The 67,020-nt window shown below is 39.1% G+C and overlaps 1 protein-coding gene and 1 long non-coding RNA gene across 2 annotated transcripts; both read right to left on the bottom strand.

Annotated features, from left to right (window-relative positions):
• Positions 1 to 3,179: 3,179 nt before the first annotated feature.
• On the bottom strand, positions 3,180 to 17,811 carry tada2a (transcriptional adaptor 2A). Its single transcript, XM_040129917.1, has 15 exons — positions 17,665 to 17,811; positions 15,599 to 15,705; positions 15,448 to 15,507; positions 15,257 to 15,348; positions 14,251 to 14,408; positions 13,631 to 13,719; positions 13,286 to 13,358; positions 13,088 to 13,151; positions 11,000 to 11,043; positions 7,476 to 7,586; positions 6,791 to 6,862; positions 5,879 to 6,011; positions 5,442 to 5,485; positions 4,988 to 5,067; positions 3,180 to 3,986 (listed from the first exon to the last, which is right to left on the bottom strand). Exons 1-15 carry the CDS (start codon positions 17,687 to 17,689, stop codon positions 3,801 to 3,803), a joined length of 1,338 nt encoding a protein of 445 aa, XP_039985851.1. The 5' UTR covers positions 17,690 to 17,811; the 3' UTR covers positions 3,180 to 3,800.
• Positions 17,812 to 45,013: 27,202 nt separating this feature from the next.
• Positions 45,014 to 53,406, bottom strand: LOC120792409. The gene is made up of 3 exons (XR_005707804.1): positions 53,307 to 53,406; positions 46,813 to 46,916; positions 45,014 to 45,185 (listed from the first exon to the last, which is right to left on the bottom strand). It is a non-coding gene; the product is annotated as an uncharacterized LOC120792409 (long non-coding RNA).
• Between the last annotated feature and the right edge of the window lie 13,614 nt (positions 53,407 to 67,020).

Here is a 67,020-nt window from a genome sequence, read left to right on the forward strand (position 1 = left end):
AGACATTGATATCACAATGGATATACCACATCCAATACTGATGTCACAATGGACTGACCACATTCCAATACTGTTTTCACAATGGACTAACCAGATCCAATACTGATGTCAAAATTGAATGAAAATATCTAACAGTTATGTCACACTATTCAAAACATCGCACACTGATGTCACGATAGATTTGCAACATCAAACATTGATGTCACAATTGACTGACCACATCCAATACTGATGTCACAATGGAGTGATCACATCCAACAGTGATGTCACAGTATACCAATGACATCCAATACTGATGTCGCGAAAGACTGAACACATCAAACATTGATGTCACAATGAAATGATCCTCCAATACTGATGTCACAGTAGACTGACCACATCTAACGGTGATGTCACATGCCATCACATCGAACACTGATGTCACAATGGAATAACCAAATCCAATACTTATGTCACAATGGATAGCCCACATCCAGCAGTGATGTCACAATGAACTGACCAAATCACATACTAATGTCTAAATCGACTGTTGACATCCAACACTGATGTCACACTGTATTGATCACATCTTACAGTGAAGTCCCAGTATGCCAGACATATCAAAAACTGATGTCACATTGGACTGAATACATCAAACATTGATGTCACAATGGACTGACCACATCCAACAGTGATGTCACACTGGAATATCCACTTCCAATAATGATGTCACAATAGATTGACCACATTCAATAATTATGTCACAATCGACTACCCAAATCCAACAGTCATGAAACAGTATGCCAAACACATCCAACACTGATATCACAGTAGACTGACCACGTCCAATAATTGATGTCACAATCGACTGACCACAAACAATACTGATGTCACAATTGAATACCCATATCCAAGACGGATGTCACAATAGACTGAACATATCCAACAGTGACATCACAATGGAATGTTCACATACAATAGATTTGTCAAAATGGACTGATTACATCGAATATTGATGTCACAATGGACTGATCACATCCAATACTGATGTCACAACTGAGTGATTACATCAAACAATGATGTCATAGTATGCCATCCACATTCAATACTGATATCACAATAGACTGACCAAATCCAACAGTCATGAAACAGTATGCCAAACACATCCAACACTGATATCACAGTAGACTGACCACGTCCAATAATTGATGTCACAATTGACTGACCACATCCAATACTGATGTCACAATCTAACAGCGATGTTACAATGTATTGACCATGTCCAACAGTAAGGACACAATAGACTTAACACATCCAACATTGATGTCTCAACAGATTGACCACATCAAAACTTGATGTCACAATGGACTGACCCTATCCAACATTGATGTCTAGATCAACTGACCACGTCCAACAGTGATGTCACAATAGACTGACCACATCCAACAGTCATGTCAAAATGGACCGCCTACATACAATATTGATGTCACACTGGACTGACCACATTGTGTCACAATGTATGGGCCACATATTACATCACTGTTGGATGCGGTCAGTCCAGTATGACATCACTGCTAGATGTTGTCAATGCATTGTGACGTCACTGTTGGATGTGGGCAGTCCATTGTGACATCAGTGTTGGATTTAAGCACATATGACTTCACTGTGACCCCGTGAAATATCTGCTATATCTGTAAATACATTGTGACATCACTTTTAAATTTCTTCAGCAAATGGAATTTGTTTTGCTTTCTAGCGCCTCACTTTTGAATCATGAAAATTCAGGTCACATTTGGACATCTGCTTCAACTGCAGACTGAAAACCAATTCCAAGTATTGGCAACCATAAGAGCTAAAGCTGACAATAATAAATGAAAAGGAGAGAGGACAGAACAAAGCCTAGTTTTTTGAGACTGGCTGGAACTGGGTCTTGGGTAAAGACGCCAAGTGTGACAAGAGGAAAATTGTATCCTGTGAAATGAGCAGAAGTGAAAGGAGCAATTTCACTCTGCTGCTCTTGTTTGTTTTGGAACCTTGATTGGGTAAGACACATCGAGGCTTGAAAAAATGTCTGAATTTCTTCTTCACATCCTCTTAAATCAAGATCCAATCCCTGTATTTCAGCTCAGATGTTCCTCCATGGCCGCCTCACTCTTATCATCAAAGGTTGAATCTGCCGTTAAAATCAGGCTGTTAGCTGAGGTTGATGCGGCGGCTGCTCAATGCTCTGATAAGCCTGTCGGAGGCCGGTGGCCTCCTGCCTGCTGGTGTAACATTCGTTACCGTTCTCCAACGTCACACTGTGCCCACACATCCACAGATTGAGACAGAAAGGATAGAGTCATTGATGCCTCAAACTGTGCAGCATCATTCAAAAACGCTGACAAGACTATCAGCTCAGCAATAATCAAGCTGTATTTTACGATTCTGCAATGAGACGTAAATATTATCCATCAACTGGAAAGATGTCGTGGTCATTCATTGATGGGGATCTATGATAATTTATTTGAAACAGGAAAATACAAGTTTGGGACTTGAGTTTTAAGCTGTTACAAGGGCTACACAGGATTGATATATCAGGAGATCGCAAAGTGGTTTGATGTCAGGACTGATTCTTATCCACTGACTCTCCTGCTTGATCATATCAGCTGCAATGAGATCAATTGTCTGGTTTTGCAAGATGCTGTGCAAGCAAGGTCTACCTTAAAAACATTCAGCAGGTCTGCATTTCCCAATAATTGCCTAGGCAAGTTCCTAAAAAGAGATACGTAATATGGCACTACTTACAAGGAAAATAGAGACAAAACTCTTACAGCGATTACAATTTGGTCCTTCTGCAGTAGATTAATATTGTTTTCCATTTAGAGCCTCAAGTTATAGCAGCTTCTTGAATCTCATGGAAACGTCTCAGTGGGTCTGCACAACACATTACAACAGCACAGTGTAGGACACGTGTACAATGGTATGGCTGCTCTGAGCTGTTGTATAACGGACTAAGTCTGCTAGTAATGATTATTTTCAATACTGATTAATCTGTCAATTATTTTTTGATTAATTGTGTCAGAAAATAGTGAAAAATGGCAAAAACCAGTTCTCAGAGCCCGAGATCGCATCTTCAGACAACCTTTTTTGTCTGACCAGTACTACAAAACCCAAAGATATTCAATTTACTATCATATACAACAAAGAAAACTGGGACATTCCTTCAAAACTTTATTCTCCATATATTTAGTGTTGTATTTTTTCCTGTAGAGAATTTTCACATTTTAGCAAGTTCAGTTGAGCACTGACTAAAAGGTTCGCTTGACACACAATCAATTTACTGGCATCAATTAATCAGAAGATTTCCAGTCTTTCAAATTCTTATAATTAGTTCAAAATTACAGAGTTCTTTACACACAATTTCCTATGAATTTATAGTTACATATCAGTTCATTTCGATGAAATTTTGGGAAAATATGGGACCTATAAAACAAAGTTTTACCAAATATATCAGTCCAAGTGGAGCCCATTAGGTTTAAATTAAAATATCAACATACAGACTAAAAATGATTTTTTTAATAACATATTATGACAGGAGAAATAAATACATTCTCATTTTAATATGAGGCCCTGTTCTTCTGACAAATAATTATACAAAGAGATTTGTCTTTTTAATACATTTAAGACTCAGAAACACGGAACCTTGCAAATGTTACAATATTTCAAAAGAGCAGCAACAATCTTAAACTTACAAAACAAAGGCTTACGATGATACAAGATGGGAATAAAATGAATCACTAACCACGATCCAATCTCCTCTGTGGACAAATCAAATGCGCCTAGGCCTTAGTGATATAGCCCTCTTTGATTAGGAAATCATAGATTTTGCGTGTCTTGTTGACATCTATTTTGATCAGCGCTCGGGCCTGTGCCAGCCGCAGCCCACCCTGTCGTCTGCACTCATTAAGTAGGGCTTGCTTGTACTCCAGGTAGGCTCCCGGCACCAGCCGCACCACCTGGCATAACTGCAAGAACAAAACAAAAACAAAGTCTGTCGGTCAATCAAACACATTGGCCCAGAGTGAAATATCTCAACAATTGGATGAAATTTTGTGCAAACATTCATGATCCCCATCCTCTTGGCACCAACATGAGTTCAAAATTTTAATTTGTCCAATAAATTGGTTTATGACCAAATACCTGCAAAATTAATGACATTCCCATCAGCCTCAGCTGTATTTTGTGTTTAGCACTAATTAGCAAATGTTAGCATGCATACAGGCTAGCCTAAGATGGTGAACATTGTTAACATAATCCCTGCTAAACATCAGCATGTTACAATTGTCACTGTGAGCATGTTAGCATAGTAATGTTAGCATAGAGCTCAAAGCACCACTGTGCCAATGTATGGCCTCACAGAGCTGCTAGCATGGCTGCAGGCTCCTGTCTTGTTAGAACTGATATAGTGAGGATCTCTAAATATTTTTGTGGTGCTGCGGTAGAATGACGGGGAAGTCACACTTCTTTTCCCACCATATCCTTTATTGTGGCTCACACAAATCGCGTATGTATAATATATATCTATATAATCCTCCCCCTCTGCTTTTGAGAGGCAGGGTATTTTCCATGCTAAACACTGCTAGCAGAACATAATCGGCCTCTGTTAACATGTCTCCACCCATTATTCGCGTGATCCTCCCTTAAATGCATATGCAAAAGAGGAGAGAAACATGGTGTGTATGTTTCATAAATACCTTGCATATGTCTGAAGCAGAATGTGTCTGGCACAAAAGCACAAAGCCTCAGTACAGCTGGCCCAGAATACTTGGACAGAGATCAGAGAGGCAGTGAGATGCAGCCAGCAGGATGCTATGATGGCAGGCTTTTAACCCTGCCTTAAGGTGTGGCCATTTGGAATAGGTATTCAAACTTTTGTCTGTATGTCGGACAGTCTTGTTGTTTTGAATTATACTGAGGCTTCGTTTTCCTGTGTGACCCATTCTGTGCAGACAAGAGTGAGTTTTACCTCTTTCTCCCGCTCGTTGAGCTTCTCTGTCCCCGGCAGTCCGGTCAGATTGAGAGGAGGGGCGCTCCGCCTACCTGTTGCTGTGGAGCGGAAATTAAACAACAGTCACACAGACATGCAGCACCCGAGTGTTGGTCCTCACTTCAGATTACATAATCGCAGGCTGAGAACATGCAGTTAATTCCTTTGCTTGGAAGAGACAAGCAAAAAACATTTACAGTGAGCAAATTGTGTATATATAGCCACGTGGGAGTGTACGTCCCATTTGTGCTACGAGGTTAAGGAAGGCAGCTAATTTGAAAGGAAACACAACAAGATAAATATGCATGTAGGGGCTTGTTTTTTCGAGTGTATTTATGGAGGATCGTCTGCATTAATGTGACTGTGCCTGGGGCCACGCCAAGACAACAGAGAGGAGGGAGTACAAAGGGAAAGGTGGAAAGAAGCTCCATACCTGACACTGTGATCGTTGTGACAGCTGGAGTGATGCCAGCATCTCTGTAATCAGAAAGAAAAGTGTCAGCATCTCTACTGCCTTATTTATACATACATACATACGCGCATCCTACTTACACACAGCATCTCTGGGCTTTGCTCACTATTCTTACTCCAGGATCGTCATCCAAAAAAGATGACTCATTGCATTGAAGATTTTTTAAAGGTGGAATAATTAGAAGAACTTGGATAACACCCATGGATGGAAACCACAAGAGCAGTGACACGGTAAAAAGACTGAAGTGGAAGTGGGATGCACAGTGATACAAATGTCTGCTCTATTCATCTCAGCCCGGCCGCTTAGTGTGACGACCGGGGTCAGCGTCTCCGGGGAGCATGACTTCGCCAGCTCATCTACTGAACACTGGGTAACAGGCAGGAAGTTTGGAGTCTCACATTGCAGCCTGTTTGCTGAGCCACTGCTGGCAGGCTCTGCCATCCTGGATGTACTGCAGCACGTCACACAACATGGTCCTCTTCCTACGCTCGTCCTCACGCATTCGCTTCACCCGCTCATACACCTTGGCACCTGAAAGGGGTAAAACAGGGAGGTCATCAGAGATGAAGACGGATTCAAAAAATGCACGTTGTTTCGAACTAGTGATGAAATTTTTCCATTCATGATTTTTTTTTCATCTGCAAATATTTTATTGGATCAAAGATATTCAGTTTACTATCATCTATGACAAAGTAAAGCATAAAATCCTCACATTTGAGAAACAGGAACCAGCACATTTTTGTCAATTTTGCTTAAAGAAAATGACTAAAACAATTATTCAAACTATCAATCAAGGTGTTGGTTAATTTTCTGACAATCAACTAACTGAGTGAGGGAGTAATCGATGCAGCTCTATTTCAAATGTAGTAATAATGAAAGTGAAACGGATGAACGGCAGTTTTCACGTGCGATAACACTGTTTGTAATGAATCAGTAAGGCTTCATTTACTGGAATAGTTCATTATTTACAGAGAATATTCAAATCTTTTGTTAATTCTGCCAGCAATTCTCTGATATTACTCCAAGAGTAGCTGATACAGCAACTCAAAAAAAATATTCAGTTCTGCTTTCCTTTGTGTGCCACGCATCAACAAACTAGCTAAACATTATAATTCCAAAAAACGATCTGTTGACCTGATACACTGTGATGCTGCTGCAAATAAAAATTAATATAATTTAAAGCCAAACTCAAAATAAAGAGCTAAGCATGGCTCAAGTTTGAATATAAATACATTTCCCTGCATACACATGCAACTTTAAAATGAAGTTTTGTTGGAACAGAGGGGTGAAAAAGGTCAAACTAGACTCACTGCAGAAGGACTTGATCCCTGCTTTCCTGTACTCCTGCAGCCGGCGGATCTCTCTCCTCAGCTCAAACTCCACTGGAAGCAAAAGGAGATGAAGACAGTTAAAGGCAGTTAATCTGTGCGCACGGTTACAAGAAGAGAGAGAGAGCTACATCAGCTCTCTCTCTCTCACACAACTGAAACCCGGTCTCAGAATCCACAAACAATGAATAACACATTTTGTATCACTCAAACAGTTTCATAAGGAGCTCGTACAAATACACCATCTATTCATACATACACAGTTCGCATGTTGACAAATATTGAAATGTTTAAAGGAATAATTCCACATTTCTGAAAATATGCTTTGTTTTCTTGAGAAGACTGATTTCACTCTCTCTCTATCCATTTAATATCAACCTACAGCCAGCTGACAGTTATCTTAGCTCAGCATTAAGACTGGCATGAAACCTTATGTCAGTTTTTCCTTTAATTTGTCAAACATGCTGTGGATCTCCAACAAAAAAGAGAGAGAGGTAGTCTAACATTACCTTCCCACAAAAATTGAAAACATCCTTTGACGCCACGATAAATGTCGAGGCAGTCTGGCAAGAATTGGTTCAATTAATTCTCTGTGTTTGTGTCTGTTGCGCGCATTTTCAGAGCCTGTCCATGTAAACCTGCCATTTGTACTCAGCCAAATACTAACGTGCGTGACTTTCGATGAATTTGTCATGTTCAATTGGTCCAACCACTCTGGCAAATCGCCTCATGACGTCGTACAGCTCCTGCACCTCCTTGGGGTAACATCGCTCCAGCACTGAGAGAGAGAGAGGGAGAGGGAGAGGGGGAGAGGGGGAGAGAGAGAGAGAGAGAGAGAGAGAGGATGAGTTGGCAGCAGATACAAACAAATGTAAAACAGAAATATGAAAGAAAAATCGACCTCCCTAAATACTTTTACACATGAGCAGTTTATGACTTTTAGATTATGCAGCCATTTGCTTGATTTTTGTTTACCTGTTTTCATCATCAGAGAACAGCCATTAACATGTATCTCAGAATAAACACTGGGTTTATAGGCGTGTAAATATTACTGGTATCTATTTTCACAGCCATTCTGTAGCTGCACTGCATTTATGATCTCTTGAGGCTGCTGTCTGTGGAGTATTTGTATCTTGTTGGTTGTTTTGAATTTAAAATACAAGAGTATGAAAATTGGATTTGTATTTTTTTCATATATATTTCCCCCATAGTTCTACCCAGTACATTGTGTATGGACCTATGAGGGAATGGTACAAAGTAATAAAGCTTGATTTAGAAAATCCTTAATTATATACAGTATTGCAACTAAATTTGAAATTTTGCTTTTATGTGTCATACATATGTGGATTCCAACATAATGTATTATCTATTATCACTCTGAAAAATTTAATTTCAAACGATATTTCAAGGGATTTAGATTCCGTTTCCACTGCATTCAAAAGTTGTTTCAAATTACTGACACACATCATTTCTATCACAACAAAATAAATAAGGGTCACTTGCAATTACAATAAATATTCATGAAACTCATCTGTAGGTGGAAATAATCAGCCGGTCATTACTGCAGAGGCACCTTACCTGTGCCTAACTGTATATAAAGGATGACGCTTTATTTTTAACCGCTTTTGCAAAGAAATCGGTCCAGAAAATCCCATAGAACCTGTTACACATTCAAAAAACAATCATCAAATGCCATTAAAATGAAGGATATCATTTCTAAGAAAAAATCTTTTCAATGAAGTTTAGTCCAGTTTCCACAAAATGGCCTTGTGTTTTCTGAGGTGTGCTTGTTATCAGCTGCTCAAACAACAATGGTGAAACTTTGGTAAAAACAGAAAGCTTCTGCTCTATGGGAATTATTCCACTTTTATTCGTTGCTGTTACAACCACACGTCACGTTTTTGTTTTGAGCAACAGGCCGACAAAAGGACCCACCAGGTGGGATGGTTACTGGCTAGCTTGAGTCTTCCTCATGTTTCACACGTGTTTCAGATTTTTATTAAATCATGTATTTTCTTCTGACTATAATGCAAGAAATCAAGGATTACAAGTTTGATCATAAGATAGCAAGTAATGCTAGGGAATTACAAAGCAGTTTCACATCCAGACAGTGGAGGTTGTGCAGAAGCGGTATATTAACTGTATAATAATGTTTTCCGTCATCTGTTGGAGGGCAAGCCAGTCGTCTGTGAACAATCCAAGATTCTTTGCTTCTACACTTTTATTGTAAATTAACATTTGGTGTTCATACATATTATATTTGTTTCTATTACACATTTTTAATTATAATCTTAAATAGCCTAATCTTTATGAATTATATTCTCACGTAACTTTATTTTGCTGTACTGACACCTGCACCAAAGCAAATTCTTTGGAAGGTAGCTGCAAAGATTAGTCGATGAAACGATTAGTTGATTGACAGACAAGTATTTTGATTATCGATTAATCGTTTTAGTCATTTTTTAAGCAAAAATTCCAAACATTTGTTGGTTAAAGCTTGTCAGATGCCAGGATTTGATGCTTTTCTTTGTTAAATCGGCTTGTAAACTGAATAACTTTGGTCAAATAAAACGTGATTTGAATACATCATCTTGGGCTTTGGGAAATTATGACCTGACGTTCTCACAGATTATTTGTTGTGTTTTATATTTGTTTGACTGTATTGTTAGGTTAGGTTTGCTAAGATAATTTGTTGTGTCACACTTCCTCCAATTCCTTGTCACTTGTATTTTCACTGTAACTTTTTTATGTAGAAAATGTTTTTTGTCATTTTTCATTTTTAGTTGTGTTGGAACTATGAGTGCGAATTGGATGATGTGTATTGCCCACCACTTAACTCGCTCTGCAAGCATACACACTCTTAAGAGTTTGGTTTGTCAAAGCATCGCCCGCATTGCTGAGTAATACTTTTGCGCGTGTGTGTGTGTGTGTGTGTGTGTGTGTGTGTGTGTGTGTGTGTGTGTGTGTGAGAGAGAGTCAGGTTCCTTCATCAGGCCCCTGTGAGCATTAATAAGCAGCTGTCATCTCAGGCCAAACACATGAAGTCGTGCCCTTAAAGCAGTGGTCCCACAAAGCAGTGTTGTCCACATCTCTAAGAAGACACCAACACTGTTGTGTTATTTAATACCAGCACACGAACAATGATTCCAAACAGAAGGCAACAGCATGAAATAACAGACTTGAATCATTTAATGTAACAAGCCCTTACAGGACTTCAGATAGACTGCTGCCCTATAACAACAATGGTGGTCAATCTGCCTCCAGCAGTTACTGAGACATGACACTGTCAGCCTCCCGGGCTTGGATACGGCTTCCATTATTGCATGTGACACACACATGAACACAAGCACACACGCACACACACGCGCGCACACACACACGCGCGCACGCACACACGCACGCACACACACGCACACACACACACACACACACACACACACACACACACACACACACACACACACAGACACAGTAGAGGCACACAATCTTTGACAGTCTCCATGACAACCAGTCTGCAGCTCTAGGGCTACTCTGAGTTCCCCTTTGTCTTGAAAGACTGGAGAGATAAGGGAGAGGAGGAAAAAAAAAAAAAAGGGAGGACGGCTAACTGGAAGCTGGAGGATGCATAAATAAAACATCACGGGAGAACTCTTCAACTCCCAAACCACAGACAGTTTCAAAGTGCAACACGTGGAGATATAACGATGGGCTGGGTGGTCAAGCATACTTTAAATAAAAAGAGGGTTTAATTGGACAAATCCATTCATAGCAACCCCCTCTGTCTGACCTCTAAGGCAAAAACCCGGGAGATGCAAAGAATTACATTACTGAGCTCGCTGAAAGCCAACCTGTGACAGGTGGATCAATAAAAGAAGCCCCCCACCCCCACATCTTAGTCATTATGGCAGGAGCAGTCATCGCATGGGGATCTGTTCACAGTGAAGCAATTATGCTGTGGCACACTCTGACACACAGCCCCCATAGACTATTTGCAGAACTGATCGAAAATACGAGCTCAGTCAGTTGCCACGAGGGGCCACAGAGGTTAACGGTGGTTATTACACTGGAGTAGTTTGCGTGCATCCATAGAAACCCTCTGCAACGATTTGGCTGGTAGGTATCAGATGCCTCTCTGAGTTGCTATAATTACTGTCAAAGCCGAGCCCGTGTGAGTTTAAGAGGAGAACTTACTCTGGAATTTCCGAAGGTTGATCAGCCCATGGTCTCGGATAATCCTGAAAGAAATGCAGATTTTGATTTATTACTATGCCAATTAATATTCTGATTACTTTGACTCTGCAAAATTAAACCTGGCATTTATCCCTATGCAATTATCTTGGCTGTTACAGTCTATAAAAGTCATTGCGGCATTTAAACACCCACTACACACACTCAGTTGGCACTTTATTAGGTACACCTAGCTAAAACTAATGCAGTCTAACACCACAGTATACAGCAGCTAGGTGAAAGTGGCTCAACAACTGGGTTTGAAACTAAAGTCAAATTGTTTGAAAAAGTCTGTAGTGTCCCCCTGAAAAGTTAACTCTGTGGTTTCAGGGGTCAAAACTCAGGATCTCAGACCATGTCACAATCCTGGAAGCCTCTCTGACAAGCAGGAAGTCAACAGAGATTAAAAAAAAAAAAAAAAAGGGAGCATGGAGAGAGAAGGGAACTAGAAAACACACATGCCTGCCCAGACAGACATGCCATTCCACCATGCTCTGGGTGCAGGAACTCATTAAAGTTGATTTAGTGATGGATCTCTTACAGCAAGGATTGACTGTGTGTATGTCCAAGAATGACAGCTAACAAGCTGAAAGGGGAGAAGATCTCTCGAGTGCTGACTGACTAACGCCTTCAAAAAGAGAGAAGGGTAGCAAATGCAAGTTCTTTATTTTATTAAACTATTAGCAGGGGCAGGCAAACGAAGCTGAAACTAACCATTATTTGAATTATCCAGTAATTTGACAATTATTTTCTTCATTAACTGTTCAGTCTATAAATGTCAGAAAATGTCAGAAAATGCAAAATCAAAATGGTTAATTAACACTTATTAAGTAAACTCAGTTTCCAGTTTTTATTCCATTATGATTATCATCATCATCATCATTATTATTATATTATTATTATTATTAGTAGGTACACCTAGCTAAAACTAATACAGTCAAATTCGACAGTCCTGCAATAAATACTACCTTCACGAAGGTTATAATGATCACTTTTTGTTTTAAAGAGGTGTTTTTCAACTGTATGGTCCTTTGGAGGCTGCAGTCCTGTTGAATGGTGTTGCATTTTACTGTGTTTCTATCATTTAGTTTAACCATATTGATATAAATGTGCAATGGACAAAATAAGAGAAACACCAGTGACACAATACAATTCTACACAGCACAACACACTACAACCTCAAAAATGACTTTCCAGTTGAATCATCTCCTCTCTACAACAAAAAACTTTGTTTGCAAAATGATAAACAATTATTAGAATAGTTGCCATTTATTTTTATTTTTGATCAACTACTTGTTTCAGCTTCTAAGACAAACGTACATGAGAACAAGATGGCGGCCTATAAAGTCACTAATGATGATTTCAAAACTTGAAAATGTGTTTTTAATTTAAAGCATTACAGTCAGCCATTGTTATTTTGTAAAGTAACAATGAATGAAATGTGAAACATACATATCCTCTGGAGTTTTTAATAATTTTCACAAGGTCTCCTGCAGCCTTGCCAGCCTAAAACTGGGCAAAATGTCAAACAGTTTGGCATGCACAGCGTTCACCAGGGGACAGATACAGTTTCCCGATTTCTAAAAATATTCAAGGTTTGAATAGAGGTTCAAGCAGCTTGTAAGTTGCACCTGAATGATTCCCTGTAGCTCCTAATGAGAGCCTGACAAAAGGCGTAAATATGCAATTAAAGTCACGCTGCTGACTCTGTGACAATCCAAGTCTCCCAGGACTTGTGTTTTTAAAACGCTTTTAACAAAAAATTAATTAAAGTTTAGATTAGAGGTTATTAATATATTAGTATTATTTAGACTTCACTAATATTAAGAAGGTACAGTCAGGAGTTTAACGTTTTTTGCCTTGGAAATGTCAATTCAGTATAAAATGCATTTATTCAGCCTCAAAGCTTAAAGTAGTGTCTATGGGAAATGAAGCTCCAAAACATCAATATAGAGGCTTATATGCCATCTACTGATACACTAGGCTCATTACATGATGCGGAATAAATAGATACTGTATATTCTTCATTTAGTGTATTAAAAAAGGACCTACTTTTTCCTCCGCTGTCTCTCCTTTAATCTTGAATGATATATATCAACAACTGCAAGCTTGAGCGCTGAAACAGAACAACATGCACGCCACAATTAAGGGTTGTATTGTAAAGTAAATGTTGTCGTTCACACCATTATCTTCCATTTGCCAATGAAAAATAATTTAGAAAAAAAAAAAGTCTTTTATGATTCTACCCACCACGAAGGATGTCTGAGTCATCATCCACAAAGTCGATGTCTTTTAAATCCCATTCAGCATAGTTGTCGAACTCCTGGCAGGACAGTGAAAAAATGATTTTCATAATATGCCAGTTTGATCCAAGTTCACGTGTAGCCGATCAACTTATATTATATTATATTTGAAAATAAATTTATGAGTAAAAGCAAACAATGGGACGAATGACCCACTGTGAGATAACAAGCAGGGCATGAATCACTCTCTCAATAACCTTTCATAATGAGCCATCTAGTGGCCGTTTCATTAATTTATTATTTCATGTTGACAGGCCATGTTAGCACACATGATAAAGTAAAGTCCCCTCACCTCCATGAAGTCCGCTCTGGCTGGCATGTATCCGGCCATGTCTCGAGACAGCACAGAGTCAAATGTGGGCCGAGGGGGATCATCAGTGGCTGTAATATCAGAGAAATGTAAACTAAAATATGAGCATACAACACATTTTCTTTGCATGGCGCATGAAAACAAGGCATACGCTACCTGCAAACTTCTTACAAGATTTGGTTTTCTAATGTTTAAAATCATAAATTGAACAAGTTTCTGTGTCTGCCTTAAGTTTCCCAACTGCTGTGTAGACATGACAGAGAAATGTTTGTCAAGCACTCGAGCACAACAGCAGAAGGAGGCCTGAGGCCGGCTAGGAACTGAGACAAGCTCCTGACTCATCAACGGCTTCTGTCCAACTGTCGGGAGAGTGTCTCTCAGGCTTAAAGTGACATTACACTTCAGCTGATTTTATGCAAATCACTCAACTGGCTGGAGTACTGTTTAACATTAGTAGCAGACTGGGTTCACGGCTGGAGGCAGCAACGCATACCTAAACTGACTAATATTAAATACTGTCTGTTCCTGAACTTCTACGGAGATGTGAGCACAGAGTAAGGATTTTTTTGAAAATGAAGGAGGTAGATATCGGGGGTACTGACGTTTGAAAGGAATAGCGCCCTCTGCAAAGTGAGAGTCTTTTGTTTTCCGCAGGCTGAGCAAAGTGGAGGAGAAGAGCGGGTTGTTGATGAAATTCTTCATGTAGTGGCTCTCGCATTCCTCTTTGGTCTTAGTGCGCATCTGATATGCCACGTCTTGCCTGAAGAAGAGAAATGGTACAAATAGATATGTTAGTACACTACACTAGTTGAGAGAGAAGTTTGCTGAGGTTTATGAATAAACCAGGTTGGAAATATTGTAAACACATCAAATAGTACTGTACACTGCGTTTATCTCAACCCATTTTCCATCTAAATAACTATGAAAATAACAACTAATAATAACTAGAAAGTTACCAATATTAATATTTGAGAGTTTAAAATATAAACATGATAATGATATATATTAACTAATACTCATTTTCCTTCCATAAACCATAAGATTAATAAAAGGTATAAACTTCCCATAAATTGGTTGTTATTTAAACTATGTGACCAAGAAATTTACTGAGCAGGACATTTTACAGTTCGAAAACGAACTTGTCAGCACTCTCTGATGGAAAAACTGCAGAACCTTGACACTGTTTCAAAACATATCTTTTTTATTTCTGCACTTCTATTTCTTGTCATTTATCAGCTCATATATACAGTACTTTGCAAAAGTTTTAGGCACTTTAGATGATTAGATTCTTATCCATCGTGGTCATCGGTCCAGTAGATGTGTAACATCTACGCCTTTCACTCAAGGTTTCCAAATACGAAATTCAGCTCACAGTTTCAACCCCAAGGCTATGAAACTCTGAGTAAGAACGAAAACATGGTGTGTCAGAGACACACTTTGAAATCTGAAAAATGACAACAGGAAATCTGGCAAGACGTCTTTGATAAGATGGAAAAAAAAAAAAAAAAGACCTACAGTTTAGGACGGCCATCATTTTTTCAGTTCAGGAACACATAAGAACTGTGGAGTAACGGTGGAGTAGTAAAAACAAACGGATGAACCACTAACCAGTTTCCAAAACCACAGTCCATGACTGCCTCCAACAGGGCCATCTCTTCCTGTGCCGTCCACCCAGGCTCCAGTACAGGGAAGTCTGATGTCTATATGAGGAGGTGAAAAGTGAGGATACACATTGAAAAGGGGGGGGGGGTCTGCGTGAAATAGATTAATGATGTGCACATAGTTTTTATTTTACTCACCATGATTTCATATTTGTGATCACTCTGATGCTTTTTGTATTCAAATCCCCTGGTGAAACACTGAAATAAAAACATTTGTTTCATTTCATTCACACTGAATGGTCTGAGAATAAACAAGAGCTCTACATTGGTTTGTTCGTCACCCACTAACCTGGAGGCAGAGTAAAAAAGGTGAGGGTCCACATTCTGCACACTTGATGTAAGGCTCAGTAAGATAAGATGAACAACCTCTGCACGGTGGTTTATCAAAGGGATCATCTGAAAACAGACATGTTGGTAAACTCACAGTTAACGTTTACTCAATAATTGAGAAGTTACCACTTGTAGAAAGAAACTAAGTAACTAAGTACTTTATACTTCTAATCCACTACATTTCAGAGAGATATATTGTACTTTTTACTCCACTACATTTATTTTAAAGCTTTAGTTAGTACTAACTTTACAGATTCAATTATTCATACAAAATATAATGAGCAAATAAATCATGATGTAGTTTTACAGATTAAATTTACTGCATTGCAAATACATTGAAAATGGTTTTTCAGTAATGTAGGAGACATCTTGTATACAGTAGTTAAACTTTTGAAATGAAAAATATTTGCATCTTCGTAGATTCTGGGAGGAGGTGTAGATGTCATTTTAAGAATTTCTAAACAGGTAATTGAACTTTTTATGGAAAAACCATATCAGACAAGTTATTATTGAAAGCAGAGTATTTTTTTTTCTATATCTTACATACAAAGCAAAGCTGCAAAGACTAGTCAGTCAACAGAAAATTAATCAGCAACAATTTTGACAATCGATTATTCATTTTAGCCATTTTTCAAGCAGAGAATCCAAACATTTGTTTCTTAAAGCTTCTTAAATGTGATGATTTGCTACATTTCTTTGTCACATCTGATTGTAAAATGAATATTTTTGGGGTTTTGGACAGACAGTCAATTAAAATTAGCAATTCTAACAATTCTAACAAATTGCCACGTTTCTCCATTTTCTGACATTTTATAGCTAAAACAATTCATCGATCATGCTCTAAATCGATAATGAAAGTAATCGTTAGTTGTAGCCCTACTTTGGACTTGCCTGGAGGGGGTCTTCAAGACACCCGGCAGAATATAACACTAGCTACACCTTCATCAGCTGCAACATAAAAATTATGTTTACATATTAAGGTATTAGTAATTATAATCCATTAATAGAATATTATTCAGCAAATTTTGTACTTTAGGTGTATTGATAATATTACTTTTTTTAAAAAATCTTTATTTAAGTGAAATTTCAATGCAGGACTTGTAACAGAGTATTTCTACCCTGTGGTATTGGTCCTTTAAAAGGGATCATCAAGTTAAAATGTTTTTAAACTTCAGACATTTTCAAAACCACATAAAATGTAATTTAATACTCATTAATTAATGATTTAACACCACCTGGGCCTGGATACGCAGCGAAAAATGGATGGATGAATGGATGGGCAGGTTAACCAACTAACAGTAGCTAATTAAATTAAGATCCACATAATTTTACATAAGATCAGTCTCAAAAACAGTAATGTGGAGTTTACATCCAGTTTTAACTAAAATTTGATTACTTAATATTTTATAACACACCTTACTGCCTGTAGACTGCTGTGCAAAAGATAGTAGTAGATGATAAAATATCTTTACATAAAATTTAAGACTTTAATACCTTTGAAGGCCTTTTTAAAGACTTTTCATGACCTGTACATATCCTGTTTTGAATTAAGAACTGAGTATTTCTTCCAACACTGGGTGTTACAGAGCAAATAGGATGATATCCTCAAAACATCGGTTCTTTAGGAAAACACATGAATCCATTAACAAGATAACAAAACAACCTAAGGTTGCAGCGAGTTTTAATCCAAATGTGGATATTAAACGAACGGTAGTCTCAAAGCTAGCTGAAGTAATGTAGCTTTAGTTTACATGAGGTTTAGCGGTTGTATGAGACATTGCCTGAACGTGAAAGTTATTCAGAATAAATCACGGGATTTCAGAAACCTCATATCTTTAACTGCAGATAAATAGTTTGCTTCGATAGCACACGACGGGTGTTAAGTGCCGCTGCATGCTAACGTTGATGTTAGCAAAGCTAGGTGGAGCTAATGTGCCTAACCACAGATAGGCTAAGAAAAGATGGGGGTGTTTACTTTAAAGCTACAATGTCTGCATTTATCTGAGTGATACTGTTAATACTCACTGCCAAAAGATGCGAGCCGGTCCATATGATGATTTTTCAACAAAGCTAAAACTAGACTGGATGTTTGGATCAATCTATTTTTCGAAGCTTGCAAGTAAACCTGATTGCGAAGGCAAAGCTAGTCGAGCCCAAATCGATCGATAGGTACCTCTCCAAATTTTCAGTATTATTTTCCACCTATTTTCACCATATTTAGGTTTTATTTTATAATTTACTGGCAAGGCCCAGTAGCAGGTTCAAGGTTTGTGCTGGTCATGTAAGACAGTCACTGAATAATAAGAAATCATAAAGCTTTTGATTAGTGTTTAACAAACTGCGTATTTACTCAGTGCTGGAAAGTAACTACTTGCGTTTGTACTTAAGTACAGTTTTGAGTTATTTCTACTGTGCTTGAGTGGTTCCATTTTCTGTGACTTTGTGTTTCTACTCCACTGCATTCAGAATTAAATAACATACTTTTTCCACTCCAATACATGCATTTGATAACTTTAGTTAAATTGCAGATTCAGATTAATAATACAGAATATACTCAATTCAAGTTTTATTTATATAGCCGGATATCACAAATTTGCCTCAAGGGGCTTAACAATCTTTACAGCACTCAACATTCTCTGTCCTTAGACCCTTGAATTGGACACAAAAACCTTCCCTATGATGATGTTTCAGCAAAGCTAAAACTAGAGTGGCTGTTTGGATCAATCTATTTAATGTGAAAAAATGGGAGAAACCTCAGGAGAAACCTCAGCAAGAGCACTAGAGGAGGGATCCCTCTTCCAGGACGGACAGACATGTGATAGATGTCGTGTGTACAGAATAGAAGAATGCAGTAGATTTACAGTAAGGACAATCGGGATGACAACATTATAGACTGTGACCATTGATGAAGAATATGATCTGGGAGGACATCAAACAGATAGGACCTGAGCCACACGACCTCCTCTCCTAATCAAAAAATAAACTATGATGTATTATTATAGATTAAAATAAGGTAAAATAAGACTTTATTGTTCCCTGGAGGATTATTCTCAAGCTTTCATCGTAATAAGTAATTCAAATTAGCTCGACCTTTTCCAACTGCAACATTAAAGTGATGTAAACATTAATACATCAGTAATTATAATCCATTTATATAATATACATTATTCCCAAAATGGTCCTTTTCTGCATAATGTGTACTTTTAATTTTGGTACTTTAAGCATATTTTGATGCTAATACTTTCGTACTTTTACTTAAGTAAAATTCTGAATGCATGACTTTTACTTGTAACTGTAATTCTACACCCTGGTATTGCTACTTTTACTAAATAAAATATCTGAGTAGTTCTTCCACCACTGTATTTACCTAGTCTGTGTATTGTGAGGTTTTTTTTTTTGTATTTCTTCACTTAGTAGAAGGCAGTTTGTTGGCAAAGCCCCGGTCCCAGTGTGAGGCTCCTTTATTAAAATAGCATTAAATTAAATGAGGAAATGCTCTTATATCAGTCTGCTGTGCTCTTATTGAAATCCTTCTGTGAATTTATCACATTTAGAAGAAATGACAAAAATAACTTTAAAAAAAATATTTTCATTGAATTATGTGACCTTTATTATTTTACACTATTACCTCAACATAAAAAGTGACTGTGGTCATTCACCATCCTACCACAGGGTGTCGATCTTGCACCATTTTCCTAACGAAAAACAATGAACGCCTTACAAGTCTCTCTTTGTCCTTCCCTCAGCACACACCACCACCTGAGCCTTGTACAGGCCAGTAAGTATTAGGCTGAATAGTGGAAAGACAGATGATAGATATAGGGCTGCACTACAATACGCTCCTCTACACTGTGGCTGTTTTTCATCCATAAAATCCACCCCAATACAGAGCGACATCCAGGAGTGCTGCTTGCCCTGAAAATGGCTCAAAGGCAGCTCCCTCTAATGCAATAAATATCTATGATCTATCCCTGATATTTTCCAGCGCATGTTTCCAGCTTTGGCCCCTGATTCGAATACAACTCCTGCTACTCAAGGACACCCCTGTTACTGCACATCAGGGAACCTGTCAAAACAAACATCTGAAAACCCTGATACATAAAACTGTAACTCTGCGTACCTCAAACCCACTGAAAGTAAGTGAGAAAGAATGTTTTCTTTTTATTTTGCAATTTGGGTGAAATGACCCTTTGATTCAGTACAGATGTGACACCAGCAGCTAGCATGACAAGTGCTGGCACCAGGGTAATGGTAATACTATACAAGGCCTATCACTTTACCTGAGGTGCCATTTATGAAATTTAGGGGGGAATTTTATCCCTCAGACATTCAAATTTCATTCCACTCGATGCCAAAAAATTATAATGTATGGTTTATTTTATTGATTAAATCTACACAGACTTCACAGCAAATACATTTAGCAAGAGCTGTAAACACATAAAGGGAGCTATAGTGCTGCCACCAAAACTGCACGTGGGGTTAAATCTGTGTACTCCTTTCCTCTGGTTTCCCCTGGGCCATCTCTGTGAGGACAATCCACAGTGACAAGTGCGCTCGGTTGCGACATACGGGACCCAGGGTACGCCTCAGACCTCTGGGCAGAGACTCAGTCAGCATGAGAGCCCCGAGCAACGCAGATCCATGAGTAACGACAAAGCGGCCTCCCGACAGACTTTAAGCAATAAAGGGACAGTTGTACTTTCCCTCTCGGTGGAATTTCCAGCTTACTGCCAGAACACAGTGTGTGTAACAATCGTGTGAGAGCGTTATGATTTATTTACCTTTAAAAAGAGGAACTTGTCTTCATTGTGCGACAGTTTGCAGTATAAATGGTCTGTGGGTGAAGATGTTCTCTCCAAGTCAGGTTTTACCCTGAGACTCACAGCAACTGCATTTACAATGAAAACTTTTGTTCCTGAGGGAAGTTCACTCTATGACAAAAGTATATGGACAAACAAACATTACATCCATGTGACTATTGGTATTAACAAGCTGCCTTAACAGCCTCCACTCTTCTGGGAAGTCTTTCCACAAGATTTTGGAACCTGGCTGCAGGGATTTGCTCCCACATCAGTGGCGCGGCCAGAAACAATTCATTTTGTTATTGATTAATCTGGTGATTATTTTTCGATTAATCGTGTTGCCTATAAAATGACATAAACAATTAAAAATGCCCAGCATAATTTCCCAGAACCAGTCTTCAGGTTTCTTGTTTTGTCCAAAGAACAGTCCAAAGCTCAAAAACATTCAGTTTACAATGATATCAGACAGACAAAAGCAGCAGATGTCCAAATCTGAGAAGCTGAGAAGGATCCAGTAAACGTTTTGTGTTTTTGCTTGATGAATGACTGTAATCAAAATAGCTGCAGGGACATTTTCTGTCGATTGACTTACTGATTAATCAATTAATCATTTCAGGTAACCACATGACCATTAGTGAGGTCAGCTACTGATGTTGGGCGATGAGTCCGGAGTCACAAGCTGCATATTTAGTTCATCCAAAGGTTTTGGATGGGGTGGAGGTCAGGGCTCTTTTCGGGACAGTCAAGTTCTTTCACACCAAACTCCATAAAGAAAAACCATTTATTTATGGACCTTGCTTTGTGCACAGGCGCACTGTAACATTGAAACAAACAACGGTCTTCTACAACTTATGCCACGAAGGTAGAAGTGCGCTGTTGTCTAAAATATTATTGTATGCTTTACCGTTACAATTTCCCTGAACTGGAAGTACGGGGTCTAGGTACACAAAAGTATGTGGTGAGGGCTGTCCAAATAATACCGGCAATGTATGGTACTGGGTGTTTTATCGATATTCCCACAGATGATAATAAATTGACTAGGAAGATGGTGTTCTGGTGTGCCAGCAGTCTACAACGCATAGTATATAACTTATATGTCCCTTCAACTCCTTCGACCTTTGTCACAAACCCTCCTCTGTAAAAGGTAAATATATCAAAAAATAATCTGAAAACAATTGATGGGCAGCTGACGTGTGCTGCAGCCCAATTTGTATGAGGACACTACTGGAGCCTCCATATGACTTTAATAAAACGGTTCTCATTGCAAGCCAATTTGAAATTCCAGGGTCAGCATATGTGGGAGCATACTGTATAAAATCACATCTTGGCAGTGAATGCAGGCAGAAACCATTATCCACACACAGACTAACAAAGGAAATAATGTCAGCCTCACAGAGTGACATGTGTGGCCCCCCACGACAGCCCCTGCTGCACCGTCACTGCCTGTGGGCAGACAACCTGCTGTCTCTACAGCCACATGCCACCCCCGCCTACCCATAGCCCCTCTCTCCATTTCTCTCTTCATTGCCTGTGCCTTCACCCCCAGAGTAAAAGCCCTGAAAGACCAGGCAAACCCCCAGCCTGCAGGCCTCACACTGCATAACGACTGAGAGCCTTGGGGTTCCTCTGTTTTACACGTGTGCCAGATTATACACCGGCCAAACTAATGCAGCCCCCCCCACCCAATTACATCTTTAAAAACTCCCCCAGTCTCAGCACACTCCTTCTCCTCTTAGCAGAGCACTTCCCAGCTGCTGTGATTTGAATATGAGGGCCCCGCTGAAGAAAAGAGGGCATCTGGCACACGCCTTAGAGACTAAGAAAAAAAAAAACATTGAAACTGCTCCTGTCATGGAAATGTTCTGAAACAAGATTAAGCCACTTTAGAGGTAAAATGGACACAAGCCCTTAAATAAGTCCGGACAAAAGACAAAATGAGGAGACACCTGGGAAACGTCAATATCCAAACTACAATCAGAGAACAGTTGCTTGGAGTGGACATACACACTGAGAGCTTTCCCTCGCAAATTGGATTCGTGAGTAAAAGACAGCACAGAAAATCACATTTTCTTTCGTTTGACATTAAGAGCATGTTAGAATTAATTGCGTAATCGCTCTCTAAAGGATGCTTTCAACCAAGATTTATTAAACTACCTGTCCTCATCTGGCCACAATCGCTAATTAACATACAGTTGCTCAAAGTGTTCACAGCAAAAAGGTCCAGTATTTCTCTCTTCATGCTACTGAACTGAATTTATTCATTACAGATTGAAAGCAACATGTCTGTTTTATTTTACAGTTTTTCACTGGGTCTATTGATAATATTTTGTAGCATTATTAAACAGTGGCTGTAAAACACACCCTCAGCCACCGTACATACAGTAAATGAGATAACCAGATGGTTTTTGGTTAAGATCTCCCCAGATGAAAACTAAATTAATGAAAATGCATTAAGTATTATGTAAAATATCTACCTCAATAAACGGTAAATAAATGTGACCGCAGAGAAGTTTACATACAATCAGTGACCTTAATCTTCACAGAGAGCTGGCCATTGCTTCCGGGATATCTGCACGTGGTTTCAAAGTCAGTTCAATTAAATTAAATTCAATTTTATTCATATAGCACCAAACCATAAAAAGGTTATCTCAGGGAAATTTTCATATAGAGCAGATCTAGACCGTACTCTTTATAGTTATATTTACAGAGACCCAACATTCGAACCCGACCCAAACCCAACAAAGTGACTCAGGACAGAACTTGTGTGTCTTTAAACAGCGAGCTCATTTGTGTTGATGAAACTAATAAGAATCACATTTTTGTCATTTATGTGAGCGGCTGTTAAATTTCATTTTCCTGTTCTAAGTTTTTGCTTTCATCTAGGCTTTATGTTAAGTGGAGAGTTTTGAGTGGGGGTTCAAATGGCTTTTGACACCGCTGATTTATATGCAAGTACAGGCTGTGAGGTGTTACAGAAATTAAGACGAATCTGCATTAAGCGTCATATAAATGTCAGTGACGATCGAGGAAGACCTGGTTTCCTTCTAAAACGCTCAAGCGCTGTTAGATGTTAAGAAAGTAGTAAAAAAAAAAAGATGACTCCAACACAAATGAGTCACGAGTTTATTTTTTGCCGCGAGGTTTCCCCATACACATGTTCCTCCCCCTTGTGAGCTCAGTGGTCATCCTCTCCCCACGGCCAAGGTAACACAGAGGAATCGGCTCAGTGAGAGGTCGGGGGGGTCAACAAGTGGGTGTGGAATGCAAGTGTTTCCCACGCGGAGTACCTCGACACACAGGCCCTGAGAAAACATGTGTCAGGCCCCAGCGCAGCAAACTGGAATTCAATGAGGTTTCCCAAGTTTTATCCAAAAGGGCCACAGTGTCTGACAAGCTATCAGGTTAATTCAAAATAATCTGGGGAGCAGGGCCACAGTGGTCGAGGAAGTACTCAGATCTTTAAGTAAAAGTATATAACCCAGTATGTGAAAAGTACTCCATTGGAAGAAAAAGTCCTGCATTCCTTTTTTTGGAATTTTGGAGACCATAATTAGAGAAACTGAAAAAATTATTAAAGATCCTTTTGTTTTTGGTATAAAATTTAATGCCAACAGAAACCATGTCTAAAAAAGGGTATTTACTGAAAATCAAAAGGATAACCACTTTGAAACTGCTACTTGGAAAATAATGTCCATCCATACAAGCCTGGAAAGATATGATAGGGAAAATTCAAAACAGGAAACCAATTATTTACCAATTACCAAATTACGGGTAAGAGGGAAATTACAACTACATGAAAGTAAATCGAGAAAACTGTAGAGTCCTGCATTCAAATTTCTACAGAAAAATGGCCCAAATGACTGATACATTATCATATATGACATTATTAGATTGTTAATATTGATGCTTTACTGTGTCAGTAACATTTTGCTGTTGAGGTCTAGGTGGAGCTGTTTTTAAAGGACTACTCCACCAATTTAGCGTTGCACTTTTTTATCACTGTCAGATTCACAATGGATAATTGTTAAAAAATTATCTACATCGATGCAGCAGAACTAGAGAGTTTGTCTTTTTTTTATGCCACACATTCTTCTTTCCCTCCAAGGCCTGGCGCCTACATTACCCACGATACAACTCCAACTGCCAACAGTTGATTTTGAATTTTGGGGTGTGTTACGCTAGTAGTGGCTTATGTAGCCTCAAGCCGCTAGCCTCATGCAGAGTTGAAGAGTGGTTTTTACATATGCACTAGTATTCATTGTTTTTGACTTTTCTCTGATTTTTTTTAAATTTGAAATATTGGATAATTGCATCTCTTTGGAACAAATATTTATCCAGTCTGAGAAGTTTAGAGGGGAAATCACTCATTAGTGAAACTAGTAACAACTCATAGACATCTGAAATGTGACAAGGACCCCCCCAGGTAAACACTGCTTTTCTGTAAGGGGACCAGAGCCACAAAGGTTGGTAACCATGTGTTTAATCTTTGACAATGAGTTGTATTTTATAAACCTATCATATGTTTTTTGTTATGTAAAATCTTAAAGTCGTAAGTATTAAGTAACTACGGCTGTCAGATAAATGCAGTGGAGGAAAAAGCACAATATTTCCCACTGTGATGTAGTATAAATAGCACAAAATAGATAGACTCAAGTAAAGTACAAGTACATCAAAGCCTTATACAAGTACAGTACTTGAGTAAATGTACTTAGTTGCTTTCCACTACTAGAGGAGAAATGAGGCCAGAGTGGGAGTGGGAAAATGTTGTGAGAGCTGAGAGAGGGGATTTCTGTGGCTGAGATACGGAAACGTGGCCACACACACACACACACACACACACACACACACACACACACACACACACACACACACACACACAATCGATGTACCCCACTGAGGCTGAACTGTGGATGGAAAGAGAGATCCCCATGTGAACCACATCGTGTTTCCTATGTACCTCTTACGGCAGAGCGGATCTACCACAACACTGTCAGAACACATCAGCTGCTGGAGCCTTGATGGCTTCCACACTCAGGCTCTCCCAGTGCCGCCCTGGAGAGACACCGCAGGCCTGTTGCTTTAGTCCTGCTCCCAGCAGCCCATTCAGCCTGCCTTGGTCTCGGCACATCGGAGAGGGCTCCCTAACATAATATCCCCCTCAGTTTAATCTGGGGGAAGAATGATGACGTGCACTATGCATTATCTATGGTGGCATTTGGGAGAATGGACAGAAATAACAGCGAGGGGTCACGCGGGACAATGTAAAAAGTTTTTATAAAAGGCTGGAGTTTAGTAGCTGGAGCATAAATGGTCTTGAGCCCTCAAGCTATAGCTTCTGCTGCCATGTCAGAATAACAATATCCTTGGCGCGTGACTGGGTGACCTCATTGGATGCTATGGAGAACCTCACAATAATCTATGATGTCTTCTTTTTAGTAGGTGCAGTGTACAAAACGTAGCTGACCCAGTGCTCAGTTGTTGTAAAAGTAGTCTAATGTACAATTTTCAGTCAGCAAAGTGGTTATTTTTCTCCATCATAAAGATTTTTTATTGTTTTTTATTCTACAAAATATTTTGGATAATGTTACATTAAATGTTAAAAGTCTTCACTTATAGGAACAGATGTAAATAATGTGGCTGTGGATTTAGTAAGTTACGCTCTAGGCTACAACTTGAGCCCCGTTTTTTTAAGCTTATATTTTACATTATGTAAAATTGAGTACGCCAAATTAGCTATTGGCTGTTCCTGTGGCAGTGTATCATTGGATGTACTGACAATTGTCACTGGATTACTTCCATACCGAAGAACATGATGGTTCTCAGGGAAGTTCTGCAGGAATAAGTAACGTCCTATTTCTGTGATTTCTACGTGGGTTTATTGACATCTATTCATGATGGACATCATCATAATGATATCATCAGAAAGGGGTCCCACTGAATACTAATTATGCGTTTCATGTCGGTGTGTTCAGATTTCACTTTCAAATTTGCAGACATCAGCTGTGGGGACCCCAGGTATGAGTTGGATCACTTCCTTTTCTGCCACAAATGTATAAAAACAGACTACTACTTTTATGTTTGATGTAACTATATATATGTATATATGTATATATATATATTTCTTTCTTTTTCTGTAATTTAGCAGAGCATTTCTTTCATACCTAAAACACAACAAGACAGAATATCTAGCTATTTTTTTTACCTGACCCATAAAAAACCCACCAAAATCTAATCAGTTCATCCCTGAGTCCAAGTGAACGTTTATGCCAGATTTGAAGAACAGACGGACGGATGGATGGACAAACTGAAACCATCGTGCCATAAAAATCGAAATTAGCTGATGGAAGGGACGCACCTCATCTCTGGGGACCCTACTCTCCTCCCCTTGGCTCACAGACCTGGGATCCCGAGACATGAGGTCTGCATGATCGATGTTAATAAGCGGACCAGACTACATTGACTAACTTCCTGTTGTTTTCAGAACACCCGCATGTATCCGTCACCTGCTCATATCTCTCTTTTCACGACTCCCTCACAGTTTAAAAACCTCTGATATATATAGCCTTTCTTTTCATACATAGAAAGTGCCATAGTGATACAAAAAGTAGCCCAAATTATAAAACAGAAAACCCACTAACTTGGCAACACTGACTAGGTGGCTAAAAAGTGTCATGTCATTAATATATTCACCTCCCGCGGTGGTATGCAGCCTGTCCACTGAGTGAAAGTATTCCCGGTTGTCACCTGCTCTTTAGAAGTGAATGTGTGTTGAAGAGCACATGTGAGCAGTGAATGGCTTTCAGGGTCAGAGCAGGAATGCAATGGCAACAGCATGAGAGACACACAGAGATAAAGACACGTTGCTTGGCCGTCACCAGTCTTCCCACACAGTCACCAGCTCAGGGTTACGACCTGTCCACTTTGCCACTTTCTACCACACAGCAGAAATGTATAACCTCAGCCCGGGTGTCCACCGTGGGTTCTCTGTGGGACCAGAGCACTGGAGGGGATCAGCCAGCTGTTGGCTGGAGGAATTTGAAGGTTTTTTTTCCCCCAGTTGACAGCTCACAAGAGTACAAAGTGTGCTATTAACAACCTGCTCATGGTCAGTGGATTCAGTGCAATGACACCAAACAGCAGAGCAACACAGATGACATGCTGTTGTCAACCTGCAGACATCACAGGCCAGACAGGGGGCAAATGGGGCACATTTACAAGTACATCCAAGTGGGACAGTCAGTGAGAGGGTGTGATAAGTCAGGCTAGACAGGTGACTGAAACCTCTTAGGAATTCTAATCAAATAAGAATCTGAATTTTTGTGCTGAGTATTGTTAAAAAGAAATGCTGTGTTACACCAGTTCGTTACACAGGATTGTTGTGTGGTTTTTACGGCCGCTGTGATTTTTTGTGGCACTGATGCCAAATCACAAAGGTCATCTAGACAGTTGTAGGATATGAAAGAAAATAGCACATCTAAAACAAAAATGCAGAAAATCGTCAAATTTCAGAAGCTGAAAACAGAGAATGCTTGGCATTTGACCTGTCTTAAAATCCCTTAACATCCAGTTTTCCACTTTAATTTACCCTCAAGTTGCTCTACGTTGGGAAAACTAATCTTATTCCAGACTGTCTGCCAGAATCATATGTGTATTCTGCATTAGCTTGTTGCAACTCTTCATTGACACTACAGTATATGATGTTACAAAATATAAATATTCAAAACTGAGACTCCATGTTTCCATCAGTTTCATCAGAAGGAAATATTCCAGATGACTTGTGAATAAATTTTATACACATTTTTCCAAAATTCATTGTAATACAAAAGGTATCTTTGGAAACTTTGGGATCACCAGAATAATTTAAACAAAGTTCTGTTTGTTTAAAGTGGCTATAATCGATATTTTCATGATAATAATGTAATGATGAACCTACTGAGAATTATCACCTGAATCTGCAGCCCCCCTTGACTTTCTGAAGATTTATAGGAGGTTTTAGTCCATTGTTTATCTCTCGGAACCACAACTTTACTGTCTTATCACAACGTCACTAGTCACATAGTGTCGTTTTTGTCCTTAGAAGGCAAAAAACTCTGAAAACCAATGGACACAGTCAGCGAATAGCTGGTGAACATAGTGGAGAGTTTAGCAACTAAAGAGCCAGATATTTTCCTCAGGAGTTGGTGGAGACCAAAAACGAGCTAAACGGGACTGTCCAGGTAGACAGAAACACGACTCCAAATGAATGATAATGTTGCTCCGTAACTGCTGGATGTGTAAATAAGCAACTTTTTGTAATAAGTTCACCATATCAACTTAAAAGGTGATTAATGTTTTTTACAACCTGTTTTTGCTGCCCTCAAGTGGTAAAAAAAACCCCATTATTGCAGGTTTGAATAATGTTTGACTGCCCAGCATGAATTTGTAATCACAGGCCCTTGGGTTGGACAGTGAGATTCAAGAGGTTACAAAAACTGATTGATTGTGAAAGTTGTTGCTGATCGATACACCAGTATTCGTTTTTTCTCTTTGTGTGTTTGAGTTTTGTGGTAGAATGCAGAATAAAGAATCAGATGTATAATAAACAGGTGAGCAGTGATTTCATCATGTTTGTCGTGTGAGGAGCATTCGTTTGTGATCTCGCGTTGCCAGCGTGAAAATACTAACAGAGGCAAACACAGTAAAACTGTTTTTCTCCGCCAATGGAATGTAGAGTTTACTCTACAGAATAGCAGGGCACAGACAAACTGATGCAATTTTAAGTACCATCTTAATATCTTAATTAATCTGAGATGTGGTGATGAGCGAGAAACATCCTGAAACTATAGCAGACAAATTGGAAAATTCCTTTACACCCAAAATTTTTTAACACATCATCCAATATAATCCAGCATCACAATAAAACATGTTTGTGAGTGGTTCCATAGTCTCACGACTGTTTGAAAAAGTTGAATGAATACAGAGCCATTGTTTGCAAGCTTGGGAACAGGGCTCCCACGGGACGGGACATGACTTAAAACAGGGACAGGGATCAGGGCATTTGGGTTTAAACTGGCATGTGGTTCTCATTGCTGCAGCATAGTGAGTGATCATTGTGTACTGGTGCTTTAACTGGCCTCAGCCTTACACGTGAGCCGATCAAAACCACATGTTCCAGTGTGATTGTGTCTATGGGCTCATAAAGATGGAGCTCTGGCTGAAGAGCTGCCCCTGGCTCATACAGCCACACAGAGACCCCTTTGCATGTTAAAAAACATTTTTTTCCCTCTCGCTCGGCTGATGCAACATAGTACAACTTCCACATGGAGTGTACTTTCCCTGACTAAGGGGTTTGAGAGCTGATTTATCGTACAGTGCTGTTGTTGAAATGAATCTAGTGGAGTGGGACTCTGTTTTTCTGAAAGCCCGCCTTGAGCTAATATTCCAGCGGCAATCAGAGAAAAATGGAAGTTATTTAAAGTAAAATACAGTCCAAGCTATATGTGGAAAGGTGACTGTTTAGAGGTGCTAAAGGATGCTTTACAGAGCCACTACTAGTTTAAAAAAGGTTAACCTGCACTTCCCTCTTACAACAATTTTAAGTTTTTTTCCACTCCCACATAGCTTCTGTTATTGGTCACACTGTTTACATCTGGTTTACATTCCCAAAAATATTTTTTCAGTGTCTTGTGCGTATAGATTTTTTGTGGCATTTATTTTTAGCATTTTTCAAAAATGCAAACTGTAGTGCATCCCAGCTGAAAATCAACTGCTATCTGGTGATAAAATGCCCTAAATGATAAGACAAAGGTTTATAAAATCACATGTTTTTAAAAAAATGATTATGTTTTGGCCAACTTCCTTTTCTTCCTGAGGCTGGCAGGTGATTGACAGAAAACTCAGCAAAACATAATGTGTCCACTCACATGAAAACTCAAAACTCAGGTGCAACAAAATACTGCTAAAAAAGGAAACTGACAAAATCAAATTAGCCTTCATTTCTACTGTGATTGATTATCTAATGTAGGAAAATTGGAAAATGTTCTTACTTTAAAAAAAATTGAATGAAATTAATTCTCCTGAGAGAAATAGTGTAAACAAATCCTGATATCCCCCGGTTCTACTGAGTGTGTTCAGAAACAAACGGGGATAATTAAATGGAGAAGAGTAGCCTACATCCAAGGGTTTTCTTTGCTGCACTTACAGTCTCACCCACGGCCATATCAGATAAATTCATGTAACCCTTCACTGACTCCAAATGTTTTAAATGTGTTCATTTGATATTAATTAGGCTATATAAAGTGGATACTGTTACAGTTATTGTCAGAGTTTAGGTTGGTTCGGTCAGATTGCAATTGTATGACTAGGAGCTGGATGTTTCAATTATTTTGAATTTAAACAATTTCTCAATTTCTTAATTAGCTATTTCAACAGTCTTTCCATTACTGATAGCAATTTCAACTGTTACTTTTACCTAAATATTTCATCTGTTTATCCATTACCTTCAGCTAACTATCTCTACTGTTTGTTAATCAATTCTAGCTAACATTAATTATTTTAACTGCTTATCCAGTATTTTTTAGCTATTTCAACTGCTAATTTTAACTATTTAGATTAATAGCTCTCTGTTTGAACCATTTATCCATTAATTATCGTTAACTATTCTAACGGTTCATTCATCGGTTTAAATTTACCTGCTCGAACACTTGCTAACTAGTTTTAATGCACTCTCAGTTGCACCAAGTTGTGTTCAGCCACTGCAGCTGATTCAGTATGTCGATGTGTTATTTTTTAATCAAATCAGAATTGCTATTTTTTCATATCAGGTGACAGTCTTTCTATGTACCCCCTGGCAACCACGGAGGTACCGAGCAGCGTATCCATGGTTGGGAATCACTGACCTAGATGACTGATTCAAATTAAAAGACATTTTTGTCTTTTGCAAGGTTCTTCTGTTACCACAGCACATACAGATAAGGCGGTATAATGTGTTGGATAACGATAGTGGAGAAGTAAAATCGGGGCTGACTGTCTGCATTGGTAGAAGTGTCCACAGCGGTGTTGCTGTTGTGGATGCTCTGCCCTGAAGACTCCTGGCAGAAAGCCATCTGCAGCCTCACACTGAAACACTGTGTCTTATCTCCGGCAGCCAGGATGCTGATTACAGGGAGACTGTAGAGGCATGCACATACATCCTGCTCTGTGTCAGAGACAGCACGGCTGTGCATCTGCCTCCACAGCACCGCAGATATGCTCAAAGTCATTATTATGCCAATCACTGTATTAGGATAGTGGGCAGAGCCCGCTGCAGTGTTGTTCGATGCATACTGCTTTCTTTGAGACTGATGGCAACAGGTTATATGAACTAAATGATGTTTGAGCACTGAAAAAGCTGCCATAAGTGAAACTGGCCCACTTTTTTTTTTTTTTTTACCCAGGAATGAACACATTTCAAATGAATCCGTCTTATACTCCATCTTATCAACCTAGTCTTTGTTGTATTTGGTTTTCTCATAGATGCAGATAAATCATTTCCCCCTCCTTTATATCTTTACCTTGCGAATTTTAAGAACACAAATATTATTCATCCTACTCGGGGTTAACTTATTTCCACAAAAAGTTAATGAGCTCAGTGATTGTACTAGCTCGATATTTATATCTTTCCATTGTGGATTTGTTGTATCGTGGTTCACCAGTGCCATCAAATTCTTAATTTTGCAAGCTTAATAATAACAATTTAGGTCTTAGTTTTGCCCACCTATACTTTTAAAGTTCGATCTTAGTTTCCTCTTGTCCCATATAAAATTCTTAAGGATATTTTCTCATTTCCTAAAATATGTAGATTGTGCCTGGAGTGGTAACTTTTGGAACAAGAACAGAATTGTCTTTTCGATACACTTATTTTAAAAATATGGATAAATTAAGAAATTTCCATCATTTCAATTCATCTTTAACCTGATTGTCTAACCTTACATAGTAACATTAGCACATGTACATGAGCACAATAAAGGAGCACTTTGTTATGCCAAGCCCACTGCAATCTGAAGCCCAAAGAGTCAGTGACTCAGTGGTTTTCACTTTGGCGTCAGTGTGTCAGTTGAGAGCGGGATTGCTATTTCTGAACCTTTGCAGCTGTGGCAAGAAAGCAAGGCCATCTTTTGTGACGGCTATATCTGTATCGGGAATGTGACATCAGAGACAGACAAGAAAAAAGAGGTATGAATCTGACCTGTGAACTCACTCTCTGGCTGAGGGTAGGGAAGGAGCACTGCTCAAAGAGTTCATCGACTACATGGACAGAAAGCTCACACACAGGTGTCTGCCTTTAGGCTTGAGAAACAGACTTGACTGTGCAGTATGTGTCTCTTTCTTTCTTTAGCAGTGCAAAAGGGTAAATGCATAAATACAATAAATGTCAAGGGATACATAAATGTGTACAAATACAATGCATGCAGTTACCATTAAACAGAATGAAAGCTCCACTGTTATCAAGAGCTGCCAGCCACCCCCAGGCTTTCTGTTTGTCTCATCAGCAGGTTTGGCTCAGTTGTTGATCCTCTGAAACAGAGCTCATGCATTTTCATTCTCTAACAGTAAAAAGACACCATCAGCCTTCTCTTAAGACTCCTGCTCTCTTTTCAGGCTCACAGAAACCAAATTTAATTGTACTCTGAATTAATTACAAACAATCAACTCCTTGAAACCGAGAGAAAGCAGTTTGGCGCACAAATTACATCATTTGTTGATCAGTCTAATGATGATGGTTGTGTTTGTTTAACCAAAAAGGGGGCAGGGGGTGGATGAGGAAGGAAAGTGGAGTACCTTATTTCAACTGGTTGATGTCACAGATTAAATGAGTATAAATTTAACTTAATTTGTCAAACCTTAGATTGGTTCTATCCCAGATGATTACAGGAGGCACTAGCTAGTTATGTTTAGTATCCTTTAAGTTTGTATTCAATACAACTGAGATATTTCCAAGGCTGGATAACAGACTGGGCAAAGCGAGCAATTACACAGGGGCTCCAGGGGGCCCACAGGGGTCTACATAACAAATTTGATAAAACATTTGCAGTGCAGAATCAAAATATAATCAAGACTGATCGTCCATCCTCTATCATATAGCTCTGGATTTGTAGAGGTAACCTGTGTCAAAATCTAGTTTTAAGAGTTAAAATGTTTTAGTTTATACTGTGATTATTTGTTGTAAAGTTGTGTTTTACCAGACTGCTTAAAATATTTTTGTTTGTCAAGTAACACACAGAAAGCCACAGGAGAGGTAGTATTACTCCATCATAGGTGAATTGTACAGTAAGGCTGCAACCAACAGTTATTTTGATTGTCAATACATCAGGCATATATTATTTTCTTTGTTAATCAACTGATTGCTCAGGGTATATTATTATACTGTGAGTGTATTAATTATTCCCTAAAGCCCAAGTTGACATATTCAAACAAATGTTTTAGTCTCACCAATAGTCAAAAACCCCAAAACCTTGGGTGTGCTATCATAGAAAATTACGGAAATCTATAATTTTCCATTGATATAGCAAATATTCACATTTGAGAAGCTGGCTCTGATAAAGTTTTGGCATTTTTGCTTTAAAATTACATACATTTTTCATTAGTTATCAAAATAATTGCTAATTAATTTCTTTCAGCCGACAAATGTATTAATCAACTCATCATTTCAGCTCTACAGCCTTGGTTGGTTTTTGGCATGTCTTCAACAAGAAATTTTTGCCCGTTGGCCCCCTAAGAGGTTGATGGGACCTAATGGGAGTTAAATAAAATACATATATGAAAATGTATGAAAATGCCATGGTAATATCAGATGTTGTTTCTTTAAAAAATGCTTTCTTTGGTGGCATAGTGTTGGCCTAGTGGGTAAGATTGCAACATCCCTGGTTTACTTCCCAACCAGGGACCTTGGTTGCATTTCACTTCACCTCTCTCCCTTTAGTTTAGTAGAGAACTCCTATGCTAAGTTTAGTCACTCCCAAATTGACCATCATGATGATAGTGCTGCAGGCTCAATGAGAATGACACTCGACTCTATTGCCCCTCTATAAAAGAAGATAATAAAACAAAGGGGGTTAACCCCATGGTTTAACCCCCACACCCACATATTAAAGCAAACTACACGAAAACTTGAAAGGATATGGCGTTCTATGAAACTGCAAGAATCCCACTTAGCCTGGCATGATAGACTTAAAACATATAGGAAGGCCCTCTGTAATGCCAGAGCAACCTATTACTCATCTCTAGCGAAGGAAAATCAAAACAACCCTCGGTTTCTTTTCAGCACTGTAACCAGGCTGACAGAGAGTCATAGCTCCATTGATCCAAATATTCCTACAGCTGTTAGTAGTGACGATTTCATGAGCTTCTTTAATGATAAAATTCAAACTATTAGAGACAAAATCCACCACCTCCTGCCCTCAACCGGCGCTGATTTATCTTCAAACACAGGCACCTTACAAACAGCTGTAAAACCTGATATATATTTAGATGATATATGTTTCTCTCCCATCGACCTCTGCCAACTAACTTCAACAATGTCTTCACCTAAACCATCAACTTGTCTCTTAGACCCCATCCCAACTACGCTGCTTAAGGAAGTTTTACCCTTAGTTAGCACCTCTCTACTAGATATAATCAATATGTCTTTATTAACAGGCTATGTCAAAAATTAGTCATGGAGTTCCACAGGGTTCTGTGCTTGGACCAGTTCTATTCACCTTATATATGCTTCCTTTAGGCAATATTATTAGGAAAAACTCCATAAACTACTACCATTGCTATGCCGATGATACCCAATTGTATTTGTGAAACCAATCAGTTAGCTAAACTTCAAGCATGCCTTAAGGACATAAAGACATGGATGACCAGCAACTTTCTGCTGTTAAACTCCGACAAAACGGAAGTTATTGTGCTTGGACCCCCAACACCTCAGAAAAACACATTATCCAATGATATAGGTACTCTAGATGGCATTGTCCTGGCCTCCAGCACTATCGTTAGGAATTTTGGAGTTATCTTTGATCAAGAATTGTCCTTTAACTTTCACAGAAAACAAACTTCAAGGACTGCCTTTTTTCACCTACATAACATTGCAAAAATCAGGCACATCCTTTCTCCAAAGGATGCAGAAAAACTAGTCCAGGCTTTTGTTACCTCTAGGCTGGATTATTGTAATTCCTTATTATCAGTCTGTCCCAAACAAATATTTAAATACTCTCCAGCTGATCCTGAATGCTGCAGTGCGAATACTGACAGGAAATAGTAAAAGAGATCACATTTCTCCTGTGTTAGCTTCTCTGCATTGGCTCCCCGTAAAATTCAGAATAGAATTTAAAATCCTCCTTCTCACATACAAAGCCCTTAAGGGTCAGGCACCATCATATCTGAAAGAGCTCATATTACCCTATTATCCCACTAGAACGCTGTGCTCCCAGGTTCCTAAAGTCTCCAAAAGTAGAATGGGAGGTAGAACCTTCAGTTATCAGGCTCCTCTACTTTGGAACCATCTTCCTGTTTGGGTCCGGGAAGCAGACACCCTCTCCACATTTAAGAGTAGGGTTAAAACCCTCCTTTTTGATAAAGCTTGTATTAAGGGCTGGCTCAGGTTTGGCTTGAACCACTCCCTAGTTATGCTGCTATAGGCCTAGACTGCCGGGTGACTTCCAATGATGCACCGAGCTCCTCTTTCTTCCCCTTCCTCTCTATCTGCACGCATTCATATGGCATCAATGCTCGTTACTAACTTGGCTTCTTTTTTTTGTTTTGTTTGTGCTGAATTAATTACAAACAATCAACTCCTTGAAACTGAGAGAAAGCAGTTCGGCGCACAAATTACATAATTTGTTGATCAGTCTAATGATGATGGTTGTGTACAGTGTTTGAAAGTTTCTTGCTTTCTCGTCTCTCTCCTCTGTCTTCCTGTCGCTTTCTGCAGGTATTTCTGCCCCTGGTGCTGCAGAGTCTGGATCTGTGACTTCAAACCACCTACTGCCCCCATGGTCCTGCTCAACACCCACTGCTTCAAATATTATGATTATCAAATATTATTATATTTAGTTTTATTAGTATTATTATTCACCCTATTTTTATAATTAATAGTTTTATTATTAGTCTCATTATTTTTACACATCTTTATGTTATAAGTCTACTGTGCTATGCTTTCTCTCTCAACCCAGCCAGTCAGGGCAGACGGCCGCCCACCATGAGCCCGGTTCTACCTGTTAAAAGGGAGTTTTTTCTTGCCGCTGTTGCCAAGTGCTTGATCCTGGGGGAACGTTGGGTCTCTGTAAATATAACTATAAAGAGTACGGTCTAGACCTGCTCTATATAAAAGGTGCCCTGAGATAACCTCTTGTATGATTTGGAACTATATAAATAAAATTGAATTGAATTGAATTCAAGAGTTTGCTATTAAACTAAAATATCGTGTCACAATTTGTAAAAATTTGTGGCTTTATTGCTCTTTTTTTCCCCAAAATTTTGACGTATAAATTGTATCTACATTGTGGATCAATATTCCAAAATCCTAACTCCACTTACTGGCTCGTTCTTTAGTAGTAGTTTACCAATGGACTACAGTGTTTAAATAATGTCATACAACAGTGATCACAGACAGTTTGACTTTGCCTGACCAATAAACGAAACACTCATCGAGACAGTTTTAACTCTGACATGAGAATATGTGGAAACTTTCAGCCACACAACACAGACGTTGCTTGAATTTGAGGACGACTGTCTGCGGCAGATGCAAGGGGATGAGAAAAATGTGGCAGCACCTGTTCTGCTGCAGCACAGGGGGCCAAGACCCAGAGACCACCAAGAACTGGAAACACTACTGTAGTAGGAGTACAAGAGTATTTGCTACAAGTGTATTCTTCTTCCTTACCTCTTATTTTATTGTTAAAATCTTTGTTGTTAAAACCTAAATAAGGCCAAAAGAGACGTTTAAATTTTTCTTTTTTTCTTTTTTTCCAATACACCTGGAGCTGCGGCAACAAGTTAATTAGATGAATAGCCTCAGCCATGATCGACAAAAAAGTTAATCAGCGTCTATTTTGAGAATTGAATAATTATTTTGTCATTTCTTAAGAAAAAACGCCCAAAATATCTTGTCCCGACTTCTCAAATGTAATTATTAATTTCCTTAGTCTTCTACCACTGTATCTAGCAGACTATTTTGGGGTTTAGGACTATTGGTCGGACAAAACAAGACATTTGAGTATCCCATCTTGGTTCATTTTATGAACAAGACGATTAATCAATTAATCCAGAAAGTAATCAGCAGATAAATCAATAATGAAAAATTGTTAAATAAATCATTATTTGCAGTGCTAAATGCAGTGTTTGGAGAGGGTTTTTTAAAAATTCATGATTCATATAATGATTTTAAAACACACTTAAAGTCCAAAGTCTAATCCATTAAAAAAAAACAACTGAATAATATGACCCCAGGGACACTGAATCCACCACAGAAACTTCTTTTTCTGCATTGCAACATCTTAACAGCTTTCTAATAACAGCACCATGTGCTGAGGCCATTGAGGAACTCTCAAGTTTTTCCTCTCTCCACTGCAACAAAACCTGTAATCCATCACTCACTTCCTGTTTGTACTCCAGCTCAGTTTACATGCTTCCTGTATGGGCCAAAAGGACTTCCCTCACAACCCTCTGGATGCACTGAATCTTTCAGCAGCCCTCTTATCTGCTCAACACACTGTGACACAAATATAGGCTCAAGATTCATCGGTGCACACACACACAAACAAACACAGGCACATGTGAATCATTAACAAACAAAAAGAAATGAATAACTTAACGCAATCGTATTTAGCAGTACTGAACCGGAAATGAGTGATGAGAATTACTTTGTACTACTTTCCTCTGTACTGTCCAATGTAGAAGGGGTTGGGGGGGGCTGCTTTTATGAAGAGACACAAAATGACAACAAACAGACACAAAATTACTACAAAGAGATGAAAAATGGCCATAAAGACACATAAACTTTCAGTCTGGGGGTTCTATGTAGAAGGGGTGGGGGGGCTTTTACCTGTCTGTGTCCATTGGCCCATTGTCTCAAAATCTGTCCATGCTCCCCCACCATCTGAGTACCAGCTCCTGTGTCTTGTGTGACTGACATATTACCACAGTGCTGATAGAGCTCTCCCGGTTTGGGCCGCTGGGTCATCTCTTGTTTACTTCTTCCTCTTCAGCCTCTCAGCGACCATTTGCTATCACTGGGACTCCGTGGTTTTGGGCCATCAGGAAAGGCTCCAGGCCTACCAGGACCACCAGTGGCACCTCCACCACGGCAAACTCAGTCTGACAAACTCTTCGCGAGAGCAAAGAAAGAAAGAAAGTGTGCCAAAAGTTAGCGTGTGGTATAAAAGTGCTGATCGTATGTGTTAATCAGGGGGGAAGAAGTGCTGAGGTTGCTCATAAAGCCTAATGTTTCAAATCAGCCTTAGGATGCTCTACAGTGGGTTATAAATACTAAAGCTGGTGAGATGATGCAACTAATGTGCTATCTCTAACTTTAAAAGTTTTGGGATTCTTGTACAGGCAGCCCCAGCTGGTCCTGTAGACAGCAAGGTAACACTCCCTCTAAGCTTTTATGGCACAATTTTTAATTCATGAAGAGGCCACGACTCCTGCTGATGCTTTAACGCTCAAGTTAAATGTATCAGGGGTGAAAAAGCAACTCCCTTACTACATGCCAAAATGTGTCCGCCTCAATTATTTAAAACTGAAAGTTGATGGCATAAGTGCAGAGCAAAAAAGCACTTTCGGGAAAAAAAAAACGAGTTAGGTTGGCAGCTGCAAACACGAAGCTAGTGAGGTTTTTGTGTGAAAGCATATTTGTCCTCACTTCTGCTGCTGTCCATGAATAGTGATGTTATTCAGCCAGACCTGCTGGACATGGTCTGAGTGCATGCGAAGTGGTGCTTCACAAAGAGAAGTGATCTGGCAGCTTCGGGTCCTCAGAAAACTCACAGAGAGATTATCAAAGTTCACACTCTGGGAAAGGCATGGTCAGTCTGGGAATCACTGGATTAGTTATCACTTAACCATCATGAAAGTTAGGAAATTAAATTGCTTACAGCTACTATAATCAATGTATTGATTATACCAATGTATAAAATGACAATGTGAAAACAATGTGACAATTGGAAGGGCATCGCTTGTAGTGAGGAACCTACAGAGAATTCTCACCTGAATCTGCAGCCCCCCTGAGACTGGGCTTTATAGGTAGTTTCATTTCAACGTTCAGCTGTCCAGTCCGTAAGTTTACTGTGTTCTGGTTCACTCCCACCGCTCGCATAGCATCATTTTGGACCGCAGCAGGCGTATGTTTTCAGTGAAAAAGCTCTAAAAACCCGCTGTACACTGCCTGCTCAGCACCCAAAAAAGCAGGCAGACACAGTTAGAGACCAGCTGGTGAACACAGTGGAGCATTTAGCAGCTAAAGAGCCCGATAGTTAGCCTCAGAAGTTTGGTGGAGACTAAAACCGGAGCAAAAAGGAGAGTGAATATCGGACTAACATTCTCCAAGTAGCTAGAGACATGACTAAATGCTAATGTTGGGCCACCATGTCAGCTTAAAGGTGATGATATGTTTGTTTGCCCTGTTCCCAAACAAACACTTGAGTAGAATATCTGTCTCTCTTAGTTTGAATATCTCCCTAGCTGGTTGCTACGTTGTTCTGCTGTTTGGTGCTGGGCGGGTGGCATCAGTTTATCAGAATGTTTTTGTTTTTTTTTTACAATAGTGAATAATACAATACATTTGTAAATTCAGCCTTAAAGTCGAGACAATAAACTATATACTGTGACCGAAGCGGGACTTGAAATGTCATGTACTGATTAACATGTATATGTGAAAAAAGAGGAGGACTTACTGTCAGTTTTTTTTTTAATAAGGACATGTATATTTGTTTTCTATGTGAAAATGGGGAACATTTAGCGTACAGTGAACCCACCTGTTTGTATGAACTTATGTATTGCCCCTGGTGACCTGGTCTGTTCTGTTACTTTATTCTAGTTATATTCTAGTCACCCTTTTTATGTTTTTTGAATTTATTGTTGTAACAGTGTTTTAACGTTGCTTTCTTGGCTTTGTCCCTTGTAAAAAGGATATTTTAATCCCAAATGTGGTTAAACAAGAAAAATTGAAAGTTAAGAAATCAAACTCATATTCAAATAACAAATGTTTAGTGGAGCTTTTGAATATGAAATTTGTTTAGGCTACATGATGTGACTCTGTATTGGGAGAAATACTGTAGTGTTACACTGATTAAATGTATAGCAGATAGCAGTGATTTTTATCTGCTTGCATGATCCTTCACCGCCGCGTTTTTAACCAGGATTACCAGCAATCGAGTGGATTTCAAAATTGCAGGTGGGGATTAAGACTGAGGTCGAGCCATGATCTCCTCAATCCCAACCCCGTTGTTCAATACTTCACCTGGAGATTACAGGGACACAAGGCTCATGCGAATCTCTCTGTGAAATGTATTTATCAGCAGAGGTCAGCTGCCACTGGACTGCCATTACATAAATCTTATCCACATCTGACACATGATGTAAATCTCGTCAGAGAGAATCAATACTCTCCTGAGTAAAGCAGATGAAGATGTGACGTATTCCCCGTTTTGGGCAGGGGTTTTTGGAAGACATATGGTTGCTTCCCCTGACGAAAGACCTTTTCCATATGTTGTCAAAACAGCAGCAGCAGCAGCAGCAGCAGCAGGGAGAACCCCCCCCCCCCACAAGAATAGGCATCCAGCTGGGGTGAAAGGTCAGGGACTTCCCTGCCAGCCAGAGGACAGGAGTGTTAACAGAGGGCTGTGTCCATCTGTGAGCTCCCTCCCTTGTCTCTATTGTTCAAACATAGCTGCATGTTTACAGTGTGAGCTGCTGGGAAAGTCGCTGCTTTTAAAATGTGTCCGCTCTGTTTCCAGGATGATTTCCCTTCAAAGAGGTTTGGTGTTGATAATAACTTGTGCACGTGGCTTGCAAAGATGGCTGATTGTGTGTTGATGGCAGTAACAGAATACAGAGTGAGTCAGGGGCAGAGGGGTGAGTCACTGCTTCCACCTATCATCTATCTTCATTTCATCTGTCACCACAAAGCTCATAAAGACAGTTCATGACCTCCTGACATCAGGTCCTTCATCCTCACCTGTCCTGAAAGGCTCAGCCGACTCAGATTTATACTATTACATACATATTAATGCCTAATTTCTCACCACCTTTTGACATATTACTTACTGCTCTGATCAGTCGTCGGCAGCCATCTCTCGACCATCTTCCACCAGTTTAGAGAGACTTACAGTAGATTCCTTGTCGTTTTCCTTGTTGCTTTAAGAGAAATTCTCTTTCAAATGGATTTGATCACCTTGGTGCACACCTCTGCATTTATAAAAGGAGAAAATTCTTTGTTCTTACAATTTCTTTGCCATTAAATTCAAAATGTACAAAAAATGTTTTAAAGAGGCAAGAGAAATGACCCCACAAACAGCATATAAAAAAGAATGACAATTAATGAATGCCACCCATTATGCCTTCAGAGGGCATGCAATTTAAAAAGGTTTGTTTTCAATGCACAACTAAAAAAATATTATGAAACTAAAATGCAGTTGTCACAATCAATGGAACTTTCTCATTCTCCCTATTATGTGCATTTGGAAAGATCCCTGCAAAGGAGACTGAAACCCTTACATACTTTAAGTCTATAAGCTTGATACAATAAATATCTAAAAAAAAAAATCTAAAAATCTAAAATCTAAAAAATATATTTCTCATGTACCTTTTGGTTTTATAAACTGAGGATTTGAAGTATCTGCCTTTGTGATTTCTGCCTCCACAAACAGGGCTAACAAACTGAAAAACTGCATTTTGATCCAGATTATCCAGAGTAATGATGGCACTGTTTCTGCAAAGACGAGCTGCTGTTGAATTTAAGTGTTATATTTCAGCGCTGTGCGCTCCATAAATGACAGTCCATTCACCTCCATGACTCACAACCAGTGCGATTAATCCCAAACTCTCTGCATGACTAGATACCGTGAGAAACTTTTTTTTTTCCTCTTTTTTTTTTGTCATCTGGGTGAACTTACCTTCTTTAAAGTCTCACGCTACACAAGATTCACTGTTGCAGAAGAAAGAGCCTAAGATGTGAATGACCTCATGCATCTTCATGTTTACTTTCCAGTCTAAAGATAACCGCCTGAGTCACTCATAAGCATGTTTCAAAGATCCCACGCCAGCCAGTATTAGTTGTGCCTTCCTTCACATGTACATCCTGTCAGTGTGACACTGTTACATACGTATATGAGTTGATAAGACAGGGCTAATATTACCAGGGCAGAGCGTAGCTGCATCTAAAGCAACATGATGGAAATGTGAGACATCCTCACTGACGTTTTCTTCAGGGAACTGGCACCCCTACATAGTGCACAGCCTCTTTGACTGCGATAACACATTATCTATTTTCAGTTGGCTTTATGGAGTTGAGCCTGTTATTATGTATGCTGTGTGGTGACGTGGAGGAGAGGGGTTATAGAGAGGAATGTGACAAAGCCACAATTTTCATCGTTTCAGTGCTGATCACATCATTTCAATCTTTACTGTTGACTATTAAAGATATACAGTGCATCCTTTCCTGGAGTGCAACCAGCCTGCAAACTGCAGTTTTAGTCCTGCTCTTTTCTCTTTACTTCAAGCAACAGCAGCCCAGATTTTATTGTGTACGTTAGTTCAGTTCAGTTCAGTTCAGTTCAGTTCACGTGCACACGTTTGTGAGGATGCTGGCATTCATGCCAAGCTTCCTCGGTCTCCTCAGGAAATAGAGAAGCTGGTGAGCTTTCTTGACCATGGTGTCCATGTATAAATCACAAAAAAAGTGCCTCGCTTACTTCTACTGGTAACTAGTCATGCAGATAGTTTGACTTTTACGTGCCCTGGTTTTGAGGGATGCTTTTGGGGAAAAGACATTGGGGTAAATGTGCTTACTTATTCACTTTCTTGCTGTGAGATAGATGAAAAGATTGATGCAACTTTCATGTTTGTACACTAAATACGAGGCTACAGCCAGCAGCCAGTTAGCTTAGCTAAGCATAAAGACTGGAAACATGGGGGCCACAGCTAGCCAGGCTCAAGGTGCCTATCCTAGCACCTCTAAAAACTGACAGATTAACCACTTTATATTTTGATTGTGGGAGTACACGAAGTCCCTCCGCATGGTTAAAAAAGTAGTAACCCCCTGTAAAACCACAATGTGTCATTTTTACACTTCTGTTTGGTACAGATCAAAAAAACAAGACATGGTAACTTGTTAATTACTGAGCTTTAGAGCGACGGCGAGTTGATCTGTTACCTTTGGACAGAATAAAGCCAACTGTTTGCCCCTGCTTCCTTATGCATCTAACTCTTGGCAAGAAAGATTAGAAACATATTTCCCAAAATTAAAACTATTCCTTTAAAGTATATGCCTCAGACTTCTGCCACTGCCTAATATATAATGGAAGTGAATGTGACTTCATTTGTAGCGCTCACAGAGGTGGAAATTACATTTAAAAAATTCAGCTGCTACAGTATGTCTTTCCAGAAACGTGTCTCCATTTCTTTGGTGGCAAACATCTCTGAAAATGTCAAGACCTTGTCAATGAAAACGAAAACTGTTTGCATTACCAACAAGAGGAGAGCAAGTAAATGGCTTTTGTTTTTTGAATTCGGATGAACTAACTCTATCAAATGATTATAAAGTAGTTCTTGCTGTTTACCTTTGTATTACAGGTTACTAATTTCAGCCCAAGCAGGCAAAAAGTTCAGTGTGTTAAATCTGCGGCTTGAAATTGCACACCAGGCGTACATTACTGTCTCCTGGCACACACAGCTTCTTCACCCCCTTTCTTAATGGTTGTTTCACGGGACCATTGTTTTATTTAATTTGGCTTCAGAAATTGTGTGACAAAGAGTGGGAGAGCACCTTGCAGTTTCAGCTCCACTGTATCCAGGTTCTGGGATCACAGCCAAGCACTCCCTGAAAAGGACGGGGTTGACTAATAAATGGTTCCAGCGATGTATAATTGGTTGCCCATGATGCATGCTGAAAGTCCCTGAGTGTTGAACATTGTTTAATGTTTTACTCTTCCCCCAGCTGTAAACGTCTGTGTCTATATAAATGGAATGTGTGAATTAAGCCAAGCAGCTTTGACAATGACACAAAAGAAGCTGAAGTGACTACAGTATACTAAAAAGAGCAGGAATGTTGAGTGCAGGAGGATGAAAGCCAACCATGAAGTCAGTTTGCAATGTACACACAAGCTCAATGAAATCTAGCTTTCCATGGTGGCCTTGAGCAAAACACACACAGTCTTGGACCACTGCTCTGTAGCTGACCCTGCACTTTAAACCCCCCTGATGGCTTTCCCCTATCATGGATCCCTGGCATTTCACACTTCACATGTATACTGGGATTAGGATTTTTTTTTGGAAGCTTCGCTATTTACCGTGAAGCAAATTCAAGAAGAGGGGGACACCAAAGTGATACTGAATTACAGTTTTAATAGTATAAATATTCAGAAAACAAAGCTATATTTTAAATACTTTTGCAGAACGTTCTAGTGTCTTTCAGCTCATTTGCTTGGTTTTCCATCCCAGAGCTGTGCTGTCCTGGTTCACTCCCACTGCTCTTAACAACCTTGTTTCCAGCTGTAGTAGATAAGAAAACTCTTTGCTACGTTCCTAAGACCAAAGCAGCACAAAAGCAAAGTTAGCACCTAGCTTTCAGTGGTACTTTCAGCCACTTAAAAGCCAGAAATTTCCTGTAGGAGTTTAAGACCAAAACAGGGCTAAAAGGAGAGTGAATATTGGACTTACACTTATCGGTTAGCCAGAAACATGACTCCAAATAACTGCTAATGTTGGAATAAACTATAATGTTGGAATAAACAAGGAATTGTTTGCTACCATGTTTGCCATAGCAATTTTATAAGGTGATATCCTTGTTGGGTTTGCAGCTTGTTTTGCTGCCACAAAGTGGCCGAAAAAAATCAATTAATACCTCTTTAAGCTGCCTACGTCCCTTTTTTTAACCTTGTTCTATGAACAAATCCATCAACAAATTTCCAAAGTGAACTGACCATACTGAATCATTGTTATTTCCTCAATGATAGCATATTAAAAGACTGCTGTACGTACTGAAGTGCATTTGAAGGTGGTGTGACTGCTCAGCTCAGGAAAAAAAAAAAGTGAACTAACTGCTCAGTCAGCGACTACTAATCTTTAAACTGAACTGAATGAAGTGATTTGAATCAGCAAAGCCATCTGTGATTTCCAGCTCTAGCTGTATCAAACAGAAAACTAAACTACATTATTTGTGAGAGGAAGATGTAAAACCCCAACACATAATCCATGGTTTGCTCCTAATTAAATTACTCTACTCTACAATAGGGGTCAAATTCCAGCCACATTCCTCAGACCGCTTTACAACAGCAGCCTTGGCTGCAGTAAATGGGCACCATCCTGCAACAACAAGTCTTAAATGTACATTGTGTTTACAAAGAAAACAAAGTGGGACCTCCTTAAGCACCAGTCACTGCTTAGTCAGGGTGTGGTGGACGTCGCCGGAGTGCCACATATAGTTAATCCACTCCGTGTGCTAGAAACCCGACACACTGACCCAGAGTGGAGGCACAACAGGACGGACAGGCTTGTTGGTGATGAAGGGCTCCCCGGTGACCCATCAATACAGAGCAGCACTGCCTGATGGACGTATACTTAATCCTCCATCGCCCCCCACCCCCAAGCAGGGACCCATAAAGCCAGAGACCACAGGGGCCACAGTCCAGGCATCGATACACTGCACGAATCAAGGAAAACCTGAAAATCTTTTTTACCAATTTGTTTCTTACTATGAGTGATGGTTCCTAAACAAACACACAATTTTCTGCCAAAGTTAGAACAATTTTGATTATTCCACATGAGGGATTTCTGGATTTTTGGTTTTTGTCCTCCATCAATCATAATCTTACACTTTTCTCACTTACACTTTTTATTCTCACAGTGTGACACAAATTTGAACAGACATCGTCCTTGAACAAATGATTCCATAAGAGGGCAAGATTACTGGTGTAGGATCAAATCCCCCCCTCCCAAAAAAAAAAAAAAAAAAGGTGTAATCAACCAATCTCGATCTGCACTCTCTGCTGTCCGCCTTTTCCCACAGATGTAGTTACCCAGCTGTATTTGACATGTATTATTTTCATTCATCTGAGCAAATTAGCAATAATCACAACTCTAAGTATGACACAGGAGTTTCAGCTAGCCAATTAAGACAATGGTTTTAGATCCCAAACCCAGAAAAATTTACCACAGATCCCTCTTTCGGCATCTTCTTGTCCCACGTGGCCGGGTCTTAATCAGAACCAGGCAGACTGAATCAGGTCCCACATGTGGAAGAGTGGATTATAAAAGCTGTGAACAATTAACATGCATGAGGGTCTGCCCTGCCTCAGTTAGAAAGGAATGGTATCTGCTTATGTTAATTTCTCAGGATTAATTTAAGAAGCCTTTAAGGGCACTTCAGTGGGAGGGATTTTTTGTTAAAGTACAGAGCCTCTTTTCCTGCTTTGTCGAGCCAAGTGAAAACTGCATTACTGAGAATGTACATTTAGTACTTCTGAAGTCCTGTAGGCATAAATAATGAGTGAACTGTGTGAAACAAACTCCTTGGTGCCACAACACGACAGCATGTTGGGACATACAGGCACGAGTGTGTGTTTCTGTGTTTGTGTTTCTGTGTGTGTGTGTGTTTCTGCGGTGTTGGCTCAGAGCTGGGCTGGCGCCATGTTTTGGCCCCATGGCTGCAGCTGCAGATGTGCTCTGTCTCTCTCTGTGAAGGACTGCTCAACACAACCCAAGGAGGCGGACGAGGAAAACTCTGCAGCAGGAATGAGAGGGAGGAGAGACCGCTGCGGGGAATTGAAACGTGACCTCCTCCTCCCCCTCCTCTGCCCCGTCGTCCTTAACGCTGCGTGACACATAACTCACTGAGAAGTCTGAGCTTTCAACTGACTGTATGAAAATCATCGGAGTAGGGAGGAGGGATGAAACTTACTGTATGTTAGGATCTTTAATATTTGCTTTGGACGGCCCCCTGTGTCTTAGAAGAAAACTGCAACATCCGCCCCCCAACATGTCAAAACAATATGACAGTGTTAAATTGCTATGACTCAGTTAACAATTAATACTTAAGGAGGCAAAGATTTAAGATTTAGATTCAATTTATTGTATATGCCAGTGGAACAATAATATAACTACAAATCTGCACTCTAGAAGCAACATTGGAAACTGCAAAATTTATGATAAACATCACAAAATAGTTACTATTTCAGCCACTACGTTTTGGCTTGGCTCTGTGGATGGAAGTGTTGGTCAGGCCACAACTTCAGTCAAGACTGAAATATCTCAACAGCTGTTGGATAGATTGCCAATAACTTTGTTTACTGGCAATCTATCCAAGGATTGCTGTGAAATTTGGTAGACATATTCCTCCCTTCCTCCCTCAGGATTCATTGTCATAACATAGGTGATTCTTTAACTTTTCATCTAGCGCAATCATCAGGTCAGAATCTGAATTTGTCCAATATTAGCTACATGCTCACTCACACTGCTCTACTAACCTTTAGTTTCACACACAGTTTATTTTATTTAACACATAAGTTCATGTATTAAAAAAAAGTTACAACTGTCTTGGTTACGGTTTAGCTAACTGTGGCGGGACAAACGATTAAGTGTGGGTTCAGTAAAGCCTGTTCTTGATTGATCAGTAGAATAAATGTGCATCGTCCTATGGGCTAACTTTGTATGACACTTAACTTTACTGCTGTTATCCTTTCTGCTATGACAGAGGATAAAGTGAAGATGGAAGAAACCGTTGAAGGAAAAAAAATGATGCGCTCCTTGGAGAAATAACTATCAGTCCCTAACAACCGATACTGGGCAGTAACGCATCACTCAGTAACACATTACAGTACTTTGTTTACCATCTTCGGTGACAAGTAGTGTAAGCGATTCAAATTTGACATTCAGTAAATTATATTGAAGTTACTAATAACATTTCTATTACTTGGACAGTTGCTGTCCTACCAGCAATTTGATGGAGGATCGATATCACTTTATCCTGTACACGTTAGCTCGGCGCTGTGGGGAAACAGCTAGCCTCAATCAAAAGGGGAGAAAAGCAACTCCAGGTAACTCCAAAGTTGTCGTATTTAGATTTTGCATGCTCTTAGCTGGCTTGCCAATGTCAGCCACAGGTACGCATACGTTCAGAGGTCACCTAGTTTTGTTTAGAGTTGAAGAGTGTGGGAACCGCGTAGCTGAGGTCTGGACTTCTGGAGAATGGTGTGCAGTCACCGAGGCTAAACTAGCTGCGGCTGCAAACCTGTCTACAAGAAATTATGTGTCTGTACAACTAAACTGCCTCAGCAAATATATTTTGTGGGAAACATATTTGCTGGCTGGATTTATCATCAGAGGCAACCTAATTTTTGAATGAATGAATCACTACATTTATTAACGGCAGCAGAGTTCACATCAAGTGTCAGTAAAGGCACTTTGAGGTTTTTGTTAAATGTAAATAAACAATGTTGTGGATGAAAACACTGAAAACATTTTTTTCCTGTAATAAACCAGACCACAATCTTTCCCTAATCTTAACCAATAGCTGTGAGTGCCTAAACATAATTAAAAAGTTTATAAATGCTGTAGTCACTACAAATGGATATTGTGCTGCAAGATCGGATATTTTGGAGGTAAAAAAAATACGTTGTCCGTGCACAGTTCACTGATACGTTCACTATCAACATATTTGTGTCTTGTGTATTTTCAAGTAACTTGCCCAACACTAATTACTGTTAAGATCCAGTTCACAGAGATCCAGATTCTTTCTTTCTCCAAACTGACATATTTGCCCTTATTAGCTGGTCAGACTACCCTTCCTTTTACCCATAGAAAAACTACAATAATGTTAATCTAGCCCCCAAAACAGAGCCCATAAAACCATCTAATTTAATTGATACAGTAATGTGCGTAGTTATCAAACAAAGTCGAACAGATCCCTGCCGTCTGCTTCAGGCTCTGCCAGTGGAAGCCTGCCAGGCCTGCTGTAAATCAACCACAGTGGATGAATTCCTTTATCACATTAACTCTCTCATCATGTTAGGGGCCAAATATTGCTGATTTACATTTGTAATTAGCAGTGCTGAATGGGCAACTGTCAGGCTGACAATAGCTGTCATGGTCCAAAAGAGTAATGTAATTAGAGCCAATTGTTTAAGTTCGCCCGTCCGATCCAGTTACTCATGTGCAGCTGACAATAACTGTCTGGCTGTTTGAGATGCACGACTAATGAATGACATCGGGACATGTTGCCACCTTGCGTTACTGCACGCCTGACTTTCCACAGACACATTCCTTTTAAATAACACGTGGGGAAATCTTGTTCACGTCAGCAAAAGTTTTCAGTGATTGATGATGAGTTAAATGAGAAGGCTCACATTTTCCTTGATGTTTCTAAGGTTAGTTTGTAATTTTCAATCTAAAATGTGTAAAGAGATCCAGTAAATGAGAACAGAAGCAACGAAGCTTTAATGTTTACATCCGGAGGCTTTTATAACTAACTTTTTTTTTTTTTTTTTTTTTAACAGTTTTACATTGCAAGAAGAAAATAAAAATCTTCTCTGAATAAGTTTTCTTGTTCACACCCAAGTTATAAAAGATTAAATAAAAAAATAAGAATACTCAGAAGAAACAAAAAACCTCCACAGAGAATACTGAGCTCATTGTTTTTCATCTTTTGCAGAGAGTTCAGAAAGTTCATGTCCCACAGCTTCATACAGCCTGAAATCATAGATGGATGTGATTTTATTAAAAACAGGGAGGAGGATCTGTTCGTATGAAGTGCTCAGATTTAATACAGTGTGTAAATGATTCCTGTATCTTACATGTCAGAAACCTGAAATGTACAGTATTTAGTTTTGTTTGACATATTCAGCTGAATTTAATAGTAATAAGTAATTTTAATAAAGGAAAGATGACATCGGCATCTTAAATACACTTTATAATACTATTTATACTTAAGTCAAACATTCACTGCTTATCCATTTTGATGAGCAAGATATTGGTGCTAGACAAGGTCTGTATGCCACATGAACTCCTGAAGGATGTTTGATTTTTTTTTTTTTTGGCAGGTGGCCATCAGTAATCAATAACCAGGTTTCTGTATGTTTATTGACATGAGCATCCAGATGGTGGTTCTTTTAAAAACGTGTTGGATTTGGAGTTGTTTCTATTTTTTTCGCTACTATACTCAAGGGTGCCCACTCAGTAAGTGTTGTTCTTCCAGTGAACGAATGGAAGAATGGAAATGGTAAATTACCCCAAAACTGTACTTACAGTAAGTACAGTACTTGGCTAAATGTGAATAGTTACTTTGCAGCAGTGAACAAATTGTACTCTTTGTGCCACTAAATTTATCTTACAGCTATAGTTACGTTGCAGAGTAACATTTTACGTACAAAACATATGATGAGATATGGTGGAATTGATATTTTACTGAAGTAAATGATCGGAATACTTCCACTACTGATATTGAATGGTCATGGATGGATTGCTGAACAGGCCTACCAGGCACAGGCCCAGGGGGACCCTGGTCTTTATCTGCAAAATATCACAGAAAGATATGCAAAATGACCACAAAGTTACGCAAAGGTTCCTCCAAAAGACACAAAACGGCTACGGAGATGCAAAATGACCAGAAAGACAAAAAAAAAAAAAAAAAACCACAGAAGCTAAAAGGTTGTTTTGTATGTGTCTCAGTCTCTTGCCCCCATGTAGGAGTGGGGGTCTTTTATGTGGCTCTGCCCAGGGGCCGGTTGTGTCATAATCCCTCCATGTGGATAGTTTGTCACTTTATTTAGGAAAAGAAAATTGTCTATTTAAACAGCAGCAAAAATGGCCACAGAAGTGATTCCTTTTTTTTTTTTTTTTTTTTTGGGGGTCACCTTTTCAAACCCGATGAGCCATCCTGTTGCCATTAAATGTCAGCTTTGTGTCAGGACAGCTTGGCCCGGCAACAAAAACATCAATTGTTTCCAATTGGCAGAATTTCCTTCCCTCAGCCGTGGCCTCGGCCAATCAGAGGGCGGCTTGGTGGAAACCGAGCAAGTTCACCGTGGCAACCGCTCCACTCTACCTCTGCGCACTGATACTCCTCACACCATCCTCTCCCCGTCTCCGTTAGATGGTTAAAATAACATCAACCGGTGAACTGAAACCGGCCTTTCCTCCAGCTCAGGGTGAAGTAAACCCGAATGTAACAGAGGAGGGAGTTTCCGTGTGTTTTACATTCTATATCCTGCATTTTTCTGTTTTTAACCAATAAATAAAGGCTTAAGAGTCAACATTTCACATGAGGAGGTTTGGCTGTTTATTTAGATCCCAATTAGACTGTGAATTGTAACAGCTAGGGTCCACATGAATATATTTACAATATTTTAGTGGCAAAGAATACACAACATTTAACATGTACGCTTAAAGTAAAACTGGACAACACATGAGACAAAAATAACACAACATGATGACTTAAAGCCTGTCAAGTATATAAGATAGCTCTACATAATATTATCACCTCTTAGAGAATTAAAAAAATAAAAAAAATCAGGTAACGCTTTATTTTACAGGTCCCGTATCTTCTTTCTAGTAAATTAGCTGGTATTTAGCTATAAGGGCTGTAGGATATTTCCAAGAGAGGCCTACATCATTTAGTACTAATTATAAGAAAAATGGAGAAAGTATTGGTTGCTACGGTTATTAAGCAACACATTATAACCTGACAATTTCCTAGGAAATTTCCAGGAAAGAACTATGTAATTTGGTAGTAATTTCTGGGAAGATAGAGATGACGACGTGTTGAGTTTATAAGCAGTTATTGACTTCCAGAGGAATTTCCTTTAAAGAACACCTCCACTTCAAAAATTATTGGAAACTTTACTCTCTTCACATGTTGCTTTTTCTAATTTTTGCTTGTTCAGCTGACCTGCTGAGCACCAACTAAAATTTTTGGAATTGATTAACTGGAGATTCAACAACTCAACAGTCTCACTTTTTCCTAAAATCCCTACCAGATTACATTCTTCTCGCTGCTGGAATTTAAAAAAAATAAATAAAGTGTCACTATTAAAATAAATAGAATAATATTAAAATAAAGTGTCAGCAGCATCTGTTCATTATATTGAAGTTTTTAAGAGTAGGAAATTGTGTAGCAGGTGAGTGAAAAACTGACTGATCTCAATATCCATCAGAGTTTGCTAGAAAGACTAAGAAAAAGTCTTAGATAGAAAATGTGCCTCACTAAGTCACTTTATTTGCAGGTCTGGTCTGTGGAAAGTAGGCAGACATATATTTGTAAGTGTAACTGCTGAGGCGGTGAAATTTTATAGCATGCATTGTGTATTATTTGTTGATCATCATATCAGTTTATAGCACAAAACTTGGGCACTTCCAATGCAGCTGAAAACTACCAACAACTTACCAACAGTGCTTACAATTTCTTCATTTGTACCATACTGTGTTACCAAAAAATAAAATAAATTAACAACTTAATCCACTAAATCAAAAATGACTAAAAGTGGGACAGATAGCTCTCTACATCCATATCACATCTTCAAGTCCGTCAGCCAATGTGAAGGATCTAAAAATACAAATATTTCATTTCACACTAGGAGCTGAAAGCAGCATTTGATGGTTCCACAGTTTAAGTATTAATACGATGCTTTTAAACATACTTAAAAAGGAACTTACCAATTCAAACACCAAACAAAGGCTGGCCTCAGCTGCTGTCTCTCAGGTGTGTCTCAACCATGAATTAACGCCCAGGTGAGCTTTCAGACCCTCTTTATAGACTCTGCCACCTGTCTGGGTCCTAGTGCTACACCCCCTGTTACCTTCCCCTCTGCATTATTGTTCACCCTCTACTGCACAACAGAAAACCCAGCTGCCCCATCATACCCCCCCCTTTTTTTTACACTTTGCAAATGTATTACGACCCAGCCCATACACAATCAGTTTCAAGGAGGGTGTGATGGCAAGGGTAAGCAGAGGGTAAGATCTCAATTTGTCCGAATAATCATTGGTTACTTACAAATAAAATATATTGGCACGTGCGTGAACATTTCAAGAGCATTAATTGATCAGTTGTAAAGAAATATTTTCATTTCTCCCTAGGGCATTGTTGTGCTGCCTTTAAAAGTGTTTTTTCGAAAGATTTCCACTCATATTCACAGACCACGGACACAAGAACTCTCTGTGGTTGGAAGGAGCCCACTAGGGAAGCAATTGTTACTGGAGAAAGGGAGTATTGGAATCAAACATTTTTTAAGAATTAGTATCGGTAACTTGCGTTTAAGGATAGGGAAAGCACAGACGATGTAATCAACCAAGAAAATTGTTTGGTATTCATTAGAACTGAGACATTATTGGATTAGTCGATCGACAGAAAATTAATTAACTATTTTGATAATCAGTTAATCGTTTTAACTTCGTTTTCAAGCAAAAATATCAACCATTCTCTGGTTCCAGCTTCTCAGTGTCTCAGATTTTCTGCTTTTCTGAGTTTTCTATCATTGTAAAGTGAAAATCTTTGGGTTTTGGGCCGTTGGTCGGACAAAACAAGACGTTTAAACGCTCCATGTCAATATTTTCAGACATATTTAAGACCAAACAACTAATCAATAATGAAAAAAATATTGCTAGTCTCAGTATTCATTTCTGTTTGTCCCCTAGGTGATGAAACTGCGGGTGAACACACAGAGGAGCAATCATGATGGCCTGTCTGAAGATGCTTCCCAGCCTGCACGCTGGAGAGCATTGCACATTGGAACATCCCAGCCACATCCTGAATGGCAAGACAGCCTGGAGGCATCAGAGGAAATTTTCATCGCCTCTTGAAAGACCTGCTGCAAGTCATAGTAGTCTACTGTAATCTCTATGCAACAAAGTCCGACACAACACAGACTTTTAATCTAAAAATAATGAAATATTTGATTTGTTGTGAAAATTGATGAAAACTTTATTTTGGAAAACAGGCATTTTCTTTTATTGCCCTGAGGCAACAAAAACAATTAGGGTCAATTAGGATACAGGGGTCAAAGGGAAAATAAATAATTGCTGAAATATGCACAGAGATTATTTGGACAAAAAAAAATGTTTGAACAAAAAATAAAACGGCATGCTGTAGAGGGTTAAGTGTAAAGAGGGTGAGGTTGTCTCAGAGGTTGAGGGTGGTGGCTCCACATGAGCAAGACATGAGACAATATGAAGAGCGGAGGCCTGAGCAAGGCAGCATCCTCCGCCTATAGCAGATGCTTGTGGGGGAAGCAGTGATATTTGAGCCATTGCACAGATGTGGCAATACGGCTCGAGACAAGTGTGGGTGCATGGTGCTATGCGTTTCCGTGCAGCTGGGTCAAAAGACAAACCACACTTATTTGAATAACCCTCCCCTGACCGTGGGGCAGCAAACACACATCTGTGCCCAGGAACAAACACACACACGCAGTTACTAAACATGCAGACCCCCAGAGGAGAGACCTGTTTGACACAAGGCTGAATGTGTTCACTCCCCCGCTTCTTTGAAACAACAGCGTTGCCATTAGGGGCTCAGAGAGACTGGGAAGCCATGTTTAGAGGATAATCTTGGCCGGACCATCTGGTCAAGATTTTCTCTCTTTTCTCTGTATTTCTGATTTCCTCTTTTTTCTCATGAGAAGGAACAGAGAAAAAATGTATTTTTGTTGTCTTGAAATGCAACTGAGAAGTCTCGTGGATTTGATTTGCTTCTTTGAATGGATAATTGAGCGGCATTTGTTGCAGAAAGGGCAGTTTGTGCAGCATCCCCGGCCAGTGGTGAACTATATAATCTAAACTTCCACTATTACTGATCACTTGCAGTTGCTTCTGCCCATCTGGATGCTTCAGCAATCCCATTCCCCTCCCAGTATAATCGCTGTTGACACAGGAAATTTAATCTAGATATCTTTGTGATGATGAAAGTGGTTGTAATAGGATTAAACTGGGCTTGACAGGAGTGTGACTACAGGGCATTACTCAACATTGAATTATACCAGTGGTAGGATGAAATGTATTTGAGTATTTGCCTCCCAGGACTGTACAAATGTAAGAAAATGATCTATTCAAGTCATTTAAAAAAAGGAATTACATATATATTTTCACAAATTAAACATCGAAAAAGGAGTAGTTTATAAAAGCATCAGTGTATTTGCAGGTTCTAGCTACATAACCACAAATTGTGTATATGTAATTTGTGATTTTTCAAAATATTTTCACTAACATTCCAGGTCACCATTGCTTTCCATTCACATCTGAACTGTTTAAAAATCAACTGACACTCTTAAAACTTGGTTATGTTGTATAATCCATCTCAGTGATATCAAGTTTTCAGTTCGCAGTCATCGTTATGTTTTGGTTGTGTGATGATGCAGTTTCAAAACAGATCTGAGAAGTTTGCGACACATTAGTTCATGACAGTAATGTATTTTGCATCATTCTCTCCCAGCAACGTACCTGTCTCTTCCCTTTATTTGTAAATGTTTTTGTCTCAGTAAACTTTAAAGCTATTCTTTATGTTTGCATTTAGTACATTTTTATTTTTATTTTTTATTATTTTGTGTATATTAAATCCTCATAATTAATTTTTAAAAAGGTATTTAAGTATACTGCACATCTGTTCTTGTACTTCTACAGCTGTAACACTCGAGTTTCCCTTCATGGGGTCAAAAATGTTTATCATGCCTGATTTTTTTTTTTTTTTTAACTTTGACAGACAGACAGACAAATAAACAACAAGCAACAAACAAACAAGAAGACCAACACTGTACTGTAATGGAATAATAGATAACAAAAATAGATAACAAAGCAGGTTTTAAGAGTCTGCTAATAGACTCTCGTGATTTTCTTACAATATGGAAATTAAAGAAAATCTTTCAGACATCAAAGGATCAAGTATGTCAACATTTCTAAGACACCGTAGCACGGGTTGTGATTTGTACTAAAAGGGCTTAAACATGCCAAAACGCTGGTATGATTCTTTAAATGTGTTACCTTAAGAAATAAAAGTAAAAATAAAAAATAAATAGAGGGAAAACTGTGGGTATTTTTTTAGGCATCTTTTCCTTTCATATTTGGAACAATTTTCAGTTTTGAGGATTTGTAGACGCCATTTATGTGCTAATCTAATGCATCAGTTCCAAGGATTTTTCCTAAATTTTTCTTGATATTTATTGTTTATTATTGTTAAAAGTTTATTTATCCTTTTTAAAAGAAGAACCTTAATGCTGCTGGACTATTCAGGAACTTGTGGAAACAGCTGGATGTACTTAACTTCTTTGTGTTTCACACTTGAGAGCTGTTTCTGGAATGTATTTTAAGTAAATGAATAAATAAAGATAAAAACCTTTTTTTCGACCAAATGGTAAAACTCATTTGCTCCTTTGCTGTTATGCCGGCATCTCATCACAATTAAGAGACTAAAGTTCTCAAAGATCAGGTTCCTCATCTGTAAACAAGGCCATAATGCCCAACAAACATCACTGTTATTACTGAAAATCAATGTGCAGAACAAATATACATGTGAACATGTAATGAAAACCAACCACATGCACTCATCTAAATAGACCATAGAAAGCTCTGAGTTATTGGCATTACTGTGCATTAGTTTAATTTGCCTAATCAGACTAATGCCTAAACTGTGGGTTAAGACTTTTACGATGAATGGATGCATAAGAGAAGCTTCATCATGTTCAAAAATAACTTTATATGTCACTTTTAGCTCAGCCCATACGTGGTAGTTATCTTACCAAAAAATGTGCTGTTGAAATACAGGGAATGGGAGATAAAAATAGGTCAGGGACCATAAAATTTCTATTTTGGTCCGGATTCAAAGATCTGAGAAGTCTTTTTTCCTGCTCATGTATCTGCCATGTGGCCTTCTACCATACGGCCAGATTATGGGTTGCATGGTTGGAGCCACAGAAAGCCATTACTTAGGAGCTACTGGATGGAGTTAAGATTATCTGCAGGACTTCAGGCCAAAGAGATTTACACAACACTGTGTTTAGCAGTGAGAGGATTCTGTGGTGGCAACGGTTAAATCCAAGATTAAGCTAATTCTGATTGATGAGCGTTTTGGTTGAATTTCTGGGGAAATCTTTACAATTTTTTCCCATTAACAAGGAGTGTCGAAGCATATAGATTTAAATACTTGACTAACAGTAGGACAACAGAAAGAGCAATAGAAGCTGACTTATGCCAAAGCAAGTGAGGCATTGTTTGAGTCAGTATTAATTATTAGAAGAAAAAAAGAGATTTTGTGACTGAGCGACAGATGAAGACACTGACACAAACATGACTAATAGAAGCAGCTCCTCTCAGAAATAGGGAAATAGAGACCCGGCCCTGTGAGACAAAGGCCTGCTTTCTAAACCACGTCAGTGCTGTAGTTATTGAGTAAGCATTGTTTTATCTTGGCTGTTACTCAGATTTTTGTCCAGTTTTGTTGCTTGTTCCAGAAAGATGGTACATGTCCACTTATTTCTAAATGCTAAACTTGTACAACACTGAGATTATTCAGAGGATAGCAGGTCAGCTAAACATGCAAAATGTGAAATGTGTCGACAAACAAACACAAAATTCAGCATAAATGAAAAATGTTTTTATTTTAATGTAATTTAATAAATTAATTAGTAAATAATATTCACTGGGGTTTAAATTGTGCAATCTCTTTCATGGAAATTCAACTGAGAGTCAATAATAACCTGACTTAACTAACTAAAATAACACTCTCAGGTCTTTGTCTCTATTTTCCTGTAATTAGCATCAAACTACATGTAGAAAATGTTTAAAATGTTTTCTAAACCTACAATAGCTGAATTTTTGGCCACAAGTTCTGAACGCCCTTTAACACATCATCACCTTTTTGAGTTGATAGCGTGAATTTGTTAGCAAACAGTTGCTAATTTGCACATCCAGCAGTTACAGAGTAATATTATTATTCATTATTCAGTTGTGTTTGTGGATACCTGGCAAATGTATGTCTGATATTCACCCTCTTTTAGCTCTGCTTTGGTCTCCACCACCTCCAGAGGGAAACATCTGGCTCCTTAGCTGCTAAATGCTCCACTGTGTTCACCAGCTGGTCGCTAACTGTGTCCGTCTACTGTTTCGTGCTGAGCCAGTTGTGTACAGTCGGTTTTTAGAGCTTTTTCGCTGAAAACAGCTGCTCCTGGTTCATCACTGCAAGTGACGATTATGTAACATTGTCATGTTATCATTCGAAATTGTCATTTGAAAAATACTGATTATTGCTGATTTAAGAAAAACTGCATTAGACCTCCAGTTCTATGAGATTTGAAATAATGATGATCCTTGCTGACTTTACGCACAAACAGACCTGTGTTTGTCGGTATATGTGTCTTAAATTTGGCAGAAAGTGCATGGCACATCAACACTTGTGAAATTAAGATTTAAATGTGCAATAATTTCATGAAAAATTAATGTTTCTGTGCTCAGGAAAAACATAACAGAAGACAACAGAAGCAACCAGTGTAGCCTGTGGAATTGATTCTTTCTCTGCTGCTAAAATCACAATGCTTATTTTGAATTAGTACGTTTTGCATCATTTCATGAGCTTGATATTTTGATCCCTGACCTCCAGCTGTATTTTTTCATGACTGCATTGTGTAATAAAACAAATTATTAACGCTAGACTAAAGGCTTTTGCAACTATGACACAATCATGCATCATGCACAAGTCTTTATTTGTGAGAAAAGGAGGACAGAGGTTGAACATTACTTCCATACAGTGTTTGCCTTTCTTTTTAAGCCATTTTGGTCTGTGTATTTCTGAGAACAAAACTAACCCCCAGTGTTTGGTATTTTAATGAGCACCTTTTTAAGATAAAACAGTAGATGTTTAACTTTCACGGTCAGGCATACAGTGAGTGCAGAAGGTTTGTGGTTTGAGTCAGTGAACCTTAAAGGGCCCGCCTGTGACCGTTGCTTACATGAGTTGGCATTCAAGATGACAAATCATGGCACAAGCGTGTGAACCTCTGGAGGCTTTCTGGTCACTCACGTCAAAACCTCAGCTAAAGAAAGTCACTGTGCTGTGTGTCCCTGTGGCTCTATTTTGCAAATTTGCAATAAATCTCAGTTGTTCAGAGGGACCCAGAAACCTAATTTCAAGTTACTTGGCCCAGTATTTTTTGGCTAATAGAATCTAAAAAAAGTATCGCAGGTAACATTGGCGATAGCTTGTAAACATCTCCATTATAATATTATAATTTTTTACATCAATCTGAAGTCTTCAGTTAGGCTACATGTGGCTACACTAACCGATAAACAAATGAAGTTCTGTCTGCAGTTTAAAGTTTGGTTCAATAGTGAGTTTGACCTAGATTAACTCAAATACCTGGAATAAGTAGCATTACAGCTTCCTCACTGAGCTGTAATGTGTATAAACAGAGGTCGAAAGACTCTCACACTCTGGATGTCAGAGCTGTCGGAGAATTCTCACAGTGGTGTCGAATACTGGCTGTTTGTATCCTGCCTCTTCTAAAAAACCCTCAAAATGTCAAAGCTGGAGTAAAGGCAAGTCTGAAGGAAAGAAAGGTTGGTGTTTCCAGGTGAGGTGAGAACAATGATACACTAAAATATAATACAAATGCATACTCTTATAACATGAGAACATACACTCATGAAGCTCTTTTTTAGGAACACCATACTAATAGTGGGAAGTTCCTCCCTATGCTCTCAAAACAATTCTTGGTGGTTTTGATTCCACAAGATGTTGGAAACGTTCCTTTGCAATTCTGGTCCATGTTGACATGATTGTATCACATCATTTCTGCAGATTTGTCAACTGCACATTCATGCTGCCAATCTCTTGTACTACCACACCTCAAAGGTGCTGGATTCAGATCTGATGACTGGGGAAGCCACTGGAGTTCACTGAACCCATCGTCACGTTCATGAAACCAGTTTGAGACGACTTTTGCTTTATGACATGGTGCATTATCATGCTGGAAGTAGCCATTAGATGGTCAGAAACAATACTCAGACAGGCTGTGGCATTCATACAATGATTGATTGGTATTGAGAACATGCCAAGGAAACATTCCCCACACCATTACACCACCACCACCAGCCTGGACTGTTGACACAAGGCAGGTTGGGTCCATGGATTCAAATTGTTGACGCCAAATTCTGACCCTACCATCTACGAGATTCATCAGACCAGGTTATGTTTTTCTTCAACTGTCCAGTTTTGGTGAGCCTGTGTCGACTCCAGCCTCAGATTTCTGTTCTTGGCAAGAGACAAGAGAGGAACCCGACATGGTCTTCAGCTGTTGTAAACCATTCGCCTCAAGCTTCGACTTGTTGTGCATCCTGAGATTCTTTTCTGCTCAACACAGTTATAAAGAGTGTTTATCTGAGTTACCGTAGCCTTTGTGTCAGCTCCAACCCGCCTGGCCATTCCCCTCTGACCTCTCTCATCAACAAGGCGTTTCCATCCGCAGAACTACTGCTCACTGGATGTTTTTTGTTTTTGGCACTATTTTGAGTAAATTTTAGAGACTGTTGTGCATGAAAATCCCAGGAGATCAGCAGTTTCAGAAATACTCAAACCAGCCCGTCTGGCACCAACAATCATGCCACGGTCAAGGTCACTGAGATCACATTTTCTTCCCCCATTCTGATGTTTGATGTGAGCATTAACTGAAGCTCCTGAAACAACGCAATAACTGTTTTTTTTTTTTTTTGGCATTGGAAATAAGTTGTAAACACACCACTGACATATCATCTTTTAAGTTGGATTGAGTATTTTCAGTTGTTGCCAAAAAATGTTAAAGTTTGCCACTCTCTGTTAGATCTTCCCCCCTCCATTGATAGACACATTCTGTCTTTTATTTGTTTTTACTTGTCCTCTGTGCAATGCTGTTCTATTTATTTTCATACAGATATTCTATTCTTTTATTAATTTGCATACATCCCCTCATTTATGTCTGTGTTTTTAATTGATAGTAATCATCAATCAAATAATCCCATAATTTCATCTCTCCGTAAAAACACATTTATTGTCTTAAATGTGCTCATGAATTAATTGACTTGACGTGACTGAATTGATATAGTGAACTTGTCGGACAACAGTTGCTTATACACATCCAGCTGTTATGGACGTTCTGTTTGCTTGCGACAAGGGGTTTCAGTATGTCTAAATAATTACAAAATATTATTGCCTATTATTTGTGTGGTTTTAACTTTAGATGTTGGATTTGCTCTGCTCCTGTGATCCTGTATGGAAGAATCAAACATACAGTATTTGTAGCACATTTATAACGATCAATCAGATATTTCATTGATGTGCGTGGGTGAGCGTATGGCCTGTAAACGCCTACTCATTCCTCCCCCGAAAGCTAGTGTGTGTTATTCCATTAATCCAGGCCAGTAATTGATCCAGCCCCGGCAGCATGGTACTGCTGGCAGGTAGCCACGGTGGTTCTGACTGACCTTTAACCCGGGTCACTGCTTCTGGTCTTACTCCACTGGCTTTAAAAAGAGATGAAAACTTTCAAACACTCGCTGGATGGGTGTACATCAGATGGAATGCATAAATCAATACATAGGAGAGGCTGTCTTTCTTTTCCCCTCCAAATAATAAATCATCCAGCTGCGCTTGGCTGGTTTTTCAGGGTTCTGTGCAGTCCAGCTGTTCCATCAGAAAAGCCAAATGGGTCCTGGTCATCATCAGTGCAGTCTGCGTGGTGAGACAACCTCATCATAAACAGTTGTGGTATATAAATCATCCAATCTGTGATCCAAGAGCAAGGTGCTTGGGAACATTTTAGTTTTTGGGGAAATAAGAGAACTCAAGCGCTCAGTATCTTAATATCTGGAGTATTAAAAGCTGTTAATTCAACCTGGACATAAAGCCCCACATAAAAAATATCATCTAATGCAGCAGTAGATGTTGCACAGTGAGTGCATCAAGCCAGCCCCTCATTACATGAGATGACTCATACGTGGTTAGGGTCTCAGTTTAGTGTTTTTAGTTAAGTGCACAGCTCATGTCACAGTATTCAAAAACGATGTCCAATTGCACCTTTGCAGTCGTTGCAGTCTGTTACAGATAAGATGCATTGTATCAGTGACTCACATCTAATGCCTTTTGGTTTGGAGGAATGGGGTGGGTGGAGCTGCCTGTGAGTAATAATAGATTAGTTTTTGGCTAGGTCGAGACAGAACGAGCAAGAATACCATGGAAAAGCCAGGAATAACACTGGCTAAGTTGATGGTTAGTTGTAATGTTGATAAAGTTATTAACGGTTCAATACAACGTAGATAAATTGGAGGATTATTTCTCTTCTTTCTCTTTCCACTCTATTATGCTGCAGCGCTGATGTAATTTTTTTTTTTAAATTCAAGACAAGTACAAGCATCTCTAAATATGAATACTTGTGAGAGCACATTCAAGATGATACTACACTATAAGACTTTAACTCCAGTAGCATTCATGATCATTTTAGTACAGCATGACCATATCACTACATCATGTCACAACACTCCCTGTCATAATATTTTCCTAACCCTACGGTGTGATCAGAAGGAATCCTGTGCTGCATCTCTCCGTGGTTAGATCTCTTTTCTGACAGAAAACATAAAGATGGAAATGTAACGGTTCATCTGTCAATATCCTTTGTACCTAATGATTTTAAGTAATTGCACGTGCAGTGAAATGTAGTGGGGACAATTATGTAACAGTACCAGGCTAATCTCAGAGCAGCAGAGTCTAGCAAGGTAAGAGCGAGAATACAACAAAGCAAAGTAAATCAGGCATGTGATGCATGACTGCGCTGCACAGTCTTGACATACACGATGGTTGGTCATGGGACATCACTACTGCCAGGCCTTGGGAACTACAATCTACTCTTATGTTTGCCAAACTCGTCTGTTATTCCTCATCCTAAAAGCCCTTTCTCTTGTAGCATTAAAAGGGAAAACATACAGTGTACATATACTATATAGCAACATGTAAGCTAAGCACCTAAAGAGGGTTATGTTTAAATTAAAAAAGGGAATATTAAATTGTTGTTACATCATTATTATCTTTTTCCAGTTTTTCCTTATCTTACTCACGGTTCTTGCGCTAACTAGTTCAGCATTGCAATACAAAAACGATACTGTTTCACATGTCAGCTGCAGGGGATGATCATTTTTTGGCTGAGGCTTGTAAGCTTTTGCCTTTTAGCACGATATCACGTTGCCATCGAGTGCACATTTAAGAGCCCTTTTCTCATTTTATAACGAGTCAGCTGCAGTGGAAATGGAGCTTTCAAACAATTAGATAGCTAGTTAGCTAAAGCTGAAAAAATGTGCCACTGACAGCTCTCGTTTCAGCTGGCAAAACTGATGGTAGCCAATAACAAATGAAAAGTCTGCTTGACCCACTCTTTCAAAAATTACTATGAGTTTTGATTTCTCAGTCTGTAAATGGTATCATTGAAAACTGCACAAGTGGTGTTTAAGAAGCTGTAGCAGTGGTAATTAAGGGACAGTCAAATAAGGAGCCAAATAAATACTTTCACTCAGAAACCAATTGAGAAACTATAACTATTATTCGGGTCTATTGGACAACATTAGGTATTAAGAACTATGTAGTGACCTATTCCCTCTTTCAGGTGTGTGAATAATGAAAATCAATACATCATAATTCAAATTAATGCTTATGATACCTTTAAGTTTTTTTACATATATATTGAGTCAAAGTGCCATATTGTAAAAGGACGTATAGGCTAAGACTGTTGATCATCTGTCTATACGTTGTAATTATTTCATATGTACTGGATAATTTATAAAGTAAAGTTTATTAATTATTATATTTTTATTTATATGTTTATCTATATTAATATTAATTAATTTATTTCTCCCTCTTAAATGAAAATTTATTAGCCTTCAGTTCCCAGTACTTTGTACCTTCTACCCCAGTAAGTATTTCATTAATATCCTAAATGTACAAAGGGTTTATGTACACTGTAATTTACTGGGCTTTAATTTAAAACTTATTTTGAATCACATCTCAGTGGATTCAAATCAGGATTTTTTTTTTTTTTTTTGTCAAACTACTGTTTTCAAGGTCAAGAATGAACCTTTGTGCTCAACCCAGTGAGCTTCTCGTCAGGTGATTTGTCCGACTTGGGGGCGAGCCTCCGCCTTGCAGCTCAGATGTTTACCTTTCCTGGGTGTGTTTCACTGCTGTAGGACACCAGCTCACACGTACAGTATACCAGCCCCTGTTCAGTTCCTGCACTGTGAGGCAGAACTGTTCAACTTCAGTACGAGGCATGACTGCATGGCACCGCTTCATACACCACAGCTCCTCTTTGATGTGTTGAGTTTTTTATGGGCGAGGGAAGCCTCATGGGTTGGGCTCTTCCCTGCTTTCACCACCATCACCACTACCTCCTCCTTTAACCCAGCTGGCAACTGACTTTCAACATACATTGACCAATGGTTGGGTGAGCTCACCAAGCAGGAAAAGCATTAATGTGTGCACAGTGTGTAAGAGAACGTGACTACCTGCAAATCATTTACCAAGCAAGTGGAGGGTCATTTAAAAGATAGAAAAGCCAAAGGGCAGTACTGTTCACTGAGCTGCACGTGACTCCGCTCGGCATGGGAAACATGAAGCTTGCTAACATGTAATTAGCTGTTACTATTTTCACTCTGCATCGCCCTGAAGCAGCACAGGGCTGTTGGTTGTATACCCTGTGCCAGGAAAGTTTGAGGCTGTCAGTACGGCTTTTGAGTCTCATACGCTGAGGAGGGACAGAGGTGAGACAGAGGTGACTGTCCTGACCCAGAGGACCCCTCCCAGAAATGAATGATCCCCCTCATAGCGGGGAAACCTAAAAACAGAAGCAGTTTTTTTTTTTCAAGGATATTGGCAATATCCTCAAAAAGCAAGGCGTTACACTGGAGCAAAAGAAAGTCGTGCTGTGCCCTTAAAACAGATGTTGTTTTCATTTTAAACGGACAAAAGGGCACTGAGAGAGTTTAGATTATCATTACAAAAACAATGCTGTTTTAGGAAGACTTTGGCCAGCTAATGTACATTAAGTGGAAAACAGGACTGCCTTCAGGGGGAACCTCTTAGTGACTTTGACATTAAAAGCTCATTTTCCCCTTCCCTAAATCCTGCTGCACTGAACATCATCCAAACTGCAAGCTAATGCAAACTCCTGGCATCGCTTCAAAGCAGGGCTGGTGTCTGCTTCACTTCCTCTGCCCCCTTTCCTCTGCTCCCTCACTTCTCTGCATCTCGAGCAGAGTAACATTGGAGACTTCAAGGAAAACAGAGCAGAGACTGCTCTCACCTCTGACCTAGATCTCTGAGTTGGTGATGAAGTGGAAATCAAACAAATAAGCTACTGTGGATTCATCAGAAAATGTGTCCAGAATAAAAGGAGTGCCTCTTTTGGGACTGGACTATAGTAATGGTTTGCCCTCATAAAAGTATAAATGGTAACACTTTATTTTACAGGTCCCATGTTTTCCAGCTAATTTCCTGAAAACTTTAGCCATAATTTCCTGAAAAATAGCTGGTATTTAGCTTTAAATAGCTAGAATATTTCCAAGAAAGGCCTTCACAGTTGTTAATAATTATAAGGAAAATGGATAATGTGTTAGTCTCTATAGTTATTAAGTAACCGGTTGATATGTTCAAGTTTTTAAGAAAAAACTATGAAATTATTTAGTAGGTAAGTGAAAAATAGTTGATAGCCAGATGTCAGTATCCATCGGAGTTTCCTAGAATGACAAATAAAATGATCAATTTGCTTTCCTTGTGAATTTGAACTGCCATACATTATAGATCTGCTTGGTAATCAGAAAATATTCATTTAATCGACATTAATGCTGCACATTGGTTGGATTGCCTGCTCACCTGAAGTTTTCAGCTGCACTAGAAATTCCCTAGTTTTGTGTTTCAAACTGATATGATGATTAACAAATAAAACACACTGCATGCTATAAAGTTTAATTATTATTGAGGTGGACTGTTCAGTACTGATGCCAAAAAACAAAATGGGAAGACGGGACTTTGTCTTGAATATTAATGAGTGAAAGAGGCAAAACAGACAAAGACTTAAAGCAACAACTTGGCCCTTCTGCATCACTGAGCTGAATGTGAATGTTGAGATGAGCCTTATGGCTTCTAGTATCAGTTTCATTAAGAACTAATATTGATAATATAGTTAATCAATAATTCAATGGTTTATTTCAAGTGTTTAAGCCAATGCACATGTTTGAAATTCATTCATTACTTTCTTAGTGGTCAATAGATTCAGGGAAACAGTATAAAGCTCCTTTAGTCCAAAACCACCACCATATCTTAAACAAAACCAGTTATGCTGAAGAAGTAAATATTCTAGTTGGTAAATTA

This window comes from Xiphias gladius, chromosome 7, assembly GCF_016859285.1.
Source record: "Xiphias gladius isolate SHS-SW01 ecotype Sanya breed wild chromosome 7, ASM1685928v1, whole genome shotgun sequence".
Taxonomy (NCBI): domain Eukaryota; kingdom Metazoa; phylum Chordata; class Actinopteri; order Istiophoriformes; family Xiphiidae; genus Xiphias; species Xiphias gladius.

What these genes read in the sequence shown, in the direction of transcription:
- tada2a (XM_040129917.1), bottom strand. Translation starts at nt 17,689, where the DNA reads ATGGACCGGCTCGCATCTTTTGGCA. An exon ending in AGGGATCAAGTCCTTCTGCA is followed by an intron (nt 6,012 to 6,790) that starts GTGAGTCTAGTT and finishes TACCCCTTTCAG; the next exon opens with GTGCCAAGGTGTATGAGCGG. An exon ending in CTCAGCAAACAGGCTGCAAT is followed by an intron (nt 5,486 to 5,878) that starts GTGAGACTCCAA and finishes TTCTGATTACAG; the next exon opens with AGATGCTGGCATCACTCCAG.